Raw genomic sequence first — 72,089 nt, forward strand, 5'->3', positions numbered from 1 at the left:
TCACTCAGATCGTCCTGACTGGGCGCCGCCATTTTGTTTTAAACAAATGCAAATGATACGAGAGGTAGAATCTGATTGGTCCATTGGAGAGGCATGGAAGGGTCATAATTCGTAATATCCACTGATGGAGCTACGATCGGGCCTAGGAATTCCAGCCTTGTTCGGCAAGGGTGGAAACTGGACTTTTGTAGTCAGTTAACTCCCTTGCCCCGGGAAGGTGGGTCTCTAATGGTCACTGTTAAAGGGTAATGTTCACATTTACAATGCGTCAAATCCACACCCAATCATGCTCAAAGTGCTACATTATTACTCAGGTCAGTGGATCATTCTCGATTTTCGTTCTCAGCACCCTGGGGAGTATACAACCCAAGCAGCATGTGAGGCGCGCTGGAATGTTAACAGCTATTACCATCTCATTCTACCAGGTACCCATTAACTGCTGGGTGAACAGAGGCATATTTCGAACAAAGTCGCTTGCCTAAAGACACCACATGTTGCTATGTGTGTGGAAACTCTCAGGAGTCAAGCGGTCGGACACGGTCAGCCAACACATGTACAGATGGATAATTCTTAAATGAGAAATTTACTTGAAAACTGTAGGCTCAATAGTGACCTGGCTGATTACGGCGAGGTATCGTTCCATAAGGCGTGGATCGATGGCAATAATAATTTTTGTTAAGCTTTGTAGACCGTTAATTGTGACATTTAGTAGCATGGTCCACTTTTGAGCTAAACACACTGTGTTTTCAATGTAGAAGAAAAAATGTTTTATAAATATTAGCTTCCGCGGATATTTCAATCAGAGGTGGTTATTGTGATTTGATACCTCTGGTTAAGCAATTAAAACCGTCTGATTTAAAATATCATGGCAGAATATGCTTTGACGTTAACCCTCATTTGTTTTTCCCCATCTCTTTAAAAACGCACTATATCCACGACCAGCAACATTTGAACACATTTGAAAGCAAAATGTAGTCTATGTTATTGTTGGGCCCCATCGCTAAATACAACCCCACCCGAACCTCACCGCGACAAGAACGAAGGGCGGTAACTCTAATATTCCTCAACACTTACGCTGTTCACTGACAGTTTCAGATTCACAAGTTTAGCTGTCACAGTGTTAAGTCATGATTTATAGAAAACCTGAAACCATAAGCCATCTGCACTCAGTACCGCTAGAACAGACCAGGGGTAGGTTGGTATTTCTGTCGAGATGAGTGACGACGCATCGTCACGCTTGATGTAACGACCCCCAACACTCGCCCATTAATCAATGACTTCTCACAAATACCGGTGACCAGGACAGTGACATGGCAGTTTTTATTTCGCATGTGTCAACGGTAACGCTGCTTCCGCAATATCCGAGTTTACCAGGTTGTGAAATGTAAATCATAGACACACCGGAACCATTAGAAGAGAAACGGACACGTGAGTGTTGTAATCTGTCAAATATCGTTGTAATCTTATATCCTATGCTCAAGCCTAGTATGTGATGGAAAAAACTTCAAGTCAAGTTGGCTTCGATCAGCTAGTATTATTATAAAGGCTCAGTAGACATATATGGATTGAATACATGACTGCAACATGATATACTGTTTTGTAAATATCTCTAGAGGCAAATGACTTTATGTTGATCCTTGTAAGAAGGATGTAACAGTATTTAAGAGAAGGATGTAAAAGTATTTGAGAGGCCATTGAGAATGTAATATCTACATGAGAAACAGGATAGGCCTGCTATGACTATGTGAATTTGTAACTGCAAACTGGTAAACATATTTTTTTTGACCCAGTAATCAGGTTCTGATGCAACACCAGACTATAAATATCCGTGTTGCACTCAAATTACTGGGCATTTATCGTATGACCACTATAGACAGGACCCACGCTGTTTGTATCATTATGATTTGTCTTAGACTGTGAACATAATCATCATGTAACACCTTGTATCCCCGTATTATGGGTTTTTTGACTCAAGGAAACAGATAATACTACTAGGCTAATAGTCTCAAAACAAAGTATGATGCTGCATATGCTCTAACAATGTTTTTGTTAAAGTTTTTATTTTTCATATCAGAGACATGACATTGGGTGGACACACCGAAAGAAAATCAAGCAAGCGAATGATATTAAAAACCATATTCATAATTCAAGTATTAAACATGCCTCCTTTCACTCTGACCCACATCCCTCAAACATGTATGTACAGAGAAATGTATTTGCATAATTATAGACTACCTGGAGAGCCTGAGGTGGCATATATACCCTGCTCCACCTCTGCTCTATCAGGGCGGTCGGGTAGCCTAGTGGTTAAAGCATTCGCTTGTCACGCCGAAGACCCGGGTTCGATTCCCGACATGGGTACAATGTGTGAAGCCCATTTCTGTCCCCCGCCGTGATATTGCTGGAATATTGCTAAAAGCGGCGTAAAACCAAACTCACTCACTCACTCTGCTCTATCAGCCCTATACCGTGTGCTTTGTGATGGCCACATAGCATGTCTGTATCCAATTTTCTAGATGAAAGTATTTTCTTGTGTTCATTCCTTCAGATTGTTATCCATATCAGACAAGGGTCATAATTATGTAGCTTGTCATTATCCGTTAATACAGCCATTATTGCTTGGATCAAGGCTTGTTCAGGTGTGACTGTATTTCCAGGTGAGAAAGGCTAGAATAATATTATAATAGTTAATTTTGTTTGACTTTGTTGATTTTGCTACCACTACTCCAAAAGCACAAGATTAGGCACTATGGTGTTTTTGTCAATTATAATTTTTAATTTTTTTTCACACTGTCAGGTAGTAAATCTGAGAATCTAGACTAAGAACAAATGGAGCATCAGTACCACAGAATGAAGTATCCTGTAAGTATACAGTGCCTGTCTCCTGACAGTGTTTGACTGCCTGCACGTCTCACAGCCAGTCAGTTCAATACTCAATATGCACCAGGGATTCATCTAGGGTTCAAACTCGGTGGCTGCAAAGGGCAAATTTAGGAAAATTGTTTTTGTCCAAACCTTTTGATTTGTTTATTTGTCCTCATTGTCTGAAATTCAGAGTTGGTCAATCATTACAGCCAATGCAATCGTGTAATACTAAATTTTTAAATTTAAGCCTATTTATTTTACTTGGTCAGTTTAATACATTTGTTATCGGCTCATGATTTTCATGATTGGGGTTAACAAATTTTTAGTTCCTCTTGGGAAATTTTGCCTGACATTTTTATGACCTGATGCCTTGCCCACAAGAAAGCCTATATAAATCCCCATACATGCAGTTTGTAACAAATATTCATAACTCCTTGAACATAGGCACGACACCTGCCATGACCTTCTCCCCAAACGTCCTCAAGCATCTGCCATGTGCTTGACTAGCGCTGTAATTTCACTCCACCTGACCTTGTCATGTTTTTCCGTGACCTTTCCAAATTCCCCTGTGGATATCTCTTCTCCATGCATAATAACTGACAGCTTCAGTCTAGGGCAAATGGAAGTTAGTTCCAATTGCGTGTTTATAATTCCATAATCACGGTAATAAGCATCAAGTGGGGTGTCACAGATTTACTCTTATGAATTTTTGTTTGGCAGTTCCATGTCCTTTGTCATGGGTTTCATCAAAGTGGTAAATGTCCAAGACATACATCACTTTGGGCATTCCTCACAAATTAAGACCACGACATAACTGAAATACTGCTCCAAACAGTTTAAAACTCGGCACACCATTCTGAAATGTGTATGAGCTCCAGTTAACTTTTTGAGCAATTGAGTTTTTACTCTCAAGTCTCTATTTTAATTGGGTTATTACATTTTTCATTGGGTAACCAATATTTTTTCACTCATCTATTCATCACTCTATTGGGTTTTTCCCCAAATTAGTGACCATTTTAAGATTTTAAAAAACCCGAAATACTGTTTTAGATGTATATAGCTGTTCTAAATATATAGGCGAGATTCAGAAAGTTAATTAGCTCGTAACTGTGTTTTGGAAATTAGCTCCTTTGCACGCATGCTGTAAAAGCTTCATTGGGTATTTACGCGAGCCTTTTTTTATACATTTGAGTTTTTCATTTAATGCATGCGTTTCTGTACGTAAGTTGATTGAAAGTAATTGGGTTTTGAATATTTTAAGCAAATACGCTGCTTTTCTGTAGCTCTGAAAACAAGTTAAAAGAACACCTCATTCTTTCGAATTACTATAGTGAATCTGTCATGGCATAGGAAAGAATTGGATGTTCTTTAACTTCTTTTGAGTAGTAAATATGTTTTGTGTTTGCCCATGTAATAGACCCTCTCAATCTAGTAGTAATTCTATATTCAACGTAATAAGCACCCAGCTCTTATTAGTGCCAATGCTAATATTTGCTAATATATTGGCTTGTAAATAATTCCAATTAGCACCCCTTCCGATTGAAAATATGCACCTTTAATTATGGGCAATTAAATTCTGGAAAAATACATCTGTTGTATATAAACATTTCAGGTTGTCAGCATAAACCATAAAATATATCTTTCAACTCTGTTTTTTTCACCAAAATAATATTCTAATAAGAGCACCCTATTTCAAATTTTGAGAGCGCCCTGGGTGCTTTTTAGGTCAAATATGATAATATATAATATATACAAAATGTCCGCCCAGAGTTTAAATGAATACCTGTGCTAACCATTGTTCAGTAGTTGTAGATATCTGACTGCATGGGGCTTACATTTAAAGTGTGTCTGTGTGTGTGTGTGTGTGTGTGTGTGTGTGTCTGTGTGTGTGTGTGTGTGTCTCTGTCTGTCTGTCTGTGTGTGTCTGTGTCTGTCTGTGTGTGTGTCTCTGTGTGTCTGTGTGTGTGTCTCTGTGTGTGTGTGCGTGCATGCGTGTGTCTGTCTGTCTGTGTCTGTGTGTGTGTGTGTGTGTGTCAATATGTATGTATGTATGTATGTATGTATGTATGTATGTATGTATGTATGTATGTATGTATCTTGTCTCCTCATTTTATGTGTCTGCTTATGAAATTTCATTTTATATTTATTGTTGCTGATTAAGGAGAAGACAGTTGAATGGTTAGACTATAATTTACAGAAACAATTCTTTGGTTGAATAGCTTTTCTGAATCCAAACTAGTTTGTGATTTCTCTATGTCATCATAACACTGAAATACTGTTCAGGCCGTCTAAAGCTAAACCATATGATAACAGATGTGAAATCCCTTGCTCGTGAGTTTCACTAAAGTGATTAATGTCTAAGACCTGCATCATTTTGAGCTTTAAATATATTAAATGAGCTGAAATAAGGCATTAACCAAACTCACCATGCTCAATACAGATTCTTCTTTCACTCACTCTCACTCACTCACTCACTCACTCACTCACTCACTCACTCACTCTTGCTCACTCACTCACCGAAAATTCATAAACAAAAGCCACTAGATATGACAGAAATCGATCTTATCAATGCTTGTGGCTTTATCAATGTATTGTTGATAGTATGGTTAAGAAACAATCTCATTAAAATCAGGGGCTAAGTTCTTGCTGCCGCTAAACAAAGATCTGAGGACATCCCATTACGGGTCACATCAGAACGAACTTTCGCAAACTTTGACCGATCACTGAAATGACAAACAAGAAGTCAACATCAGCCAGTTAGAAAGCAGCTTCCTCTAGCTTTATGGCACTCGGTTGAACCTGGCGACTTCCATTTCAGACTACGCTTGAAAAATATGTTGACACAGTTCTCGATTAAAATTTTGAAAACTGAACAAACGAACATTCTGGAATGTCTAATATATGTTAACATTTTCAAGGTTGCATGATATGAAAACAGATTCCGACTCTCACTTTCATTATCTGGTAAGCGACGCTTTGATTGGTCATATGAAAGGTCGTTCTGACGTGACCCGTAACGGGATGTTCGCAGATCTTTGTTTTGCGGTAGTGAGAACTTAGATCTGATTTTAAAAAGGTTGGCAGGAATACTACATTTCATCATGTTCAGAAAGTCCTGGTAGTGGAGTGCAATTCTCAATAGAGGAGAAGGAACAAACTTTCCAAACTGATCAGCTGATGGCCCATTCCTCACTATGTTTTCTGAGTGCTCTTTAGGCACAGGGACTTGGTTGATGCATGTCATCATATCCAAATTGCATGGATCGATGCCCATGAGGTCTATCACTGGATTGTCTGGACCAGACTCGATTATGTGGAGCTTTTGTTTGTTTTTTAATGCCTCACTCACCAATATTCCAGCTACATAACATGTGTCTGTAAATAATTGAATCTGGACCAAATAATCCTGTGATTGACATCATCAGCATCTATCGAGGCAATAGGGATACAATGACATGCATCAACCAAGTCAGCTAGCCTGACCACCCAATCCCGTTAGTCGCCTCTTTTAGCATGGGTTGCTGAAGTCCAATTCAAACCCGGAATCCTAACAGGGCCCGAAATACAGCTGGCAGTAATGGAGTACAGCTATCACAATCAAAGCTTTCTCTATTGACTATCTAACACCCACTGGCCTAGCGGATAGAGTGGGTGCCCGGAGTGAACGCAACGTAAACATGGTAAAGCATCATTTCACCAACAAACAACTACCCAGATTGCCATGATTTGTTGGCCTTGTCATATACATGTGTCTGGCCATGTATAATATCTGACAAATGCCGTCTTCCCGAGGCAAGTGAGTTAACGGACTATAAAAGTCCAGTTTATGCCCTTGCCAAACTAGGCTGGTATTATGGAGTTACATTTTGGCTGGACTTACGAGTCTATGCATAGTCCAATCAAAACCGCAGAACAAAATTGAAATCCGGTTCGTAAACTGTCATGCAGATTTTGGTCGAATGCAGGATTTGCAAAGCATGTTCTGCGCTAGCTCATTGTCAACAGATATTTTCTAAATCTTTTCATGTTTTTAATCGAAGTGCTCATTTGATCTGATGCACTTTGCGATGTAAGACTCGTTTTATCACGGTAAAGATCTTGACTATCGATCAGGTCGTCCTGACCGGGCGCCACCATTTTGTTTGAAGCAAATGCAAGTGATACGAGAGGTGGAATCTGATTGGTCCATAGGAGTGGCATAGAAGGGACATAACTCGTAATAGCCACTGGTGGCGCTACGATCGAGCCCAGGAATTCCAGCCTAGTTCGGCAAGGGTGGAAACTGGACTTTAAAGTCAGTTAACTCCCTTGCCTCAGGAAGATGGACAAATGCGTGACTCCCTTCACTCGCTCTTTTAGACTGGTAATACAGGGGCAGAAAAGGTCTCCAGTACCCAATGTTTGTCACCAGACACATCCATAGGATGATAGGATGGTTGCATTGTGTGACCTGATTCAGTGTCATTGTATTCTTTGGATTGTATGTTTCCACATTTACTCATTCTTCCAGTGTCTCATTCTCTGTCTCAGGGTATGGACGACTATGGCCACCGTCATCGTATTCGCTCCCCTAGCAAGCTTATCTACATTGTGGGGGTCATTCTCTTCCTCGGGATCATCCTCACCGTCCTCAATATCTATGAGCTGCACAAGATGAAGGAGGATCATAGCATCCTCCACTCAGGGCTCATCCTCCCAGAGGGGCGCGACGGGAAGGCCGTGTACAAGCAGCCGGTGGTCTGGGTGGCAGGGAAGAGGGTGAGTGAGGGGAAGTCAGCCAGTGGTCTGGGGTCAGGGAAGAGGGTGAGTGAGGGGAAGTCAGACCGTGGTCTGGGAAGAGGGTGAGTGATGGGAAGTCAGCCGGTGGTCTGGGTGGCAGGGAAGAGGGTGAGTGATGGGAAGTCAGCCGGTGGTCTGGGTGGCAGGGAAGAGGGTGAGGGAGGGGAAGTCAGCCAGTGGTCTGGGGTCAGGGAAGAGGGTGAGTGAGGGGAAGTCAGACCGTGGTCTGGGAAGAGGGTGAGTGATGGGAAGTCAGCCGGTGGTCTGGGTGGCAGGGAAGAGGGTGAGTGATGGGAAGTCAGCCGGTGGTCTGGGTGGCAGGGAAGAGGGTGAGGGAGGGGAAGTCAGCCCGTGGTCTGGTGGGCAGGGAAGAGGGTGACTGAGGGCAAGTCAGCCAGTGGTCTGGGTGGCAGGGAAGAGGGTGAGTGATGGGAAGTCATCCGGTGGTCTGGGAAGAGGGTGAGTGATATGAAGTCAGCCCGTGGTCTGGTGGGCAGGGAAGAGGGTGACTGAGGGCAAGTCAGCCGGTGGTCTGGGTGGCAGGGAAGAGGGTGAGTGATGGGAAGTCAGACCGTGGTCTGGGAAGAGGGTGAGTGATATGAAGTCAGCCCGTGGTCTGGTGGGCAGGGAAGAGGGTGACTGAGGGCAAGTCAGCCCGCGGTCTGGGTGGCAGGGAAGAGGGTGAGGGAGGGGAAGTCAGACCGTGGTCTGGGTGGCAGGGAAGAGGGTGAGTGAATGGGAAGTCAGCCGGTGGTCTGGGTGGCAGGGAAGAGGGTGAGGGAGGGGAAGTCAGACCGTGGTCTGGGAAGAGGGTGAGTGATGGGAAGTCAGCCGGTGGTCTGGGTGGCAGGGAAGAAGGTGAGTGAATGGGAAGTCACCCCGTGGTCTGGGTGGCAGGGAAGAGGGTGACTGAGGGGAAGTCAGCCGGTGGTCTGGGTGGCAGGGAAGAGGGTGACTGAGAGGAAGTCAGCCGGTGGTCTGGGTGGCAGGGAAGAGGGTGAGTGAGAGGAAGTCAGCCGGTGGTCTGGGTGGCAGGGAAGAGGGTGAGTGAGGGGAAGTCAGACCATGGTCTGGGAAGAGGGTGAGTGATGGGAAGTCAGCCGGTGGTCTGGGTGGCAGGGAAGAGGGTGAGTGAGGGGAAGTCAGCCGGTGGTCTGGGGTCAGGGAAGAGGGTGAGTGAGAGGAAGTCAGCCGGTGGTCTGGGTGGCAGGGAAGAGGGTGAGTGAGGGGAAGTCAGCCCGCGGTCTGGGTTGCAGGGAAGAGGGTGAGGGAGGGGAAGTCAGCCCGTGGTCTGGTGGGCAGGGAAGAGGGTGAGTGAGAGGAAGTCAGCCGGTGGTCTGGGTGGCAGGGAAGAGGGTGAGTGATGGGAAGTCAGCCGGTGGTCTGGGTGGCAGGGAAGAGGGTGAGTGAGGGGAAGTCAGCCGGTGGTCTGGGTGGCAGGGAAGAGGGTGAGGGAGGGGAAGTCAGCCCGTGGTCTGGTGGGCAGGGAAGAGGGTGAGTGAGAGGAAGTCAGCCGGTGGTCTGGGTGGCAGGGAAGAGGGTGAGTGAGGGGAAGTCAGCCGGTGGTCTGGGTGGCAGGGAAGAGGGTGAGTTAGGGGAAGTCAGACCATGGTCTGCGAAGAGGGTGAGTGATGGGAAGTCAGCCGGTGGTCTGGGTGGCAGGGAAGAGGGTGAGTGAGGGGAAGTCAGCCGGTGGTCTGGGTGGCAGGGAAGAGGGTGAGTGAGGGGAAGTCAGACCGTGGTCTGGGAAGAGGGTGAGTGATGGGAAGTCAGCCGGTGGTCTGGGGTCAGGGAAGAGGGTGAGTGAGAGGAAGTCAGCCGGTGGTCTGGGTGGCAGGGAAGAGGGTGAGTGAGGGGAAGTCAGACCGTGGTCTGGGTGGCAGGGAAGAGGGTGACTGAGGGGAAGTCAGCCGGTGGTCTGGGTGGCAGGGAAGAGGGTGAGTGAGGGGAAGTCAGCCGGTGGTCTGGGGTCAGGGAAGAGGGTGAGTGAGAGGAAGTCAGCCGGTGGTCTGGGTGGCAGGGAAGAGGGTGAGTGACGGGAAGTCAGACCGTGGTCTGGGTGGCAGGGAAGAGGGTGAGTGAATGGGAAGTCAGCCCGTGGTCAGGGTTGCAGGGAAGAGGGTGAGTGAGGGGAAGTCAGCCGGTGGTCTGGGTTGCAGGGAAGAGGGTGAGTGAGGGGAAGTCAGCCAGTGGTCTGGGAAGAGGGTGAGTAATGGGAAGTCAGCCGGTGGTCTGGGTGGCAGGGAAGAGGGTGAGTGAGGGGAAGTCAGCCAGTGGTCTGGGGTCAGGGAAGAGGGTGAGTGAGGGGAAGTCAGACCGTGGTCTGGGAAGAGGGTGAGTAATGGGAAGTCAGCCGGTGGTCTGGGTGGCAGGGAAGAGGGTGAGTGAGAGGAAGTCAGCCAGTGGTCTGGGTGGCAGGGAAGAGGGTGAGTGAGGGGAAGTCAGACCGTGGTCTGGGTGGCAGGGAAGAGGGTGAGTGAATGGGAAGTCAGCCGGTGGTCTGGGAAGAGGGTGAGTGAGGGGAAGTCAGCCGGTGGTCTGGGTGGCAGGGAAGAGGGTGAGTGATGGGAAGTCATCCGGTGGTCTGGGTGGCAGGGAAGAGGGTGAGTGAGGGGAAGTCAGCCAGTGGTCTGGGGTCAGGGAAGAGGGTGAGTGAGGGGAAGTCAGACCGTGGTCTGGGAAGAGGGTGAGTAATGGGAAGTCAGCCGGTGGTCTGGGTGGCAGGGAAGAGGGTGAGTGAGGGGAAGTCAGCCGGTGGTCTGGGTGGCAGGGAAGAGGGTGAGTGAGGGGAAGTCAGCCCATGGTCTGGGTGGCATGGAAGAGGGTGAGGGAGGGGATGTCAGCCCGTGGTCTGGGGACAATAATTATGATCATGATACTTTTAACACATGCTTAAGTTTTCATGAAGTTCTTGAAGTTTAGTGCAAAATAATTACCCTCATTTGGTTATTTGGCACATTAAACTTTATAACACAGTTATGAAAATCAACTGTGAAACACTAAGGTTCCTGGCCGTTCTGCTGAAATATAGGTCAGCCATTAATCATGTTAATATTTTCCCTGGGCGGCATCACCTGTTACATCTACCATGTCCTGTGTTTCAGATCGAGACCGGCTACCTGAAGCACGTATTTAATGTGTTTGAAAGAGTTGGGTATGTGACAGGAAGTCAGGAGTCCGACTGGGACATTCTCTGGTCACATGACTACCCATTTATTGCATTCGCCAAATCTATGTCCAACCTGAAACCACATCAGAGGGTAAGAATTGCATGGGGAACACTGAAGGCCACAATAAATATATTATTAGATTTCATCCAAATCAAGGGTGTGAGGCAGGAGTTATTCTTTTTTAAAATTATTTATTTAAAACAATCTTGCCCATTTCTTTCCATTTGGACAATGAGATTAATTAATAAAGAAATACTTATCTTGGAAAATGTTTTCTTTCTCTTAAAACACACACGATAATGTTTATTTCCAACAACTACTGGTCATACTATAGGCCAATGGTTTACTTGAACACATTGTAGCTGTGATGTAGCATGGTTGTAGCTGTGATGTAGATGTGATGTGGCTGTGTTGTAGCTGTGATGTAGATGTGATGTGGCTGTGTTGTGGCTGTGATGTAGATCTGATGTGGCTGTGTTGTGGCTGTGGTCTAGCTGTGATGTGGCTGTGATGTAGATGTGATGTGGCTGTGGTCTAGCTGTGATGTGGCTGTGATGTAGATGTGATGTGGCTGTGATGTAGATGTGATGTAGATGTGATGTGGATGTGATGTAGATGTGATGTAGATGTGATGTAGCTGTGATGTAGCTGTGATGTAGATGTGATGTGGCTGTGATGTAGATGTGATGTGGCTGTGATGTAGATGTGATGTAGATGTGATGTAGATGTGATGTGGCTGTGATGTAGCTGTGAGGTAGATGTGATGTGGCTGTGATGTAGATGTGATGTGGCTGTGATGTGGCTGTGATGTAGCTGTGTTGTAGATGTGATGTGGCTGTGATGTGGCTGTGATGTAGCTGTGTTGTAGATGTGATGTGGCTGTGATGTAGCTGTGATGTAGATGTGATGTGGCTGTGATGTAGCTGTGTTGTAGATGTGACTGTGTTGTAGCTGTGATGTAGATGTGATGTAGATGTGATGTGGCTGTGATGTGACTGTGTTGTAGCTGTGATGTAGATGTGATGTGGCTGTGTTGTAGCTGTGATGTAGATGTGATGTAGCGGGGATGTAGATGTGATGTAGCTGTGTTGTGGTTGTGATGGAGCTGTGTTGTGGCTGTGATGTGGCTGTGATGTAGCTGTGATGTGGCTGTGATGTAGCTGTGTTGTGGCTGTGATGGAGCTGTGTTGTGGCTGTGATGTGGCTGTGATGTGGCTGTGTTGTAGCTGTGATGTGGCTGTGATGTAGCTGTGATATAGCTGTGATGTAGATGTGATGTGGCTGTGATGTAGCTGTGATGTGGCTGTGATGTGGCTGTGATCTAGCTGTGATGTGGCTGTGATGTAGCGGTGATGTAGATGTGATGTAGCTGTGTTGTGGTTGTGATGGAGCTGTGTTGTGGCTGTGATGTGGCTGTGATGTAGCTGTGATGTGGCTGTGATGTAGCTGTGTTGTGGCTGTGATGGAGCTGTGTTGTGGCTGTGATGTGGCTGTGTTGTAGCTGTGATGTGGCTGTGATGTAGCTGTGATATAGCTGTGATGTAGATGTGATGTGGCTGTGATGTAGCTGTGATGTGGCTGTGATGTGGCTGTGATCTAGCTGTGATGTGGCTGTGATCTAGCTGTGATGTGGCTGTGATGTAGCGGTGATGTAGATGTGATGTAGCGGTGATGTGGCTGTGATGTAGATGTGTTGTAGCTGTGATGGAGCTGTGTTGTAGCTGTGTTGGAGCTGTGTTGGAGCTGTGAACCTGCTGATGTGCATTCTTCTGTAGCTGTGTGTATCTGTCATCCTCCAGGTGAATCATTTCCCGGGGTCGGGGTACATCACCAACAAGGCCAGCCTCGCCTCAACCAAGATGAAGTTCATCCCACGGGCGTTCAAAGTGCCCTACGACAAGGACAAGTTCCGAGATTATGTAAGTCATCAAACCATCAGTTAATGTTTGTGGTGATATCAGATTCTGCTTTTGCAAGTACCTGCCAACATTTTCCCAGTTATTTCAGTGTTCCAAGGGAGGCAGGGTAGCCTTGTGGTTATAGCGCTGGTTTGTCACACAAAAAATACAGATTTGACTCCCCCCATGGATACAATACATGGACCCCATTCTCTGTGGCCCATGCCTTAATATTGATGGAAAAGTACACATGAAAGTGACATAAAAACAAATTATTACCCACTACACTGAGTGAAGAGACGGATGGTGAGATACCAAAGCAGTATGTCACATGTGTTGACCACTTTTTATTGTTTTCGTTTGTTTGTTTGTTTATTAAACCACACAAGCACAGATTCGCTTTTTACTCTACATCAGTAATACATAGATCTACGACAGACATTTACTATAGAGAAATATCCATTTGCCATGCACATGTAGACTACAGATTGATAGAGGTCTCTTGGTCTCTGAAAGTGTTTGTTTAGGAAGAAACTTACCTAGCTGTCGGATGAAATCACTCAAGCTGAACATTCCCCATACAAATCATATGAAAACATTTGGAAATGTGTCGACTTCTGATTTTGTAGCCCAAAACTTCCAAAATGTGTGGAGGGTATCCATTTCAAACTGTGGCATGGTATCTCAGTGTGGTATCACTGGGACAAGTACACACAGCCACACACACACAGGTGCATACACATAGATACACATATGTACACACATATGCACGTGCGGTACATATGTCGTTGTATAAATGTAAGTGCAATAATCTTGAGCGTACCAAAACCCCATTTTATTTCATCTTGGCTATTAATTGCCTCCAGGCCAAGGATCATCCGGGCACCAAGTGGGTACAGAAGAGCAACAACCACCGCGGCATCGAGATCAAGGACATACAAGGTAGGACCAGGTTGTGTCTGTAGTAGGAGATGATTCACTCCTTAGACCGGGTTATCATGGAGATGATTCACCCCTTAGACAGGGTTATCAGAGATGTTTCATCCCTTTGACCGGGTTATCTTGGAGATGATTCACCCCTTAGACCGGGTTATCATGGAGATGATTCACCCCTTAGACCGGGTTATCATGGAGATGATTCACCCCTTAGACCAGGTTATCATGGAGATGATTCACCCCTTAGACCGGGTTATCATAGAGATGTTTCATCCCTTAGACCTGGTTATCATAGAGATAATTCACCTCTTAGACCGGGTTATCATGGAGATGATTCACCCCTTAGACCGGGTTATCATGGAGATGATTCACCCCTTAGACCGGGTTATCATAGAGATGTTTCATCCCTTAGACCTGGTTATCTTGGAGATGATTCACCCCTTAGACTGGGTTATGGAGATGATTCATCCCTTAGACCGGGTTATCAGGGAGATGATTCACCTCTTAGACCGGGTTATCATGGAGATGATTCACCCCTTAGACTGGGTTATCATGGAGATGATTCACCTCTTAGACTGGGTTATCATAGAGATGATTCACCTCTTAGACCGGGTTATTATGGAAATGATTCACCCCTTAGACCGGGTTATCATGGAGATGATTCACCTTTTAGACAGGGTTAACATGGAGTTGATTCACCCCTTAGACTGGGTTATCATGGAGATGATTCACCCCTTAGACCGGGTTATCATGGAGATGATTCACCTCTTAGACTGGGTTATCATAGAGATGATTCACCTATTAGACTGGGTTATTATGGAGATGATTCACCTCCTAGACCGGGTTATCATGGAGATGATTCACCTCTTAGACCGGGTTATCATGGAGATGATTCACCCCTTAGACTGGGTTATCATGGAGATGATTCACCCCTTAGACTGGGTTATCATGGAGATGATTCACCTCTTACACTGGGTTATCATAGAGATGATTCACCCCTTAGACCGGGTTATTATGGAGATGATTCACCCCTTAGACCGGGTTATTATGGAGATGATTCACCCCTTAGACCTGGTTATCTGGTTTCTGTTATTGGTCTGTATGCTTAGAAAAGTTTACTTAGGTGATTATGTGTAAAGAACTGATTTTGTGTTTGATACATTTGAATTAATCTTGCCCCAAAACGTAATTGAGAAAAAACATTTTCTCTTATTTTAAAATAAAAAAGTATTTTTTTGTTATATTAACATAAATATATATAAACATATATTTTGTCTATTATCAATTAAAATTATGCATATGTGACACATAAAATTTAGGTAGAATGAAAAGCAAGGTCTTCCCTCATAATGTACAGTCCTTCGTTTTCATGCTTTCTGTCCTGGGTGCACACATTGCTTAGGCCACGACGCTTTTACTTTTTGTTATTCTGAATCTAGTCATCCTATTTTTCTTTGTTTTGAGAAATATTACCTTTAGGTTAAGTTTTTCTGATAAGATACAAGGAACAGGTTGATATATTTAGTAATTGGATCATCTTCCTTGCTAAGTAATCGTGTAATTACCATCAGTAAGAGAGAAGTTCAAAATTATTATCTGACATTATTAATAAATGCATAGGGTTAGTAACAATGTTGTTTTGCTTCAGCTTAAATTTTAATGTGCAGTCATCATGTTTCATCAGTTGATATGATCTTAACATCTGTTTTGATGACACATTCCTTGTATCATCACTTTGGCTCGGGAAACAGAAGAACAAATCATTAGTTTGTTGTGGCCTCAGCATCATGGTGTTATCTCCCCTGGTGTCTGGATTGTCCCCTCTCTGTTCTGTAGACCTGGACTTGACGCAGGAGGGTACATTTATACAGGAGTATGTGGCCAAGCCGTTCCTCATTGACAAAAGGTGAGGAACTAGTTCTCTCCATCATCATGCCAAGTAATGTTGGAACTGGCTTGGGGTTTTACCATCGATCATTTCATTTAAACAATTTCTTCTAATCTACCAATCTTTGAATATACATGTATATGTAATTGGTTGTCTGTGGTGTAAAGCTACAAATACATTTTTTAGAATCTTTCATCACAAGACAGTAGGGCTGGGATGAATCCAAATTTACTACCCGCCACCCTATTACCCGACCCTACCCGGGCACCCACTGTAGGTCTCAGGAGATGTCTCAAAATGTCCAGGGGTGGTCGGGTAGCCTTGTGGTTAAAGCGTTCACCCGTCACTACGAAGACCCGAGTTCGATTCCCGACCTGGGTACAATGTGTGAAGCCCATTTCTGGTGTCCCCCGCCGTGATATTGCTGGAATATTGCTAAAAGCGGCGTAAAAACCATACTCACTCACTCACTCAAAATGTCCGATTGGGAACTTTTTTAGCATAGCCCTGGCAAAACGTATTTAGATACATGTATTAAACAATCTGGTCATTCATACACTGAAGTTGACTTAAGTTATATCTTTATTCAATCATATGAAAAATCAGAAGGATTGGGTGCATAGTCAGAAAGAAAAGTGAACATTAATGATTTGTATTGTAGCCATAGAGTTCCAAATAATTTTCGTCATTAGACAATATATCACGTGACTTACCACAGGTCCGGGTAGTCCTGTGGGTACCCCGGACCTACTCGGTACCCACCCGCCTTGGGTACCCGATTTGCCCATCCCAGCCCTACAAGACAGAACTATGTCTGTATATGCACAAAATTTTGTCTAGCTTGTTCCAAAGGTCAGACCAATTGTATTCTTTCTTTTACATATTTCCTGGGCCATCTTTCCAAAATGAAGAAACCACACACAAAAGAGCAAAACAAAAACAATAATAAACCGAAAAATATAAAACTCTTCATGTCTGGCCTTATGAAGAAAGACACAATGTCTATTTTACTTTGAGTTCAATGTGTGTACCAAGCATCATATTGTTTACATTAAATTATGTACATTTCCCATCAAGCTAACCATTATATTTTTACCAACCTGCCAGTAAAACTTCCTCTGTCAGCATGTTTGTGTCACAGTGACGCCACACCTTCATCAATAGGAAATTGTGATTGTGTGAAAGCTTTTGTTGTGAGTTTATTTAATTTTTTTGTGATAAGTGGGAAGCTGTGCTTGATGTATTGTAAGTTTGTCACGATGTATTTATCCATCATGTTAAAGCAGGGATAAGTTTATAATATTATGACCGAGATAAAGTTTTATCCTCATCTGAATATACTTGTTCCAGATAAGGATTTGAGCCATTGAGTGTTACTCATACGGTATCATTTACTAGGTATTGTTAGTTTTCTTAGGCATTTGATATGCTTTTACTCCCTTGGGTCCAGTCTATTGTGTATACTGTATTCGATGTAATAAGCACCCAGGGCACTCTCAAAAAAAGAAATAGGGGGCTCTAATTAGAATATTATTTTGGTGAAAAAAACAGAGTTGAAAGATCATAAATTTTGTGGTTTATGCTGACAGCCTGAAATGTTTATATATGAGAGGTATATTTTTCCAGAATTTAATTGCCCATAATTAAGGGTGCATATAACACACGAGTGCATTTTATACATGAATAAATAAGTCTTGTGTACATTGATCAATCGGAAGGTGTGCTAATTGGGATTGTTCACTTGCCAATATATTTGCAAATATCGCCGTGGGTGCTTATTTGAGCGGGGCACTTATTACGTCGAATATGGCACTTACAACAATGAGTGGACATGTTTTAGATAACTTAAAATGCAGTTTCAGGTGACTCCTAATTTGTATCTGTTCATGTGCTGCCTCAAGTGTGTAACATGTCATATATAGACACAACAGTGATGTACATGTACATGTAAGATTAACATTAATCATGTATGTTAGTCATGGATGCTACTATTTTATGCATTGTTCACTGCAGTAGAGTTCAGCCCGCCTCCGTGGTCTAGTGGTAGAGCGTCTACCTGGAGAGTGGAAGGTCCGGGGTTTGATCCCCGGCCGCGTCATACCAAAAGATGTTAAAAGATGGTACTTGTTGTTACCCTGTCTGGCGCTCGGCATTCAGGGACTAAAACAAGGACTGGTTGGCTCGGAGTCAGTATACTGTGTCTGAGTGGGGTATTCATGTTAAACTGTGACATGGTATCTCAGTGGGCTAGCACTATAAATCAGCATCAGTTCGGACTAGTACAAGCAGCCATCCACACACAAAATGAAATTCTATCCTTGTGTTTCTATATTGTGCAAAAAATCAGACAGGTGGTTCTGTTTCAGGAAGTTTGATATCGGTGTCTATACCATCCTGACCTCCATTGACCCCCTGAGACTGTACATCGTGGAGGGGGATGCTCTCTTCAGGTGAGTAAGTCTCAGCCATCTCAACGACGTGTAGGAGCTTTTATGAGCACTTCCTGATAATCCTGATTCTGCCATGTTAGAGACCCTACTTATAAACCTATCACAGACACTGACCATTGTGTTCGACAGTACTTGGTTTTTTCGTAATAACTTCAGGTTACATCTTTACCAAGTAAGAGCTCAACACAGGTTTGAGGTTTTACTCTTCCCTAGTAAGATCAGATTTGAGGTTTTACTTTTCCCCAGAAAGATCAGATTTGAGGTTTTACTTTTCCCCAGAAAGATCGGATTTGAGGTTTTGCTTTTCCCTAGCAAGACAAAGACAATTGCAATTTTTTTTTATTTCCTCAAAATGTTAAGAAAGTAAGAAAAAGAGAGTGAGGGCAGGAGGAATAGGGAATGAATCATATGTAGAGTTACCTCCCTTTGTGTTAAAAACCCGGGTATAGGGGGATCTGTCACAATAGACTGACAAAATTAGTTGAGTATTGAATTTTTTAAGATAAATAATTTGTTTATATTGAAAGTGACTTATTTCTGGTTGGAGGAATGAAAAAAAACACTTCTTTTCATTTGTTTCCTTTTTTACAATTAAGTTTTTAGGTTTTATATAAAGTGTGGACTTATTGTAACAATGTCAAACATTGTGCATATGGATGAACATCTTCTTTATTACTATCAGGTCAATCTTTATTTTAGCCAAATGAGATCATTTTGAGCTACATGAATGTATTTTATGTCGTTTTTATCTTCCCAAACTAATTTGATTGAAAGATGATTGAAGACAATGACATAAAAGTGTGTCCCACCGTACATGGAAGGACTGATTGCTGTGTCTCTGTGTGTGCAGGTTCTGTGTGAAGGACTACTATCCCTTCAACTATCACATCCTGGAGAAGTATGTGGTGAAGGATGACTACACGCCCATGTGGAAGGTACAGACATCATAGCCTGCTAGCCAGGGGTCTGTGGCAAGCAACACTTTCAAGGGGCTAGTAGACAGTAGGACAAAAGCCCTCCTGTTTTATCTTTCAGAAAAAGTGTTTTGTGAGATGCACATGTAGGGGTTGCTTTTCTTTAGTTATTATCCTGATTGTATAAAGATCTTGGTGATAACTTGCACAACATAATAGCTATATTATTTATGTTCCCCATGGGAATTCCAGGTTCGAATAGATCCCACAACCTATGCAGGTCAAAAGAGGCCAACAACTGGATCGGGTGGTCAGGTTCGGTGACTGTGTGTCGTCGTACCCAAAGGCGTTGATCTTTGTTCACAATTTCAATTCCTGAATAGTCAGGCCCAGCTTGATTACATATAGGCATGGTATTCACTAACAAAAAGCAAAATCGAAACAAAAACTGACCTGACTTGTCATGTACAATTTCAGTTTGTAGAAACATGAAAAGTTTCATTATTTTTGTTCTCAGTGAAAAATTTTAATAAGTCATCCTTGCATCTTCATGCTCGTGAGAGGACTTGACAGCATCAGACATTGGCACTACTCATATAGTCCTTGCCAATCTGCCCAATAGTTAAGGTATTTTAAGGACTAGTAGAAATTTGTTATTTGTAAGGGTTTTGCTATGTGTTATCATTAAAAGGACTAGTCGACTAAAACAGTTAGTTTCTATCGCTGCTTGAAACAAAAAATGCCCAAGAAACATCAAATAAATCTTTTATGAAGCGTTATAGGGGTTTCAATGCAAGATAGGACCCTCAAATTGATGTGTTGTTGAAATGTTGAAATATGTTAAAGTGTTGAAGTACTATAGAGGGTGTGAGCAAAAGTGGAAGAAGTTGGCACTCGTCTTATAGTCCTTGCCAAACTGCCCAATAGTTAAGGCATCATCATCATTGTATTTCCTATACATATAGACCACAGGCCTTTGTGTACAAAAGACAGGTTATAAACATTCAGTTTCGCATTTCTTACTTCATTTGCATACTATAGATATTTTGTTAGATTTGTTATAGTATATGTATCTGGTGATGACAGTAGCATATTAAATGCTAGGATGACAATAGAACTTTGCTTTGAGATATAGTTACCATAATTTGTCATACGATGGACAAATAAGCAGGAAGTGGCAATCGGTTTCAACACAGTCTAGTTTACAAAGATTTCATTTTCTTAAATTTCTTGGAATTTTATAATGACATCCATTCTCAATTTCCAAAGTATGACAACTGAGTCTGAATCTCGTGAGGGTTGTGTTCATTTTTTGCGAAGTTAATAATGACAAAGAAGGTTCACATTTAACACAAGTTTTAAAATAAGCATAATATGACATTTTTGAACTTGCAAGAAGTTTGCTATGCCAGTTCTGCAGATAATTGTCTTTTAGACGTTGTTGAAACATATCAAGGAAAACCTTTCGGTTTCCATACATTTGAAACATCCATACATCTCCGAACCCAAGTTTAGGAAAACAGTCCCTAAATTTAGTAACCCAATTGATACGACCATGTTCATCATGAAGGCACAACATATTGTAGCACTTTCTTGGTAAACGGAAGCCTGGCATCTTTAGTATGTTCAGCCAATATGTCAAACCTTCTGGTCAAAGCATATATAAGGTATCACAAGGACTTGTAGAAAATTGCCTGTTTTAAGGGTTTTGCTACATGTTACCACTATAAGGTCTAGTGGTCTAAGTATGTTAGTTTGTATTGCTGAGCATCCTACATGTGTGTCTGTTCCAGCTGCCATCTCTGAAGAAGCTGTATGAGGACATGAACTATTCATTCATCAACACCTTCAATGCCTACTTACAGAAGAAAGGTCAGTCCCGACATCCACCTAATGTCGAATCAAACTGTCATGTCAGCTGTTAAACACCCAGTGTTTGATCATTCTTTTTTTATCATTTCATTATGTCTGTCTAGACTATCGCTAATGTTTGTTGTTCCAGGTCTGAACTACAGGAAAGTGTGGGATGATATTCGATCTGCCATATTGACTGTGTATAAGGACAAAGAAGCCAAGCTTGTTGAAGCAACAAATAAGTACAAGAGTACCAGGTGTGTGGGGTGACCACTTCTTGCTCTGTTTGTATTCCGCCTGACTGCAATACATAGTTACAATATGATTAATTCTTTCCCTCCCTTCTTGTCTGCTGGTAGAACTGGAGTCTATGCTTGTAGAAAGATTCATGTAATATTGATCACACCGACAGGTTCTTTGACCTGGCTGATTGTGTGTCACAAGGCCCTGAGGACATTGATTGTGTGTCACAAGGCCCTGAGGACATTGATAGTGTGTCACAAGGCCCTGAGGACATTGATAGTGTGTCACACTGCCCTGAGGACATTGATAGTGTGTCACAAGGCCCTGAGGACATTGATAGTGTGTCACAAGGCCCTGAGGACATTGATAGTGTGTCACACTGCCCTGAGGACATTGATAGTGTGTCACTGTGCCCTGAGGACATTGATAGTGTGTCACACTGCCCTGAGGACATTGATAGTGTGTCACAAGGCCCTGAGGACATTGATAGTGTGTCACACTGCCCTGAGGACATTGATAGTGTGTCACAAGGCCCTGAGGACATTGATAGTGTGTCACAAGGCCCTGAGGACATTGATAGTGTGTCACTGTGCCCTGAGGACATTGATAGTGTGTCACACTGCCCTGAGGACATTGATAGTGTGTCACAAGGCCCTGAGGACATTGATAGTGTGTCACAAGGCCCTGAGGACATTGATAGTGTGTCACTGTGCCCTGAGGACATTGATAGTGTGTCACACTGCCCTGAGGACATTGATAGTGTGTCACAAGGCCCTGAGGACATTGATAGTGTGTCACAAGGCCCTGAGGACATTGATAGTGTGTCACACTGCCCTGAGGACATTGATAGTGTGTCACAAGGCCCTGAGGACATTGCTAGTGTGTCACTGTGCCCTGAGGACATTGATAGTGTGTCACACTGCCCTGAGGACATTGATAGTGTGTCACAAGGCCCTGAGGACATTGATAGTGTGTCACAAGGCCCTGAGGACATTGATTGTGTGTCACAAGGCCCTGAGGACATTGATAGTGTGTCACAAGGCCCTGAGGACATTGATAGTGTGTCACACTGCCCTGAGGACATTGATAGTGTGTCACAAGGCCCTGAGGACATTGATAGTGTGTCACACTGCCCTGAGGACATTGATAGTGTGTCACAAGGCCCTGAGGACATTGATAGTGTGTCACAAGGCCCTGAGGACATTGATAGTGTGTCACACTGCCCTGAGGACATTGATAGTGTGTCACTGTGCCCTGAGGACATTGATAGTGTGTCACACTGCCCTGAGGACATTGATAGTGTGTCACAAGGCCCTGAGGACATTGATAGTGTGTCACAAGGCCCTGAGGACATTGATAGTGTGTCACACTGCCCTGAGGACATTGATAGTGTGTCACTGTGCCCTGAGGACATTGATAGTGTGTCACACTGCCCTGAGGACATTGATAGTGTGTCACAAGGCCCTGAGGACATTGATAGTGTGTCACACTGCCCTGAGGACATTGATAGTGTGTCACAAGGCCCTGAGGACATTGATAGTGTGTCACAAGGCCCTGAGGACATTGATAGTGTGTCACTGTGCCCTGAGGACATTGATAGTGTGTCACACTGCCCTGAGGACATTGATAGTGTGTCACAAGGCCCTGAGGACATTGATAGTGTGTCACAAGGCCCTGAGGACATTGCTAGTGTGTCACTGTGCCCTGAGGACATTGATAGTGTGTCACACTGCCCTGAGGACATTGATAGTGTGTCACAAGGCCCTGAGGACATTGATAGTGTGTCACAAGGCCCTGAGGACATTGATAGTGTGTCACACTGCCCTGAGGACATTGATAGTGTGTCACAAGGCCCTGAGGACATTGCTAGTGTGTCACTGTGCCCTGAGGACATTGATAGTGTGTCACACTGCCCTGAGGACATTGATAGTGTGTCACAAGGCCCTGAGGACATTGATAGTGTGTCACAAGGCCCTGAGGACATTGATTGTGTGTCACAAGGCCCTGAGGACATTGATAGTGTGTCACAAGGCCCTGAGGACATTGATAGTGTGTCACACTGCCCTGAGGACATTGATAGTGTGTCACAAGACCCTGAGGACATTGATAGTGTGTCACTGTGCCCTGAGGACATTGATAGTGTGTCACACTGCCCTGAGGACATTGATAGTGTGTCACTGTGCCCTGAGGACATTGATAGTGTGTCACACTGCCCTGGGGACATTGATAGTGTGTCACAAGGCCCTGAGGACATTGATAGTGTGTCACTGTGCCCTGAGGACATTGATAGTGTGTCACACTGCCCTGAGGACATTGATAGTGTGTCACAAGGCCCTGAGGACATTGATAGTGTGTCACAAGGCCCTGAGGACATTGATAGTGTGTCACTGTGCCCTGAGGACATTGATAGTGTGTCACACTGCCCTGAGGACATTGATAGTGTGTCACAAGGCCCTGAGGACATTGATAGTGTGTCACAAGGCCCTGAGGACATTGATAGTGTGTCACAAGGCCCTGAGGACATTGATAGTGTGTCACAAGGCCCTGAGGACATTGATAGTGTGTCACAATGCCCTGAGGACATTGATAGTGTGTCACTGTGCCCTCATGACATTGATAATGTGTCACACTGCCCTGAGGACATTGATAGTGTGTCACAAGGCCCTGAGGACATTGATAGTGTGTCACAAGGCCCTGAGGACATTGATAGTGTGTCACAAGGCCCTGAGGACATTGATAGTGTGTCACAAGGCCCTGAGGACATTGATAATGTGTCACAATGCCCTGAGGACATTGATAGTGTGTCACTGTGCCCTCATGACATTGATAATGTGTCACAAGGCCCTGAGGACATTGATAGTGTGTCACTCTGCCCTCATGACATTGATAATGTGTCACAAGGCCCTGAGGACATTGATAGTGTGTCACTCTGCCCTCATGACATTGATAATGTGTCACAAGGCCCTGAGGACATTGATAGTGTGTCACTGTGCCCTCATGACATTGATAATGTGTCACAAGGCCCTGAGGACATTGATAGTGTGTCACTCTGCCCTCATGACATTGATAATGTGTCACAAGGCCCTGAGGACATTGATTGTGTGTCACTGTGCCCTCATGACATTGATAATGTGTCACAAGGCCCTGAGGACATTGATTGTGTGTCACTGTGCCCCCATGACATTGTTTGTGAGTGAGTGAGTATGGTTTTACGAGGCTTTTAGCAATTTTCCAGCAATATCGTGGCGGGGACACCAGAAATGGGCTTCACACATGGTGGCCGTGTAGGGAATCAAGCCTGGGTCTTCAGTGTGATGAGTTTAACCACTAGGCTACCCCACCGCCTCATTGGTTGTGTGTCACCATGCCCCACCGCCTCATTGGTTGTGTGTCACCATGCCCCACCGCCTCATTGGTTGTGTGTCACCATGCCCCACCGCCTCATTGGTTGTGTGTCACCATGCCCCGATGACATTGGTTGTGTGTCACCATGCCCCGATGACATTGGTTGTGTGTCACCATGCCCCGATGACATTGGTTGTGTGTCACCATGCCCCGATGACATTGGTTGTGTGTGAGGAAGTATGGTTGTACACTGCTTTTAGCTATATTCCAGCAATATCGTGGGTGGCGACACCAAATTGCATTTACGTATCTAGTACACTGCTCCAATCTAATATTTACAAACAAAATTAATCACTGTCTTGAATTCTATAATTCTTTAGCATAAGGATAGGTGTGTTGCAGGCCAACCATTGAAATATGGTTGAAAAATTTCTTTTCATTATTTATTTAAGCTACATTTCCAACTGAGGTATTTTTTTTGCAGAAACTTCTTTGAGATGGTGAGATTTGACTTTGTCCTGGATGAAGACTTAAATGTGTACTTGATGGAGGTAAGCATTTTATTATAAGTGCACATCATGCATAACCTGGAGTCTTGCTGGCCCTAGGTAGTGAATGTCCACAATGTGCACCACTTTGGGATTTCCTCTGACATTTGTAGAACCAAGCTGGTTCACAACTGCTCGATCCTAAAATAAAATTTAACTTATTGTGAATAGTTCTAATAGGCACCCTTTGCCAAATTTCTAGGCGCCCAGGGCACTTATTACATCAAATATGGTATATTGTTTTAAAGTTAACTTGAATGGTCCTGTTTCCAGGCCAACATGTCCCCCAACTTGTCCTCGCTTCACTTCGCCCACAACAAGCGCCTGTACGAACATGTCATCTTCAACCTCCTGGGTCTCGTGGGCCTCATCCACCCCACCTCCAACAACTTCTACACCAGGTAACCATGGTAACAGTATCGCAATGCAAAATTTGAAAAACCTTAAATTTTTTGTGCTGACAAAACAATGTGCATGCAATATGTTAAACTGCAAAAGGGTAAAATTATCAGATTTTTTAAAAACAGAATAAATTGAATGTCACACGGTGATACAAACTGTCTGTTTCAGCTCTGATGACGAGTTGGCGATGCAGGTATCCGACAAGGATATCTCTGTCTTCCCTGACGTGTGTAGCAGTAATCTTTGTCAGAACCACTGCAAAAACCTGGTAAATATCCTACACCACATTCTTTAGAAACACATTTAAAGGTCACCATTGAATGCTGTTGACAGACTTCCAGATTTAAGGTATCATATGACAAATATGTTGTAATGTAAGTAAGTTTTTATCCCCCAAGCATATTTATGAATTTTTAAAAATTATTTTTTTCCTGTTTCCATGGCAACAGGTTTGACATTAACTCTGTTCATAGAGGAGTGTTTGTCGGGACCATATCTCTAAAACTAATATGTACTCTGTCTCTAACCTATGCACACACAAAGAACAGGTTGTCAACTGGTGCCATTTTCTGTTTAGGGATTTTTAAAATTGATATGTTTTCTGTTTCCATGGCAACAAGCTTGATTTTGACTCTGTTCATAGTGGTGTGCACCTGACATATAAATACAAAGTTCCGAATCCCAAATCCATGGTGGTGTTTGATAGCTTTTGTATACGGACAGACAGATTAGATAGAAATTCTCTTATCAAGTAAAAACTTAAAGTAACAGTTAAATGATTTGTTCTTTCAAATATGTTGGGGCCTGGGGGGATTTTGTCATCTTCTGATGACTCGTGTTGCACTTTATACCCATGTGCATTAGCTTCTGAGAGAGAGGCATGTCTGGGTTGATTTTCTTCAGTTATTATATAAAGATCTTTGTGATCACTTTCATAACTTAATCACCCGTGGGGGTCCATGTTACAATAGATCCCATCAACCTGTGCTGGTCGAAAGAGGTGACCAACTGGATCAGCTTGTCAGGCTCAGTGAATTGAAAGATGATGTGTCACATAACCTGACGTGGATCGTTGCTCACAATATCAATCACTGGATTGTCTGGTCCAGACTTGATTGTTTACTGTCCACTGTCCACAGTCACACAGCTGGAATATTGCCGAGTGTGGCATTAAACAACAAACACTCACACACCAATGACATTGTTGAACTACAAAATTAAAAAAAATGTGACCTATCACTCCTGATGTATGTGGTCTTCAGGAGTGTAAGCTGTGCAACGAGTGCCTGACGACGGAGTGGCGTCTGCAGCTGAAGCTGGCGTACCTGGAACATCTCCGGCGGGGCAGCTGTAGGAGACTCTTTCCAGAGCCACTGGTATGGTATTTTAGTTTTTTATACAGCAAAAAGGCAAAAAGAGTATAGCTGAAAAATTGTCCACTGCTTCATGGCCAAATTGATTGGGTGGTCAGACTCAGTGACTTGGTTTAGGATGTGTCAACATACCCTGTAGGTATGAATTGTTGTTCACAGTATCAATCACTGAGTTGTCTACGGTCATATGGTTGGAATATTGGTGAGGGGTTGTCAAACAACAAACTGGTTACTTGGGTACTTAAAGAATACCTACCAATACCAATTATCATTAGTCGCTATCAATCACTCTGATTGGCCATTGGGTTCAAATCCTGGTTCGCCCCGATTATGTTTCTAGGTTTGTCAGCACCATCCACGTGCTCATTGGGTTTCTGGAAGTGGTAAACATCTGAGACCTGCATCACTTCGGGCTTTCCTCCCACATTAAGCTGACACACCGCGATATAACTGGAATACTGGTAAAAGCGGCGTTAAACCCAACTCACTCACTCACTCTGATTGGCCAGCCGCCTTTTCATTAAAACCCCATACAAGCTTGTTGCCTGGCCTGTAGGGATCATGACATCATGATATCGGTTGTGATGCCCCTTGTTTGATACATCACAGTTGACTCTGTTTTGAGTTTCCGTTCTGAGAATCTGATGGTATTCACAAGATCAATGTTATTCTATAAAAACAAATCTTGTATCTTGTGACCTTTGGTTTGTGATTAAGTTCATATATCCTGACACTATAATGTACAAGACACCACTCTGGCACTCTACTAGGTATCCATTGTGACTTTTGCGAAACTGTTTCAGAGGATGTTAATAGAAGTAACATTTGTTATTCGCTCTTGCATAGTTTTCTATATAAATGCAGTGGGTATGTGTTTCAAATGTTGCAAGCTGATGCTCTGACACAAGGTTACAGGGAGGGTCACACTTCAGGAAGTAGTTCCTGGTCACAAGTCTCATCTGCAGCATTCTGAAATAACAGTGAATTGTGATTTCATGTCAGCCGACCTGAATTGCTGAAAATGGGATAACAGACACACCTAATCACTGGTTTGTCTGGTCTGAACTTGTACACGCCGATGTCATGTTGCTGCAGTGTTAATGCATTGTTAATCACTGGTTTGTCTGGTCCAGACTCACGCAGGCTGCTGTCATGTCTCTGGAATGTGAATTTACTTGAGAAAATACACCTATCATTCCCTCCTTATGGAGGTCAGGTCAGATCCTTGTGGAGGTCAGGTCTGTGTGGAGGTCATGTCCTTATGAAGGTAAGGTCAGGTCCTTATGGAGGTCAGGTCAGATGCTTGTGGAAGTCAGGTCCTTATGGAGGTAAGGTCATGTCCTTGTGAAGGTCAGGTCTGTGTGGAGGTCATTTCCTTATGAAGGTAAGGACAGATCCTTATGGAGGTCAGGTCAGATCCTTGTGGAAGTCAGATCCTTATGGAGGTAAGGTCAGGTCCTTATGGAGGTCAGGTCAGATCCTTGTGGAAGTCAGATCCTTATGAAGGTAAGGACAGATCCTTATGGAGGTCAGGTCAGATCCTTGTGGAAGTCAGGTCCTTATGGAGGTAGGTCATGTACTTGTGGAGGTCAGGTCTGTGTGGAGGTCATGTCCTTATGAAGGTAAGGACAGATCCTTATGGAGGTCAGGTCAGATCCTTGTGGAAGTCAGGTCCTTATGGAGGTAAGGTCAGGTCCTTATGGAGGTCAGGTCAGATCCTTGTGGAAGTCAGATCCTTATGAAGGTAAGGACAGATCCTTATGGAGGTCAGGTCTGTGTGGAGGTCATGTCCTTATGAAGGTAAGGTCAGGTCCTTATGGAGGTCAGGTCAGATCCTTGTGGAAGTCAGGTCCTTATGGAGGTAAGGTCATGTCCTTGTGAAGGTCAGGTCTGTGTGGAGGTCATTTCCTTATGAAGGTAAGGACAGATCCTTATGGAGGTCAGGTCAGATCCTTGTGGAAGTCAGGTCCTTATGGAGGTAAGGTCAGGTCCTTATGGAGGTCAGGTCAGATCCTTGTGGAAGTCAGATCCTTATGAAGGTAAGGACAGATCCTTATGGAGGTCAGGTCAGATCCTTGTGGAAGTCAGGTCCTTATGGAGGTAGGTCATGTACTTGTGGAGGTCAGGTCTGTGTGGAGGTCATGTCCTTATGAAGGTAAGGACAGATCCTTATGGAGGTCAGGTCAGATCCTTGTGGAAGTCAGGTCCTTATGGAGGTAAGGTCAGGTCCTTATGGAGGTCAGGTCAGATCCTTGTGGAAGTCAGATCCTTATGAAGGTAAGGACAGATCCTTATGGAGGTCAGGTCAGATCCTTGTGGAAGTCAGGTCCTTATGGAGGTAAGGTCATGTCCTTGTGGAGGTCAGGTCTGTGTGGAGGTCATTTCCTTATGAAGGTAAGGACAGATCCTTATGGAGGTCAGGTCAGATCCTTGTGGAAGTCAGGTCCTTATAGATTTAGGGTCATGTCCTTGTGGAGGTCAGGTCTGTGTGGAGGTCATGTCCTTATGAAGGTAAGGTCAGGTCCTTATGGAGGTCAGGTCAGGTCCTTATGGAGGTCAGGTCAGATCCTTGTGGAAGTCAGGTCCTTATGGAGGTCAGGTCAGGTCCTTATGGAGGTCAGGTCAGATGCTTGTGGAAGTCAGGTCCTTATGGAGGTAAGGTCATGTCCTTGTGAAGGTCAGGTCTGTGTGGAGGTCATTTCCTTATGAAGGTAAGGACAGATCCTTATGGAGGTCAGGTCAGATCCTTGTGGAAGTCAGGTCCTTATGGAGGTAAGGTCAGGTCCTTATGGAGGTCAGGTCAGATCCTTGTGGAAGTCAGGTCCTTATGGAGGTAAGGTCAGGTCCTTATGGAGGTCAGGTCAGATCCTTGTGGAAGTCAGATCCTTATGAAGGTAAGGACAGATCCTTATGGAGGTCAGGTCAGATGCTTGTGGAAGTCAGGTCCTTATGGAGGTAGGTCATGTACTTGTGGAGGTCAGGTCTGTGTGGAGGTCATGTCCTTATGAAGGTAAGGACAGATCCTTATGGAGGTCAGGTCAGATCCTTGTGGAAGTCAGGTCCTTATGGAGGTAAGGTCAGGTCCTTATGGAGGTCAGGTCAGATCCTTGTGGAAGTCAGATCCTTATGAAGGTAAGGACAGATCCTTATGGAGGTCAGGTCAGATCCTTGTGGAAGTCAGGTCCTTATGGAGGTAGGTCATGTACTTGTGGAGGTCAGGTCTGTGTGGAGGTCATGTCCTTATGAAGGTAAGGACAGATCCTAATGGAGGTCAGGTCAGATCCTTGTGGAAGTCAGGTCCTTATAGAGGTAGGGTCATGTCCTTGTGGAGGTCAGGTCTGTGTGGAGGTCATGTCCTTATGAAGGTAAGGTCAGGTCCTTATGGAGGTCAGGTCAGGTCCTTATGGAGGTCAGGTCAGATCCTTGTGGAAGTCAGGTCCTTATGGAGGTCAGGTCAGGTCCTTATGGAGGTCAGGTCAGATCCTTGTGGAAGTCAGGTCAGATCCTTGTGGAAGTCAGGTCCTTATGGAGGTAAGGTCATGTTCTTGTGGAGGTCAGGTCTGTGTGGAGGTCATGTCCTTATGAAGGTAAGGTCAGGTCCTTATGGAGGTCAGGTCAGGTCCTTATGGAGGTCAGGTCAGATCCTTGTGGAAGTCAGGTCCTTATGGAGGTAAGGTCATGTTCTTGTGGAGGTCAGGTCTGTTTGGAGGTCAGATCCTTGTGGAGGTTAGGGCCCTGTTCCACAGGGCAATCTTAGTGCTACGCTGATCGTAAACCTATGATAAAGTATGGGAGTTATGACCAACTTAGCACTAAGATCGCTTTGTGAAACGGGGTCCAGGTCCTAATGGAGGTAAGGTCATGTCCTTGTGGAGGTCAGGTCCTTATGGAATTCCGGTCAAGTCCTTGTGGAAGTCAGGTCAGATCCTTGTGGAAGTCAGGTCAGGTCCTTGTTGAGGTTGGGTTATGTCCTTCTTGAGGTCAGGTAGGATCCTTGAGGAGGTTAGGTCAGGTCGTTATGGAGGTCAGGACTGTGTGGAGGTCAGTTCCTTATGGAGGTCAGGTCATGTCCTTATGGAGGTCAGATCTTAATGGAAAGAGGAATCAAATAGAACTAAAGATTAGATATGAATGAGATTGAGCGCCAAATACTTGGTTAGTTAGTCAGAATGCAACATATAATAAACATACTCTATTTCATTTCAGAACCAGACGGAAGCCCTACAGTGGAAGCCAAAAAAAGAACCAGCTTCTTTTACAAAATTAGTAGAGAAAAACAAACTGATTTCACTGTGGTTTTTGGGTAAATGTCAACTGGATTCCGCATTTTGTAGGTAACCATAAAGTTGGTACATAACTGACTTTGTGTTGTATGATGAAGGAGAGGTTTGTCCAGGGTACAAAGATGTTGATATATCTAACACTTGTAACTATACATGATACGACAGGAGAGTGTTATGTTCGAGATATTCGCGACACAGTTGTACATCCCACATCTAGGGTCTCATTTATGGTTACATGCCTCAGTAAAATACTGTTTAGAATCAAATCAGTACATGAACCCACCGTGTACAACAACCCACCGTGTACAACAACCCACCGTGTACAACAACCCACCGTGTACAACAGTTTGATGGAAACGTTAAATGCTGTTGTATTGTGATATATATACTCAATTTTTTAAAAGGATATACACAACTTTTGAGCCACAGATCATGGCCGTATGTATGTATATTCAAGGGATTACAATATTATTTTATATCTAATCAGTGATTAACCCACCATGTAAAACAAAAACTTGAAGGGTTATACTTTCAATGTTCTCTGCTATTTAATTTTTTTAAGGCAATTAATTTTCAACTTTTGGTAGGGATATCCTGGGCAGCCATCTGGAGATTGAAAGGGACTGAATGTCTGGAGTTTTTTTCTATGGAATAGTATCAGACACTGACACATTTTCAAATTGAAATAAACATACTATAAATAGATCTCACCCTTATGTCTTTTGATGTCGATTGTGCCAACCCAATTCGATAAATGATTAAAATCTGGTCTGTCCGGGATTTTTAAAACTTTTATCGACTTGTGTTGATATTTGATGTCAAAAGACATGAGTCTGAGATTCTTCTTACAACCCATAATCATTCTTCGAACTTTTTTATTTTGTAAACAGTAACAAGCAGTGTCTTGTGTGTAAAAGGTAGAGCTAAGCAGCTTCAGAGGCAGAGAGATTAGTGATGCCATTTGATTGTGACGTCATGGTATCCATGTCATGACGACCTGCAAAGCACTGTGATGCATTTACATTGCAGTGAGATATGGAAGCCAATTTTGGGTGATAAAATTCAATATGTTGTCCTCTGATATTGATGACAGTATGAAATATGTCAGTAACCCTGTCAAGTGTTGAATCGTATACTGAGCACACAATTTTAAACTTTGTACATGATGTGTACCCTTTTCTATTGAGAAGTGTTTTATCTGGAACACTGCAGTAATGTAATAAGTCTCACCTGTGATGTTAAGTTTCATTTTAACCATTTGGTCTGTGATTAATGTGAAAATATGTATTGGAACTCTTTCATGAAATGTGTTACCATGGTTACAAGGTTTTAAAATATCTATGCAATGACTGTTGTAGATTTTGTAAGTTTTTTAAACAATTCAACTGTAAGTTCAGTCATGCTAAGTACCATTGTTGATGAGGTTTGATGTGGTACGTTCCTTGTTTGGGCCAGCCAGAACTCATGGTTCCTGTCAGTAAATTCCATCACACGTTTGTCATCAGCTGTCCATTGGTCAGTTGTAAACTGTTACATTGTAATCACAATGTCTAATTAAGAAGCTGTTGATGTCTAACCTACTTCATATTAAAACACATATTGATGTGTTGATAACAATGGGTAAATAAACCAGAACTACATTTTAGGATGGCTGGCATTATTGCTGCCATATTTGAAATTAACTCTGAATACTGTGCCCAGTTTATTGTTGATTTTGGACATGGCTGTCGTGGAAGCCATCTTGAAAATGTTTTTTAATAAAAAATTCTGAGCTATTTCAGAACACTGTGTACAGTTTAAAGATGGCTGCCATTGGAACCATGTTTAAGATTAAATCAGAATATGGTTCGCATTTTAACATTTACCTGTGACAGTCTTCTTATTCTATTGTTAATATGGCCCCTGTGGCAGCCATCTTGAAATGGGTTTTTTAACCATTATTTACAAACTTCTTCTTTCCAACTTTCTCATAAGTTATGATTATTTGTAATCATGTTTTTCTTGAATGTGTCGATATCTAAGATATCAAGTATCAGTTTCAATATTATTTGCATGATGTATCAGTAGATAGTTAAATGTCTTTGCTGTTGGACATTATCTTCTCATAAAAATGACTTTACTCATATTTTATTTGACATAAAATTTATACGTTATGTTAGAATATCATTTCATGAATTTCATGAAATATGATGTATATTTCATTAAGTGAAGCCTGAAGTTTATATTTCACACCCAAAAAATATGTATCTTCTGATTTTCATATGTGTTTTATTTATGTATTTTATTACAAGATACGATCTGTACTTAAATGATACTCATTAAATGTGTATTGTTTGTTGTTGAAGAGGCAGTTTAGTCTTATTGTGTATTCTCTGAGAAAGTGTGTTCTGTGAGGTTTAGGGGCTATGTTGATTTCCATGTCCTATTGAAGTTGTGATAAACTGTAAATCATAGAATGCAGGAAATTGTGAAGCACTGATATCTGGACATGTTGGACTTCTTCTCTCATGACATTCACTGCAAATACTGAAACAATGGTATTTACCAGTATCATGTCACAAAGCTCCCAGTAAACAATGTAATTTGGTTCTTTTCTATTTGAGTCTCACTTGGTGCCTGTCAGTCCTGATGAGAATTTGTTGACTCAGTGGATCAACAGATGTAGTGGCCAAATGCTCATGACAGCATCTTTGTACCTGGCACATCTTCCCTAGGCAAGGGACTGTGAAAGTCGTTTCCATCTTTGCTGAACTGGGCCGGAATTTCTGGGTTCGATTGTAGTACCACCAGTGGCTCTTACGAGTTCTGTCCCTTCTATGTCCCTCCTATGTCCCTCCTATTGACCAATCAGATTCCACCCCTCATATCACTTGCATTTGTTTCAAACAAAATGGCAGCACCCAGTGAAGACGATCAGATCAATATCAAGATCTAAATTGTAATAAAACAGGTTTTACTTTGCGAGCATCAAATCACGTGAGCACCTTGATTAAAAACATGGAGAAAAAAAAGCAGTTTACGAACCAGATGTTGATTTTGTAGGGCGATTTTTATTTGACTATGCATATACTCATTACTCCAGCCAAAATGTAACTCAATAATTCCAGCCTAGTTCGGCAAGGATGGAAACTGGACTTTTATAGCCAGTTAACTCTCTTGCCTCGGGGAGATGTATTGATGGCAATATTATCAAATAATTTTATAACTGAAAGCAAAACACTGCTCATCCACGTTTGTGGACATTTTGGGAACGATAACAGCCACCTTAACTAAATACATCACACTGCTTTTTTACATTTAAAAGATCAACTCGTGCAATAACTCATGGAACCATTTGAATCTCCCTCACTGACCTGATCCATCTCACGTCTTCTCTGGAATTTCCTGCCTGTGATTTAAGGAATGTCAGGTGACAGGTCAAACAGGAGAAGTGAAGTTTGTACTCAAAATAGTAAACACTAATATTCAACAATAAAAGGTCTTATGTTGCTTATTGATAATAAGTGAAGCTTTGTTAATCCAGACGGTAAACATCTCCAAATTAATTTCTGGAACAAATCATCAGAACATGGTAATATCCTTTTAATTCAATATTATCATTTACAAAAGTATTCAGTCAGAGGGTCTGGATTAAGGAGGTTTCACAGTTGTGATAAATTATTTTTGTTTTCCACTTCTGTATTGCCACATGAAGAATACTCCAATTTGTGTTCCTTAACAGAAAAGCATTACTGTGCATAAATATTCTTCATTCCCTCATTTGTGTTCAACTGTGTCTGTTTTATTATGGACTTTTTTCGGGTATGAATTATGTTGTTTGCAATGTGCTTATTCAGCACTTTATCACCCCAAACTGGAGGTATTAGAACGAAATATGTCTCTCTGCATGCTAACAATGAAATCAGGAGCTACTCGTTTACTTGCTTCCTGTATCACCACACTGACCATACACGTTGAATAATGTTGTGTAGCAATGTCAGTTGAGATGTATGTTGATGTTTTATGATGTATTTTATCATCAGATTTAATTTGCATAGTGTACTAAGTTACTTTTACCTATATTAATACATTGTATATGTTTACGATGGATTTGTTATCTAAGATTCTTATATTCATAACCAGAATATTTTGATAAAAATAAATGTTTTACTCACATCTCTTTTTTAAAAGTGGATCTTATTTATTAATTTTCAGTTAAAGTTCATCATCCAGTGATCAGTTTAATGATTGTTTGATCATGGCAATTATTATAAAAATATTATGAAAACATGTCTCTTTGAATATTTTCATGGAGAGTTTTGTTATTAAAATAGAATCTTCATCTTCTTTTGACTGATGAGAGAACCCTAGCTTGAACATGAGATGAGAACATGTTAAAAGAAAACTGATGTTGTTACCATGTATGATCAAAAGTGAGCTTTCTGTATTACTTACCCTGTCCACCATTGTTTACTGGTGCAAAATGTGTGGGGTATATTTTCAGAGTCTTTTTATGTCAGAGTGACAGTTATTATAACTACTTGTATGTCATTTTTTGTACATAAAAAACATTTACAGTTTTGATTTTTTTTCTCATGTTTGACAGTGATGAATATTGTACCTATCATCAAAAGAAAGATTTCATTTGTCATCCTGTGTTTTGTTTTCTTTTGTTTGATTATGATGTGACATATATTTTATCCATGCAAAAAGAACAAGAAAAGGAGAGTGGAAGTTTAGTGGTCGTCTATCCCTTGGCCGCTTCATACCAAAAGATGTTAAAAGATACATGTACTTGCTGTTACCCTTCATGGCACTCCGCATTAAGGAAATAAAACAAGGATTGGTCAGCTCAGTCAGTATGCTGTAAGTTTGGACTAATACAAGCAGCCACACACACATGCCTGCAGTTTCTATAGACATGAAATGAACTTGAATGTGACCCTTAACATCTCCACTCACCATACAACAAACTTATGGTTACATTGAACACAGCTGTACCTTAGTGATAAGCTGACTTTCTTACCCAGTGTATCATGTCTCCATTCTGTTGTGATAAATATTAGGGCTGGGAGGGGTAACTCGGGTACCCGGGTCTGGTGGGTACTGAGTAGGACCCATGGTTAGTCATGTGATATATTGTTAAATGACAAAACTTATCTAGAACTCTATGGTTACACTACAAGTCACTAATGTTCGCATTTCTTTCTGACTATGCACCCATTCCTTCTGACAGTTCATATGGTTGAATAAGGATATAACTTAAGTCAACTTCAGTGTATGCATGACCAGATCGTTTAATACATGTATCTAAATGTGTTTTGCAAGTGCTGTGGTTAAAAAAAATTCCTTGAGACCTACAGTGGGTAGGGTCGGGTAATAGGTGGGTGGGTACCCAGGTAGTAAATTTGGACTCGTCCCAGCCCTAATAAATATGGTCCAATTTGCCACCAAAGCCTCGTTTTGAGTCCGGTTTGAATGACAGTGCCAGAACTAGCTGTCCAGTCAATTTGCACTTTGTCACATGATTGAAACAAAATCCCACACACGCACATGCGTGAATGCACCCGCGTGAACAGAGGCATATTTTTAACAAATTCACTCGTCTAAGGAGACACCACATGTGCTGCATCTGCTTCAGTGTAGGCCACAACGAAAGTCCCAGAAACTCGGGAAACATTTTACTTCACCTGATTTGTGACCTGCACCTCATTGTGCACAGGACCAGGTTCACCTACCAGGCAATTATACTCCTGTTCTTTCCTTCGATTTCTGTAACATACACAAGAAAATACTGACTCTGGAAAATCTCACTCTTACACAGGGGTGGTCATAAAGATTCCTCACAGCTTGGTGGAGAGAACGGTGAGAGGAACTTACTGGAGCATGGCTCTATTACGACAAATGCAGTTTATTGTACAGGTTGTAGATGTTTGCAGGAGCACAGCAGTGGTGCCAGCAAACCACAGATCACAACTTGGCTGAATATGGGATTCAAGCCCACGACCCATGGATCCGGCAACAGCTAAGGGAAGCAACTCTATACATAGTTGATCTGAACTCGAAGTGGCTCGTCAAGAATCAATCTTGTCACTCCAGAGAACAATAACAGTCCATGTTTTTAATATAATCTCATAAAAGACACAACAATTAAATTCAGTGAAAATAATTTATTTATAATGATCTTGTGCCAATAAATGAGACTGTGAAACTGGTGATAACTCACATGGCCATTAAACATTTAACATTGCCAGGGTTACCTGTGTAGTGGAATAACAGAAAGTTTGTTACCCCTGTGTAAGTACATAACCAACCATGCCAAACTGGTATCACAAGTATGACTCTTGCTCACAAGTTGTTACAACATTCAAGGCCTTAGTCTGGCTTTCAACAGATTTTATGGTAGACACTGGATGATATTTCCAAATTAGACACACTGGTGTCAAAGATATGTCCGATAAAATAACCGATTTTAACTTGTACCATATGTTCATGTGTTTTTTTAAGTGAATAGTTGGCCTGCCTTTGCATGTGTTTGTGATGGGTGCCACCGGTGGGACAGGATACGCTCACCTTTTTGTGAACACCTGGCGTCATCACTATTTGATAATGATTCATTAACACATGCTTGTGATATAGTTGGAATCGTACAAAGGGGTCTGTTTTGCAGAGATTTCCTATGATTAGGGAAAGGGTTTAGTCCTGATATTTGCATGATGGCTCACCCCTATAGCTAAAAAATAATAACCATTAGGAAGATTATAGCTGTCAGGTGTCATTACAAACGTCAATTCTAATCGAATAAATTTTCTATTTCAATTTCACTGTTGTTCCAGTACACAAAGCAAACAAATGTTCAAGTAGGACAAGATACCGGTAACTGTTTCCGCCCATTGACAAATTTCTAAGGATTGAAAGGATTTAAGAAATGTGGGAGATTTTCACATGACTGAGAACTTGATCTGAGACTTAGTAATGCCTCGATTTTTGTTTAAAATCTCTTTCACTCCCATTTAGCCATATTTCTGTACTTTGAACATTTCATAATCCCAAAACGCGCAAGTAACAAAAAAAGAAATGGTTGTTTCATTATTTTGAAAAAAACTAAGTTTTCTGTGTCCTTGAATTTGTCATTTCAAGTGAGCCAAACAGGGTCTTTTATAACCACATCTCATGCTCTGGCAGTTCTAGAAGAATATCATACATCACCTCAGTGCAAGTGGGAAGTAAAGCAAAACGCCTTCAAGTTGTATTCAAATCTGTGATCAGTGTATCCAGTTACAGCTAAGGGAGGCAACTCTGTGAATGGAAATGTGGTGCTAAGACCACTGAGACACACATGCCCCCTTTTGGAAGACTTCATTGCAGCCTAATTTCTCTCAAGCACCGTTTGTGTTACGGTTTTTGAGTAATAAAGACAATTATTTATTACCAAAATTAAAAAAACACTTGCAATATAACCTATAATGCATCTAGCATCAGTTGTAGGTAGTCATACATAAAAAATATTTGTGAAATAGATAGTCATTTCAGGACAAGCCATCGTGAAAATAACCGAGATCTGTTGATCTACCTTCAGAAAATCAAGCATGACAGAGGCAGTAAAAAGAAAGGCAGACAGACATAACAATTAATTCATCTTGTTGTAATGTGCCCCTGTACCATGAAGCCGAAGGGCAAGATTGTGTATAACATACATATACATACAGGAATGTGACAAAACTCCTAGAATGTGAGAAAATATAAGAATGTGTATCAGATCATATGACATGTAAAAGGAATAAGTGTATGATATAATCAATTCCAAAAGGAATGTTCAAATATGAAAACTATGTCTAACATACATGACTATTCCATTCTATAGGAAGCAGAAAAAACACTTCCTTTTCTACTCGTACAATAACAGAACACAGTTCATCACAAGCAGAACACCACACAAAGAGTAACAGAACACAGTACGTACAGTACAGAACACAGTACGTACAGTACAGAACACAGTTCATGCAGTAACAGAAACCAGCTCGTACAGTAACAGAACAGCCTGTACAGTTGAAAAACACAGCTCGTACAGTAACAGAACAGTTTTTATGGTAACAGAACCCAGTTCCTGCAAAAACAGAACACTGTTCACACAGTAACAGAAACCAGCTCGTACAGTAACAGAAGACAGTTTGTGCAGTAACAACAGCTTCTACAGTAACAGAACACAGCTTGAACAGTAACGAAACACAGTTCGTACAATAACGGAACACAGTTCGAACAGTAACGGAACACAATTTGTACAGTAACAGAAGACAGTTCATGCAGTAACAACAGCTTCTACAGTAGCAGAGCAGAGCTTGAACAGTAACAAACAGTCTGTACAGTAACAGAGCACAGTGCATACAGTAACAGAACACAGCATCTGCAAATACAGAACCCCCTCCTGGCTTTGTTGGGGAGGAAATCATGCAGCATCATGTATCACATTGAACTGAAAGAATTACCTGGGATAATACTGAGCATATGTAAAAGTCACAAAATCTGACAGACACAAAGCAAAATGGCTTGCAACATTCACTATCCTCCATAATTCATCCTGGATGTGCCATAGCCATTTGAAAGTAACAGTGGTTTACAGCTTAAACTAAGCAGCCAATCAAATGTGAAGAGAGAGGCAGAGGAAGTGATATCCCAACAAATCAAATTACACTGTTCATGGATGGCGATTCATAGCCCAAAAAAAGATGTCAGCCTTCATACAGAGTATAGACATTTTTCAGTTGAATAGTATCACTAGCACCAACTTTAGGTGCATGCTTCCATTACAAATAACCTGCAGTCTAACATGTCATTGGCTTTTCACATTCACGCCTTACATGTAGCCATTTGTACTGCCTCTGAAATATGTCATGTTCATGTCTGAAATGTAAATAGGCCTCTGACCTAATTACAGAGAGAAACAACAACAAACAACTAACAAGCTGTTTCTGACAAGTAGATGGATGGACATTTTACACAATATGTTCTATCATCTGCTTACTGGAATTAGGCTTAAATGTGTTTGTTTCCACAAACTCCAATCATCATTCCAATGTTATCTTATGCCAATCTCATTAAAATCAGATCTAAGTTCTCGCTGCCGCTAAACGAAGATCTGAGGACATCCTATTACGGGTCACATCAGAACGACCTTTTGCGAAATTTGACTGACCACTGAAGGGACTAACAAGAAGTTGACATCAGCCAATTAGAAAGCCGCTTTCTCAAGCTTTACAGCACTCGTTTCAACCTGGCGACTTCCATTTCAGACAATGCTTGAAAAATATGTTGACACAGTTCTCGATTAAAATTTTGAAAACTGAACAAACAAATATTCCATAATGTCTAATATATGGTTGATATTGTATGGCAGTGCTTCAAGAATACTGTGCAACGCCTTCATCTTTCACATGTTCATTCCATGGAAGCGAGAGATAGACGATAATTTTGACGGATTCAGTCGTACGGGCTATAACTGCCGTTACCCCGTTGTCGGAATACCCCGTGTTAACGTTTTTGAGGTTGCATTCCGACTGTCACATTCACGATCTGGTAAGCGACGCTTTGATTGGTCGGATGATCTTTGTTTAGGGATAGTAAGGACTAAGACCTGATTTTAATGAGATTGATCTTATGCTAGAATATAAACTTCCAATCCTCTCATTTCACTGGCTGGTAATCTGACTGTCATGTACACAAATGCCCCAGGAACATACAGAATGTATGGCGATCCATGTGGTTTATACATTACCGGAATGATTGAGGATAGCAATAATCACTGGCTCTTTCCAAACTTACATAATTATAACTACTGACAAGCAAATTTCAATGTGCAAATGGTCACGACTTTGTAAGATCAAAAGATGTAATACCAAAAGATGGTATGACAAGAGAAATTTAACAGAAACGTTATACAATACTCTCTTTAAACGGAATCATCTAAAGGCTAGTGCCAACATTATAACACAACACATTGAAAACATGGCGTAAGAAACTGTCATCAGGATTGAAATGAAAACCGACAGGGTTCATGGATCCAGTTGAACAATTGCCCCTAAATCTAACAACTTACAACACAGTGAAAACATGACGTAAGACAGGATTGAAATGGAAACCGACAGGGTTCACGGATCCAGTCAAACAATTGCCCCTAAATCTAACTAATTACAACATAATTAACATTATTAAAGTATTTAATTTTTATAAGTTTGTCAATAAGGCACAAAAAATGAAATCTGATAAAAAAAAGTAATGACTTTTGAATATTCTGATTGCACATCTCGCTGTGATTATCCTTATAATGTCTATTTTGCTACCTGTAAGAATTATATAAGATAGCTCGCCATATATTGCAAAGAACAATGAAGAAGTGTTGTTTATTTCACGATAAAACATAGTTCTATCATGATGTCATTGTCTTAAACAGGAAATATTGTCAAGCCAAGATGCCTTCTTAACATTTGATAATTGAGTGAGTGAATCTGGTTTAACATTGCTTTTAAGAATATCCCTGTTACATATAAGTAGAGTCACTAGCTGTTTGCTGTGGTAGGGATGCCTAAAGTGAGGCTTGGATGTTTACCACTCTGGTCACATGAGTATGATGGTGACAAACCTATAAACACAATGAGGGTGGACCGAGATTCCAGCCCAGTCACAGGTTTCTGGCAGTCTATGGGACGCAACTTTGCACAATGTATTGCAGTGCCTTGGACGACTTGGCCACTCATTCATATGTTCTAGCTACGCGATATATTGCAAAGAACTATGAAGAACTAAATGTTGTTTATTTCAGGGTAAAACATTGTTCTATCATGACGTCATTTCTAAAGATTCAAACATACATTCACAACTTGATGACATGGTATATATGATACACTATTGTTGAGAGGGGAGTGTCTAGTGAGTGGATGTAGATGTAGCTGGGCAACGCAGATAAACGCGATGGCCGAACGATCGCATCCCAAAGCGGGAGAGATATGACAATCCGTATTGGGAGAAAGGATACAGGTGACTGAAGTGAGGTTTGTGTAGAATATGTGTGAAATACTCTCCTGTGCATAAAATGGACTTGTTGGACATTGCCGAGGTCAGATTCTATTGAGGGAGTCATCATTAGTTAAATACGGGGAAATATTTTTAAAGCTTGTAAACTTTATTATCATCCTTAATTTGGCTGAACATAATGTTGACATCTCATATTAGAAATAAACGACAAGTGGTCGTTATTTACATACGATAAAACACTGCAGGGAGAATAAACAACTCCGGGCTGCTCCCCTCATGGTTTATTCTCCCTGGAGTGTTTAACTGTACGATAAACAACTCCCACTCGTCGTTTATTTCTTAAATAGTGTGAATTAAATCAATATCCTGCAAAGATAAAACTTGTTTGGTTTTCATTCACCAATAGCCAAAATATGATTAAACCTATTAAAATAGGTCAAAAGAATAGATACTTTCACCAGTGTTGTTGTCTTTTGATATCAAATACCATGACTATATCAGCAAGTAATTTTAAGTCTCAGTGTTTTTCTTTTATTATCCTGTTTAGACCACACATTTTTTATTTATCGTTTCACCCCTACTGAAAAGCAGCTTGAAAAGAAATAAATTAAACATAAAAATATTTAATTTTTATTATGTCTCCTGCTACTTATATAGACCCTCTTATACAATATACAATTATATTCAGTATATATATTCCATGTCTACATCACTATCAGCGATTTAAGAAGCCAGCCTGCAGTTTTAACTCCACAGCAGAATGACTTTCATGTCAATAAATAAATGACTGACATAGCTATTTATTTTTATGATTATTTCAACCAACATGTGGAAAAGCTGGTATATATCTGTGAAACATATAATTTAGAAAGTGTGGCCTTATGAACGTTTGTTGATCTATACCTCATGCAAATGTCTAGAAATGTAAGTAAATAAGCATAAACTATGGAAACTAATGAAAATATAGAAGAAAAATAAACAAATCTGGTGATATGCAAATATTCAACTGTGTCAACTTCTGTGGACACAAGAACTGGATAATGTATTCGTTGTAATAAGCGCCCTGTCTAATAAGCGCCCACGGCGATATTTGCTGATATATTGGCTAGTGAACAATCCAAATTAGCACCCCTTCCAATTGTTCAATGTACACAAGACTTATAATACGCATTCGTGTGTAATAGCACCCTTAATTATGGGCAATTAAATTCTGAAAACATATATCTGTCGTATATAAACATTTTGGGCTGTCAGCATAAACCAGAAAATTTATCTTTCAACTCTGTTTTTTTTCACCAAAATAATATTTTAATAAAGGCCCACTATTTCTAATATTGAGAGCACCCTAGGCACTTATTACATCGAATACAGTAATTAATATAGTATCTACAGTAGATGCACCATCACCCAGACAGGGATAACATGTAGAAATGTCTGGAGTGAATAGAACAGAATTAAAACCTACAATTGGAATGACTTAACAAAGGACAAAAGTTAATATCAGAAATCGTATTACTAATTATTTCTAAATATATAATCAATATTTCAAAATTAATGCTGGGCTCTAACCTATGGTTAGTAAAATATGCAAAGATCTGTTGAAATTTAGAATCAACAATTCAAGTCAGATCTGCCACAGTACAGGATAGTTTTGTTTACCAATCATACAACAGAAAAATGTGGGAGGTAGGTTGTAATAAAAAAATACATGATGCTTTCAAAACCATTTTTTTGGGCTTTGAGATTTAATTGCATTGAACAGATGAAATAAACAAAAACTGTGGTCTTTGTGGTATATTAAAAAATAACTTGGACACCAGAGTTTTAGACTCCTGTGGAAGAACAATCTGATTAAATAAATATATGGACTTAATTTCACATTTGATTAAACTGCTTTGGACTAGACATATACACTGGTGTATATACATAACACCTCACTAACGCTGTTACATGGAATGAAAGACAGTTTAACCCACTCCTCCAACAGGGAGATACATATACCGGTAAACACTACACATCATGTGAGGCCATAATATATTAATTACTACATGTTCGTCTATAAGGAATATTGTTTTTCAGTCATTAGTTACAAGTTTCTTCAGTCTGGCTGTTCTACTCCTGATCAAGATACCTTGTAGATTAAAGTTCAACACTGTTATTAACAAAATTTCAGTTAAAACATCACAGTTTTTAAGTAACATCATGGCTTGTCAACTGAAGAAGCAGGAAAACCTGATTTGACACAGGTTGTGGATGTTTAGCTCAATGGTGAAACCAGTCCTAGACATTCAGGGTTTTTTACAGCTCTCAAATGCTATGAGTCAATGATGACTACCATTACTGGATTTTACTTGTCCTGCTGATTAACGTGAATTTCAACGGCTGTGAAGCCAACAAACACTGATGTGTGATGATCACAAGCTAAGGTTCATCATAGGAACAATTGGATCTTAAATCCCACAACCAGCTGATCTTGACATGGATAAGGGAAACAACCCTGCACAGTAAATTGCAGCACGCAAGTCCACTTGACAACCAGAGCCACTACCGATGAGTGAGTGAGTTAGTATGGTTTTACGCCGCTTTTAGCAATATTCCAGCAATATCACGGCGGGGGACACCACAAATTGGCTTCACATGTTGCACCCATGTCAGGAATCGAACCCGGGTCTTCAGCGTGACGAGCAAACGCTTTAACCACTTGGCTACCCGACCGCCCCTCAAATACTGATGGATGGCTGACATTGCTGATATAAGTAAGTGTGGTAGAGAATTTGAAACGAGAGAGATCAAAATCGTCTTTCAAATGTTACTTCTTGTAAAGATTCCCTAGGTCAAGTGGAAAAGAACTTTGACTTTGTTGAATTAGAACATTAGATTTCAGCTCAATTATCATTTTGAAGCAAGTCAGATAAGTGAAAGGTTATTTGTTTTATTTTCCAAACCAACATTTTGATCATGTTGAAACAAAACTACTTGACAACAATGATGGTTGAAATAAACATAAACTGATAAACATCCTCTGGTCATTTGCAAACATACAGAACAGGTGCAGCCATTAAACAATAAAAATAGTGCTGCCTAATTAATATATTATGGCCTTGATGTCACACGTGGAAGACAACACAACCTGCAGGCTGTATACCTGATCACTGAACTCAGGCATATTCTGTGAACCTAAGGAGGCGCCAGGTCTAGAGTTCCCACAGGAAATCCTTGCTTCACCTCAGTAGAATTAAACATGGTGCAACTGCTGATTCGTCTGAACCTCCCTCCAAATCAGGAAAGAGAAGCCTTGGACTATTCAAACTTGACAGCATCACAAGCATTTTCTCTTTCATATATTAAAACAAACACTAATTCTAACACTGGTAGTCCTTATCACGCTTACCGGTATCCATATGTAGATATCATGATGATATGATGGTTATAAAAGAAAATCTTTCACTGGTCAAATGTTAATGAGTCGACCTTATTAGACAATTAGCACAATAAAACAAAAAACAAGCATCTTGAGTGTGAATACTGTTTTCGACATAATAAGCGCCCAGGGCGCTCTCAAAATTAGAAATAGGAGGCTCTTAATAGAATATAATTTTGGTGAAAGAGTTGAAAGATCGTTAATTTCGTGGTTTCTGCTGACAGCCTGAAATGATACAAAAGAAAAGTCTGTGCGTATTATAGACGACAGATACATCTTTCCAGTATTTAATTGCATGTAATTTAGGCTGCATACAACACATGAGTGCGTATTATACACGAATAAATAAGTCTTGTGCACACTGATCAGTTGGAAGGGTGCTAAATGGGATAGCCACTAGCAAATATATTAGCAAATATCGCCGTGGGCGCTTATTACGTCGAATACAGTATTTTGTTTCATACTAATTAAACCTCAGTTGACAAAATTATCTGCACTTGAGAGTTCATATCTCTGAAATTGTCCATGCCCTTAGACATGTAGATCCACAACCCACAAAATATATAATTTGTTGATATCTTAAATCATAAATCAATGAAAGAATCAAAAGTTTATCATCTACTACCATGACTACCAACAGGACAGTTATGATGATGATAGTAGAAAAAAAAGAACAAGTATGGCACTCTTTCTATCCTTCCTGTAAACACTTCCTGGTAATGACAATGAACATGAGTGAGATGCTATTTCCTGCACAACAAATAACTGGCACTTGCAAAAGCTAATGACAGTCAAGCACTTTTCTGCAACTCTGATACGAATAATGAGACAAAATTATGAAAATATTGCAGAAAAAATATGAAAACCCTCAAAGCTGCAAGAACAATCAGGACCAAGCAGCATTCGTGTGAGACACATTGACTGGGGACCAGTATTGCAACACTATCACATGCAAAGTACTTCAACATATTAGAGGGAGTGTCTGTGGTGACTTGATAAAATATACATCTGACCCTGTCTAAAAGGAACTCTCTGATAGAGTTAATATAGCCTTGTTACTACAAAATACATCCGTTCGTGAGTTTGAAAGCTATATGTGCCTTTGCCACAGCTAAAATGATTCAACACAGAAACAGATGTATTTAATACTAATTCCAGAGTGGTCAAATTATTTATCATTATTATTAAGTACATTACAGCAATACTATATTGGGGCTTATTCAACAAAACACTCTTAGCCCTACGACCCTCGGAAGTGGTGGTTAATGCCTGAAGCTGTGCCTGTCGAAGAGCTGAGATTGCCCCACTGAATGCCTACATGCTGTAGGTACCTAGGTATTGTATATAGACTGTAGTTATCTGGGACAACCAACGGCATGGTGAAAATATACACCTATCTTCTTTGAGATACATGACAATCTCCTAGAAACAGGTGCTTAGTGTGGTTTTAACAAGGTGATTGCTCAGGGTTTTAATGGACACAAACCATTGCTCCCAATATGCATTCAAATGGTGAATGGACAAAAATAACATACATTGCGAGTCCTTAGCATGCTTAGGGATGTAAAAAAGTTTGAGTCAGACAAAATTGTAGATTGCACTTCCATTTTGCTAAGAAATCCACTTATCGTTCAGTGTGTCAGTGCCATGTAGATTTTCTTAAATATAACAATGAAATCCCATGTAGATTTTCTTGAATATAACATTGAAATACCCATCAATAGAAAGGTACAGGCTTCGCTTCATGTGTACGGAAAGACATGATGAAACATCTACTGTGATGTTCATGCCCTGGACAACCAAAATTATAACGGAGAGTCACATGGATTTGAAATAACACAGCCAAGTTAATGCCTGATTTCAAAACACATTGCAGTTGTACATACAAATTAACATCAAAAAGAAAAAAGGTGGGCAAGGAATCCACATATCAACTTTGTTTTCTCAATACTGCATTCAACCACAATTCTGCAATGTCCACAACTGCAGTGAGATATTTGTCGGTGGTACATGCTGACATGCAATAAAGTTGACAGTCCATCAGTGACGCAAAGACAACACCAGTCACTATATCAATATTTCCAGAGGTTGACATATAATAAGCAATGATGGCACACTAGCAACTAAATATTAAACAATATTGAAAATATTTAACTATGTGATATGATTGACAAAGATATTGAAAAAATGCTTACAGTTTCAAATATATGGGGTGCTGTGTATTCTATGGCACTGTAGATTAGATGTACTTATGAATCACATTGAAATGTTAATGTATAATTTCTTGGTAGTGAATAATCAATCATCATAGCTGAAGGTATGTGTGGTGCAAATCAATTTACATTTAACGAAAAGTAAAAGCTAACCTGTCATCATGTTTATTTGCCTCGATGTGAATTTGAGCATGTTGAGTCTATATTTCTCAGCAGTGTCACATTCAACAGGTGATGACTAACTGAAACTATGCTGACAGAATTCTGTTACATAACCTGTTGTGTTTCCCCTGAACACAAAAACATACCAGCAGGCTTCATGGACATCCATTACAACATCAAGACAACGATGCTACAGGTTTCAGGCCAGTCACCAGTCAACACAGTAAACATGGACTGTCCATCTTCACATGTACAGATTACCATCTCCTCAAAGGTGATACGGAAGTGGGTCACAAATGTGATGTGCATCATGCAACGATGCAAACTTTGAATCAATGCTTGCTCCCCTTCCGTCTGAATCCAATCGTCTGTCCTTGCATGTAGTGGTAGTAACAACGAATAACGACCCGCTGAATCAATGAACCTAACGCAACCCAGTTGTGTAGGTAACAAACATGGATACTTCATTCTTCCATAAGTAACAATATCTCCACACTGAAATGTTAGGAGTTTACTGTCTCAGACACAAGGTACACATCCTATCGAAAACTTCAACAGTTATTCCATATCCTTCATGGACATCACAACAGAATGCAAACAAACCATTAACATACACCAGTTATTCCACAGGCTTTAGAGCAATCTGCAGTATAAGATGGTCGTCAACAAGCAGGGGCGAGTCGGGCTGACATAGATCAGCAACTGTCACCTTCTTGTCCATCTCGGTGTCTGTGGTGTAGCGAGCCTTGGAAAAGTTCTTCTTCCCGGACACAGTATGGAGGATCTGATCCCGATCCACTATGGACAAGTAGTACTCGATCGGACGAGGTTGGTCTAGAATCAGATTGGAGTACAGCACAACTCGGAAGTCCTCGCACTGGGCTGAGTAGCCTTTTGGGTGGACCTTCAGCTCCCATTCCCATGTCTGAGCTGGGAAGGAAGAAGCTCGGGTTGAAAATCGGAAACCCACTTCCGTGCCTTTGGGACAGGCGGAGTAATGGGAGACCTGAAGACGTTTGTCCCATCGGAGATCGGTGTAGTTCCGTAGCAGGAAACTGGAGCTCATGAATTCCTTGACGTTGGCTCGCTTTGTGAGAGGCAGGGCATGGAACTTGTATGCCAGCATGAAGGCTTTCTGGAACAGCTCTGGGTGTTGCTGGTACAGACTACTGGACTCTACTTCACATAGCTGTTCTGAAGTCATCATTGGGAAGCGGATGTACTCCATCACTTCAGTGAGATTACTAACCTGGGCCATGCGTTGTGGGTGGGCTTGGGACTGGATCCATTTCACGGTTGCCTCCCACAGCTCGAACTCATCCTTGGCGCTGAGATCAGAGCTTCGGAGGAACTCTATGAGCTGGTCCTTCTCAAGGTTGAGCCACTCGGCTTCCCACTCCTCCGAGCCAATAATCTCGTCCATCTTCTCGGCCAGTGCCTGGACGCATGCAGTGACGAGGCGCTGGTGGTAGCACTTAGTGGAGTATTGGAACCACACATGGAACACATCCTTTAGCTGCAGCTTGGGGATGATATAGGATACTGCGAATGTGATACACACATCTCTGAGGTCTTCCACGTTGTATTTGTCGGCAAGGATGAGCACAGGGAGAGTGTTGTCGATGTTGAGCTTAATATGGCAGCCATAGAGAAACTTAAGAAACCTAGCGAACACAGTGTTACATATACTGTCCTCAACTAACTCCACATCCTGAAATATTATTGAAACAATCATTAAATAAAGCAATCAGGCATATAACATTTGACTCAAGTTATTTATTGCAAATTTTAATATTAAAATTTGATCATTATTGTTGCATATCTACAAATGTTCAGGTGAGCTGTTGAGTCATATGTCTCTTATCGTTATATCAAGCTGTGCATATGGAATGACAAAGAGAAATGCTTTAAAGACATGCTTAAAGGTCAGCCAGGTTATCTGTTTTGAGTTATCGTTACTTTTAGGAATATTCAAACTATATCACAGCAAGGAATACCAGAAATAGGCTTCACACATTGTACCAATGGGAATAGAACCCAGCCCTCGGCATGACTAGCAAACGCTTTCACCACTAGCCCAACCCACTGTCCCAAAGCTGCTTTGAATAGTATTTCAGTTAATTGGTGAGCATCTCATCTTAATGTGGGAGGAAAGTCTAAGTAATCATGGTAACATTGGAGTCATATGTTTATGTTTTTGATGAAAAACAGTTATGGACCTGACAAACCAAGTATTCCAAGGGAATCTAGGATTTGAACTCAGGAACATAGAGTTCAGGTATGACAGACGGTTACAACAATGATGATTAGGAATTCTTAGACAGCTGAGCAACTTGTGGATTCAATATTGTCAAACATGTAAATGACTACAGCAGTGTTCATGGTGTTTGAAATTTAAAAAAAGGGACTAAACTCTTGAGGCCCTCATTTAAAAAAATGCAGCTTATTGGACAAATACATAGACAAATAAATAAATTTACCGCAGGTCATAAGGACCCATCCAATTTTGAAACTAAGAGCCAGACATGAGACTTACCTGTCACGGACCTAGGTGCAGGTGCTTATTTCGAGCACTGCTCTACAGTCTGGTGAATCAATGACCATGCCACCCAGCATTAACCCAAATTGAATCAGGTGAGCTAAGAATCTAATTGTCAAATAAAGAGTACCAGTACCAACCTTCTTTCCGGAACTGGACCACTCGGAACTAAACATCCTCTCGAAGACATCGCTGGCTCTGACGAGGACTATCTTGTGAGCATAGTATCTCTGTCCCCCAACTACCAAATTCACATCACTTAACAAGGAGTTGTTGAAGAACTTGCTCTGTTCTGCAAGAGCCTGTCTCTCATTGCCATAGCAATCAATGCCCTCTGGACTTTTCAGCGCCAGCGAAATGGAGGTAGGAGACAGCGCCATGGATTGTGTGTTGGGGGTGAAGGTCACCCGGGCGGAAGATGAGCGTGTGTTGTCGGTGGCGGCATCTGTTGGAGCATCAAACGGAAGATTCTGTAGGTTCGGGGGAGAAGCCATGGATGTTCTCCTGCTGAATAAAAGATGCAAATCTTTAGACATCCCAAAAGCAAGAAATCACATATTGGATGTGTTTACAGTAAAAACCTTTCAAAACTCAAGGGGACCTTAACCTGAAGTCTGGTCAGTCTACAAATGAAAGTAACTCTGCACTGTTGTATTGGGATGTCCTCAGATCTTTGTTTTGCGGTAGCTTCTGTATCTATTTGTAATAAGGAATTCCCATGTGTTTCCCCAGGAAAGTGGAAGTAGTCCTTCATTATTTACATCATTCCAAGAATACAGACCCCTGAAAGACACGGATCCCAGAATGTGTCATCTATACGCTTATGATTGTCAGTTTCACAGTCATCACGGTGACTGGTCCCTTGTCCAATGGAAAACCTATATATCACGTAAACTTCATATGAAAAAATCATATTGTATATCCCAATGTTAATATTTTGATATTAATATCAAGCTGGCCTACATTTCATATCATTATAAAGTGTAAATAATTATTACAATAACTTCTTTGATAGGCATTTAGAAGTTGGAGTACTAAGGATAAGATTTTATGGATTAACAACTTCTTTATTACAATTAAAGAGTGCCGTTACCGTATAGGTTCACTGGCTTGATAACTGTGTTAGAACCTTCCCCAAAACGGCGCTCTTAATTGTAATAAAGAAGTTGTTCATCCATAAAATCTTATCCATAATTATTACAATGACTTTTTTCTACCACTAAAGTGACACATTGGAATAAAAAATAAATATCATATTTCAAGCAATGAAATAGATCAACACACAGTCTGCTCTCTTTTCCGACTTCTAAATGGTAATACCTCAAATGTTAATATTGTCAGTATTTCAAACATGAACATAATCGATGCAAAAAAGAATTAACTGGCAAAAGCATCAACAATCAAATACCAAAATTTAGATTTACACTATACAATAACAAATCTCACCCATAGCCAAGTTGGCAGGAACTAGCAGCTAGCCATGTCCCTGACTAAATGTAACCCTACAGCACAGAATATCTGTCGTGTTTGTTAGGCTGATGGCCATTGGTGTACAGGTGGAAATCTAGTCGATTTCATTACATAAACACAGTAGAGACCACACCTGAAGCAAGGTATGGGCTGAATGTCAAGTAAATACACATCGAATGGGAAGTGACATTATAGAGAGCGTCCACCAGTTGAGAGTACAATGCTAGACTGGACACGCCCACCCAGGACGACTTTGTCAACAGGGGCAAACAGTGTCTGTCTGTAAAGGGGGGACACCAAGGTGATAGTCAAACAGGATCTGTTTCTTCATATCACGCACACATTAAAAATATGTCAATAAAATAATCAAGTCCCTGGACTTGGTTGATAGCTATTTAAATTCTATCACTGTTCATTGCAGATGAAATATCAACTGGATATGTCTAAGTATCGTTTTGTCTGTTTTATAATCAGAAAGGAAACTGCACAACAAAAATTTCACCATGAAAATATTTCACTGTCAGCATTGTCTAGACAATTGTAACCCTAAATCTAAATTCGGTTTTACTTTTGATAACTACACTTAAATCTTATCAACCCCTGTAAATTACAGACTTTTATTTTAACTACTTGCAGTTAAACATTACTGAAGGCTCACATATCGATCTGTCTGCACCTCAGGGTAATGAAATTGCACTTGCAGCAAACGACACTGTATCTGGCTAGATCTAAAATTAGATTCCCCAATCACTGAACAACAATAAGCATTTCTAGATGCTTGGTTGTGTCGTCCATTCTAAAATTGGCTCAGCTTTATTACATGAAACTTAGCTGTCGTCGTTATACCTACCAGTGTGAGTCCTACTTGCAGACAAGACGATTCGTGTGACAATATAGCAGGAGCATTTTCGTTCACACCAGATACCAACGAGTCTCAATCTTTGTTTACATCGCTTCCGGATATATTGACTACGCATGCGCGGATATCAGCTGGTTTTGACGTAAACGTTTCATTGATAAATTTGTCACGCGCGTCGAAGGGGGTGAAAATGAAAGACACCCAGTCGGGAATTTAAATTTGCGTCTATCTAACGACGCTTAGGCAATAAAGAAACTTTAAAGAGGCCAAGCCATAATTTTGGCTATTCAAATAGCTGCTTCACATCAGTGAAATCGGAGCGAATGGAAATTTTTGAATTCAGAGTTATTTAGACATTGTTTTTGAGCTACAACAGCCGCTACAGTGACGAGTATGCTAATCTGTGTCTAACCATGACATCGATGATGACCGCATCATCCCGAAAGAAAATATTTATTTGTAAGTACTTCTTTCGCAAATCATAGGTTGGTAGGCAATTTCAAATAATGATCTTCGAAATACCGTACACTTCTTATTGAGCCTAGAATAGATTTGGGCGGTTGGTTTGTTGTTTAACGCCGCATTCAGCAATATCCCAGCTATAGGACTGCGCGGTCTGTAAATAATCGAGACTGGGCCAGACGATCCAGTGATTAATATCACGAGCGTCGGTCCACACAATTGGGATCGATGACATGTATCAACCAAGTCAGCTAGCCTGACCACCCGATCCCGTTACTCGCCACTTACGACAAGCATAGTCGCCGTTTACGGATCTTCACGGGTCCCTAGAATAGCTAGTTGTTGAGATAATAAACCTAGAATAGATATTTGCTGAGATAATATTTATTGCAGAAAACGTTTCATTACGGAACAGATGCAATATTTAAATGTCAAAACATTTTGGTTCTACATTCTCCCCTGGTTCTGAACCTCCGATCTCACTGAGCCGGAACGGCTGCTTATAGTTGTTTTGTTGTTTCTATCAAAATAATATCTGTTGAGATACTATAAGCATGTGTTTATGAAAGTTGTATCGGTGCTTGTTTCCAACTGGCAAAAGTCTGGCGGCCGACTGCCTAAATAATACTATATTACTTTATATGTATCTTTCATTGCGCTTATGTAGAGTATGAAAATATGAAACATTTTACAGACAGCTTCTTAATTGTTAGTAACCACGTATCATGGCTGCATTTCTACCACGCCCATAGACTCATCCATTAAAAAGGGTCTTATTTTCTTTTTTTACCAACACAAAATTGCATATGAAAGACTTTTAAACTGCGGTGAGGTTAAGAATTCTATACGTGAAAAATATATCCTGGACCGCATTTGTACTTATATGATTTTACGTATTAATTGCCTTACATAGAAATATTAACGTTTGAAGTTATGTTAAATAAACCTATACACGTCCACCTACCATCCTCTGTTTCGCCATGCTGTTTCCATGATGATTTGTTATCGATTCTGATCGAACCACTCCAACTTGTCTCCTCTCACAACAATGTCCTCACATACATTTGACTGAACATGATGACCTAGTTTTATCAGATCCCAAGAGACACCCCCTCCTCTCCTGAAATACATGTGCATGTGCTAATTACTTTATTCTTCCATGTGTTTCTCATCCCCAACCCCAACCCTCCTCCCTGCCTCCCCCTCCCTACGTATATCGAGTTACGAGCGTTCGCTGTCATTTTAACACATTTGCGAATCCACATCGCCTAGGTTTATCGGTAACGGTCCGTGATGTTAATTGTCAACACCTACATATGTTTGTTTTATGGCCTATTTCCGTACATAGTTATGCAATATTAAGAATAATCCGCAATGGACACGTGCAGACTATTAATATTGGAGAGGTTTGATTGAAGTGTAGACTGCGAGGAAAGCACGTGGGTGGCGACATGCACGGGAGGGGGTGGGGTACACAGGACATGTGTCTCCACATCTGGCAGGGTTAACTCTTTGTGGAGACAGGGCCATGATGCATACGTTACTCCAAGTCTGTCTCATAGTCCCCGAACATTATATTTTCCTTTCCGCCCAGACCTTACCGTAATGTCTAGAGCCCTAAACGAAGCAAGTTCAGATCTCCCACAGGTTCTGAATCTCCCATCTGACGGGGGCTCCTTTTCAGTTCAAATGTACTTGCTTGATTTTATCCAAATTTTCCTTTTTTTTAGAGACTAAGCATTAATGTAACGTTACACTTTTTATATTTGCTTTTTGCAGGAATATACTCTGTGAAGACAAATTTTATAAAGGACAACATTATGTTAAACAAATAAACTTGAATAAAAGTATAAAAGAATCATATTAATTAATAAAGTCAAAACGAGATAAACACAGCAGTGGGTTCGGACTTGAAACGTTAGTCCCGAGTCCACACAGCCTATAAACATTGAAACGACATACCACATACAAACAATACGAGACATATAATGAACTAATATAATATACAGCATAAAAACATTGATACCACACATAGCATATATATTAACAAATAACATATATACAGCATGTAATCATTGATACCATATATGGCATTTATCATCCAAAACTGGCTCCCACAGGAGATATCGCTTGGATGAGATCAAGCGATATCTACAGTGTAGATATCGCTGCAATGAAATTACATCACAATGCTTTGCAGACCATTGTGACATCACTGGTTACCATGACGTCACAATCAAATGACATCACTAATGGCTCTGCTACTGAAGCTGTTTTCAGTCCTTTTTACACTGAAGACACTGCTAATTACTGTCTACAAATTGAAAAAGTTGAAAGAATGATATTGGATGATAAATAAAATCTCACCGTCGTGTCTTTTGATATCAAATATATCAACACTCGTTCATAAAAGTAGCAAAAATACTCGGCAAGCCTCGGATTTTTTCCACTTTTATCAACTGTGTTGATATATTTGATATCAAAAGACACGAGGGTGAGATTCTCTATATAATCAACTAAATACCAAATAAAGCCTATAAACAACTCATGTCATAATTATACCAACAACTAATACCATATATAGTTAGTTTGTTGTTTAACGCCGCACTCAGCAATATTCTAGCTATATGACGGCGGTCTGTAAATAATCGATCTGGACCAGACAATCCAGTGATTGACATAACCAAGTCAGCGAGTCTGACCACCCGATCCCGCTTGTCGCCTCTTACGACAAGCATAGTCGCCTTTTAATACCACATATAACCTATAAACAACTTATATATATGATAATCGTTGTGTATAGCATATATATAGTATCAATTGTTAACATGATATCAGTTGCTTATAGGCTATATGTGGTATTGGCTTTGTATATGCTATTTGTGATATCAGTTCTTCGTAACGTATGTATGTTGTGGTATCACTTGTTTGTAGGCTATAACTGGTACCAGTACAAACTGTTGTGTATAGGATGCATGTGGTATCACGTTTTGTAGGCTATATATGACGGTATCTTGCACTTTCAGTACAGCACTCACGACACGCATGCGCAACAATAGAAAACCACTTAAGCATGCGTCGTCATCCGTCGGGTCATGTGAAAATGCTCACATAATATTGATTTCAATTACAGAATACATCTATTTAGACCAAGGATATTTAATTTAGCATTTGAACATTGACACAACATAAAGCATATAAACAGCTAACAGCACATGTAGACTGTAAATAACTTATACCACAAATTAACAAGAAATGTGATACATATCATCACTAATTTAAGGACCCGTGAAGATCCAGGGCAGAATAGGTCTTCAGCAACCCATGCTTGCCGTAAAAGGCGACTATGCTTGTCGTAAGAGGCGACTAACGGGATCGGGTGGTCAGACTCGCTGACTTGGTTGATGCATGTCATCGTATCCCAATTGCGTGAATCGATGCTCATGATGTCAATCACTGGATTGATTGGTCCAGACTCGATAATTACAGACCGCCGTCATATAGCTGGCATCTTGCTGAGTGCGGCGTTAAACAACAAACAAACAAACAACACTGATTTAAGAAATAAACGATTCGTGAGATATCAACATCATGTACAACTTCCTTTAGGATAAAATGTACAAACTTTAAAAATATTACCTTTATTTAAACAATGATGATCCCTGTATACAATCCGATCTCGGTAATATCGACAAGTCCATTTTATGAACAAGGGGGTTAGTTTGGTATTTTTCGGATATTCTCATAATATTCACGTCGATAATCTGTACCCTTTCTCCTAATACTTATTGTCATATTTCTCCCACTTTTGGATGAGATCGTTCGGCCATTGCGTTTATCTGTGTTGCCCAATTACATCTTTGGGGAAAAACTCGCTAAACACTTCCCTCACAAAAATAACGTCGTCCAATTTACGACGTCATCAAGTTGCGAGTGCATGTTCGAATCTCCAGAAATGACGTCATGATAGAACAATGTTTTATCGTGAAATAAACCACACTTCGTTCTTCATTATTTTTTGCGATTTATCGCGTAGCTATCTTTTATCTACAAATATTAACGTCATAGAACGTTCTATAGGATGAGGGAACAAAGAAGAAACGTGACGCCAATGACGCCACTTAGCAATAGAATAAATATAGCAGCCCGTCGTCAGGGAAAAGCGGACTGCTATCAGGTTACAGTGGCCCGCAGATTTGTGATAACATGCGGGCATTGTAATGATAATGCTATCCATTTCGCTACACTATTTGTTTAAACGTTCCCAGTTAGTGCATTATATATTCCATTGTAAACGTTGTACACCCTGTTTACATTAAAGCGTTGTATCGGAAACGTAGAATCAAGAATCATGATTTTTTATTGTACAGAACACCCTACGTAGGGTAGGGTACAAACTATCTATATATGGACATAAATATAACTATAGACATGAGAGGTAGATAGAGATAACGTACATTACATAGAGAGGTATTACATATAATTTTCATTTACAGTATATAAACATTTATGTACATCATGAGGTGGCTGGCAGCGTGCACTTAATGTTGATACTGTATTGATAGACTAGATTTCCTCTTCTTTTTTGTTTCTTTTTTTATCGTACAAAAAAAACCCACTTGGGACCTGGTACAAAAATAGAGCATTTATATGGTACAGAGATGAGAACATGGTTATATATACACAGCATACGTGCATGAATGTATCTTATCTAATTAGGGCCCTTATGTTGGTCTCTGCTTAAACATACGAAATACAGTCCTGGCAACAAGACTTGAACAGTCTTTTGGAGTGTTCTTAAATTGTTTTAGGGTGTTGGTTTTATCAGTCTGGGAAGGGTCGCCTATTTCTATCAGTGAGATGAGATTTCTCCTAAGGTCTGTATACAGTGGGCATGAGAGCAGGAGGTGTTCCTCATTCCCCGCGGAATGGCAGTCACAGTGCGGACAGAACCTATTTTCAACTGGAGTGTTGGAGTATCTTCCCCTCTCAATTTCCAGGCTGTGGAGACTCCGTCTGGGCTTGGTAAGGGCCCTTCTGTGGCTTGTATTCTTCACAGTTGTGAGATAATCTTTTAATCCATATTTGTCATTTATCCGCCCCAGATGTCGCAGCTTACGGTTTACACCGGTTGGCACCTGGTCAGTTTCAACGAGATACAGATCTTCAAACTTTGATATAAGGCTTTTGGAAAATTGCTGAGTGGTGATGTATATGTATTGGTCCTGTCGTTTATACCGGTTGTAAGTGTCAAGTTTTCATTTTGACATGACATGTGGGACAAATATACCAGATAGTGTAAACTTTTCGATATAATATATTCGTTAGGGTGTCTTTAGTTGCCGTATATGGTGTCATATTAGCCTAATATTACACAATATACGGCAACAAACGACACCAAAACTAATAATATGATATAGAGCATATAAACATTAGGACATCATATATAGCAGATAAACAACTGATACTACATATTAACTATAAACAAATAATACCACATATATCCTACAAACAACTAAAACCATATATAGCATATAAACATGTAAAAATATATAACATTATATACTCAAGATACAACTAATACCACATATAGGCTATTAACAACAAATATCATATATAGCATATAAACCTTGAGAACTCATGTAACATATCAATCAACATAGGTACCACATAGAGCATATAAACAGTTGATACATATTCATATATATCAGTTGTTTATATGCTATATATTATATTAATTGTGTATGTGCTATGTGCGGTATCAATGTTTACCGGTTTTATGTAGCATCAGTCTGTATGCTACATGTGGTATTTATGTTTATTTGCTATATATTATTTTGATTAATCATATGCTAGATGTGGTATCAATGTTTATATGCTACATTTCATATTAGCTAATTATATGCTACACGTGGTATCAATGTTTATAGAAGTATATTATATTAGTTAATATTATACAGATATGTAGTGTTAGTTGTATATAATGAACTCATGACAATTATTAAGGAGATATGTATATAAAAAAGGACAAATTTTATAAATGACTACCTTTTGTTTGACGCAAATAATCATGGATAAAAGTAAAATAAAATCTAATGAATAAAACAAATCAAAAAGGAAGACTCACAGGGTAGGGTTCGAACCTGGAACGTTAGACCCGATCTCTGCGAGTCCCCTACACACTGCGATGCTAATGCTGATTTAGAACGGGACATGTTACCTATTTATACACTTGTACAATCGAAGTTTACGGATCAGATATACATTTTCGTATTTGGACTTCCTTTGTGGAACAAATCAGAGAAATTAAATATCCTTTGTCTAAATCGGTGTATTCTGTACGTAAAATGAATAATATGTCAGCATTATTGCGTAATCCAAATCAATAAGTTATATTATCACGTGACCCGACAGGATACCGAATGCCTAACTGGTTTTGTGTTGTTGCGCTCACAGAATCCTGCGTGCTCTACTTTCACAAACATAAGTCCATATGCTGAATGTACTTTAATAACGCGCAACACGTTTTGTATTCAATTTGAAACTAAAAATACAGCTTTTAAACTAAAAGTGAGAGATACCATCACATACAACTTCTAAACAACTGATACCATATATAGCCCATACACAACTGATACCACATATAGCCCATACACAACTGATACCACATATAGCCTACACACAACTAATACCATATATAGCCTACACACAACTAATACCACATATATAGCCTACACACAACTAATACCACATATAGCCTACACACAACTAATACCATATAATTATAGATAGCCTACACACAACTAATACCACATATAGCCTACACACAACTAATACCACATATAGCCTACACACAACTAATACCACATATAGCCTACACACAACTTATACCATATATAGCCTACACACAACTAATACCACATATAGCCTACTCACAACTAATACCATATATAGCCTACACACAACTAATACCACATATAGCCTACACACAACTAATACCACATATAGCATATAAACAACTGATACTACATATTAACTATAAACAACTAATACCACATATACCCTACAAACAACTAAAACCATATATAGCATATAAACATTGTAAACATATATAGCATATAACATATAGTCAATAGCATATCACATGTTGCCTATAAACAACATTGATGCATCTTTCTGGACAGACGCCGGTAAACAAATCGAATAATACTGATATGTTGAATAAAAAGTGTGAGGGCCGAGGGGTCATTTTGAAAAGTCACATGCCATTACAAACAGTCAATATGCGTGTGTCCATCCTGCTCTAACATATAGTCAATAGCATATCAATCAACATAGGTACCACATGGAGCATATAAACAGTTGATACATATTCATATATATCAGTTGTTTATATGCTATATATTATATTAATTGTGTATGTGCTATGTGCGGTATCAATGTTTACCGGTTTTATGTAGCATCAGTCTGTATGCTACATGTGGTATTTATGTTTATTTGCTATATATTATTTTGGTCAATCACATGCTAGATGTGGTATCAATGTTTATATGCTATATTTCATATTAGCTAATTATATGCTACACGTGGTATCAATGTTTATAGGTTGTATATTATATTAGTTTAATATTATACAGATATGTGGTGTTAGTTGTATAAAATGAACTCATGACAATTATTAAGGAGATATGTATACAAAAAAGGACAAATTTTATAAATGACGACCTAATGTTTGACGCAAATAATCATGGATAAAAGTAAAATAAAATCTAATGAATAAAACAAATCAAAAAGGAAGACTCACAGGGTAGGGTTCGAACCTGGAACGTTAGACCCGATCTCTGCGAGTCCCCTACACACTGCGATGCTAATGCTAATTTTGAACGGGACATGTTACCTATTTATACACTTGTACAATCGAAGTTTACGGATCAGATATACATTTTCGTATTTGGACTTCCTTTGTGGAACAAATCAGAGAAATTAAATATCCTTTGTCTAAATCGGTGTATTCTGTACGTAAAATGAATAATATGTCAGCATTATTGCGTAATCCGAATCAATAAGTTATATTATCACGTGACCCGACAGGATACCGAATGCCTAACTGGTTTTGTGTTGTTGCGCTCACAGAATCCTGCGTGCTCTACTTTCACAAACATAAGTCCATATGCTGAATGTACTTTAATAACGCGCAACACGTTTTGTATTCAATTTGAAACTAAAAATACAGCTTTTAAACTAAAAGTGAGCGATACCATCACATACAACTTCTAAACAACTGATACCATATATAGCCCATACACAACTGATACCACATATAGCCTACACACAACTAATACCACATATAGCCTACACACAACTAATACCACATATAGCCTACACACAACTAATACCACATATAGCTTAATAAACAACTAATACCCCATATAGCCTAATAAACAGCTAATATCACAGATAGCCCACAAACAACTGATGTCATATAAACCATATAAACAACTATTCTACCATGAATTTGGAATTTATTCGATTCTGATTGGTCAATCAGAGACTATTAAATCACAATAAACCCCCTCTGATTGAAACAGCTGGTTTGACGACCGCATCACTGCGGAAGCTAATATTCATAGAATAGTACTTTTTTCAGTCATTGTCGGTAGGCATATTTAAATAATTACATCTACAATTACAGGTTACAAAATGCACAAATGCGGTTACTACAATATTCAAAGGATGTGTGGCAATACATTTCGTGCATAAAACATGATAGCAATCTACAAAGGGAATGTATTTACGTTTTGGAGACAACAGAGAGCTTGGAATTTTGGCGCTTTTCTATGTACGACTATGACGTCACATAATTTGCGTCACAATGAGCGATATGACGTCATAATGGTGACGCGCGATGTAGAGCGAAAGCCTTGCAAAGCTTGCTTTGTTTTCTTTAGAGATTCCCACCTCACGATAGCTTACCAAGTTGCCGTGCATATATGCTTTCAATGCCTGTCATATGTTTGAGTGAAGTTTTATGGTGTAAACAAACTGCTTGAGTATATAAAGCGCAATATTTTGTTCGGTGATTCCGTAATTCAGATCGACAACCCACTCAAAACACTGGACTCAACCCATGCCGCTTCACTCAGTATATTTACTAACTCCAAAGAGTTCGCGCTTTATTTAGTCATGGTAGAATGGAGATAAACATACTGTGTTTTCAATGTAGAGCAAGGTTACCTGTAGATTTAACCGCGCTAAATTTAACATTTGAAACCTCACGCTGCGAGTTCGGTTCCAAATTCAATTTAGCGGGGTTAAATCTACAGGTAACCTAGCTCTACATTGAAAACACAGTATGTTTATCTCCTAAATATCATATATAGCATATAAACAGCTTATGTCACATATGGGTTATAAACAATTTATGTCATTTATAGCATATACACACTGATACCACATATAGCCTATAAACAACTAATATCATAGGCATCATATAACAACTCCTACTCTTCCTCCTGCACCTCCTCCTCCTCCGCCTCCTAACATTGGTACCACACGAAGGGGACAAACAACTGCTTGTACGTGTTGCCTAAATAACATTAACATCATACATAGCATATAAACAACTAATACCCCTCATAGTCTATAAACCACTTGCCCCATATAGCCTCATATCGTATATAACATAGGAACATTGCAATCGCATTTAAATCAGATCTTAGTTCTCCCCACAGTAGCGAGAACTAAGATGTGAATTTAATTAGATTGACGTCATGTATTGCATGTAAACAACTTATACCACATGTAGCCTATAATCAACTGCTTCTACATATAATACCATAATATCCTTTATATCATATAAACAATTAATACCACATGTTGCCTATAAACAACATTGATGCATCTTTCTGGACAGACGCCGGTAAACAAATCGAATAATACTGATATGTTGAATAAAAAGTGTGAGGGCCGAGGGGTCATTTTGAAAAGTCACATGCCATTACATCAGTTGTTTATATGCGTGTGTCCATCCTGCTCTAACATATAGTCAATAGCATATCAATCAACATAGGTACCACATGGAGCATATAAACAGTTGATACATATTCATATATATCAGTTGTTTATATGCTATATATTATATTAATTGTGTATGTGCTATGTGCGGTATCAATGTTTACCGGTTTTATGTAGCATCAGTCTGTATGCTACATGTGGTATTTATGTTTATTTGCTATATCATTGACCTGATAAGTGTCGGGGGCACGGGTTGCCCAGTCGTCTAAGGCGCCGCGATTCGCTGTGCAGAGTTGCGTCCCTTGGGCACGCCAGAAACCTATGATTGTGGGTTCGTATCCCGGTTCGCCCCGATTATGTTTCTAGGTTTGTCAGCACCATACTCGTGGGTTCCAACGAAGTGATAAACGTCGGAGACATGCATCACTTCGAGCTTTCGTCCCACACTAAGCTGACACGCCGCGATATAACTGGAATACTGTAAAAAGCGGTGTTAAACCCAACTCACTCCCTCACTCACTGACAAGTTTCCGTAATGTTGCCTGGGGCATTGCCTGCCATTCTATGGTCCCGTGTTCTGGGATGACGAGGGTGTTATGGCCCCGTGTTCTGGGATGACGAGGGTGTTATGGTCCCGTGTTCTGAGATGACGAGGGCGTTATGGCCCCGTGTTCTGGGATGACGAGGGTGTTATGGCCCCGTGTTCTGGGATGACGAGGGTGTTATGGTCCCGTGTTCTGAGATGACGAGGGTGTTATGGCCCCGTGTTCTGGGATGACGAGGGTGTTATGGCCCCGTGTTCTGGGATGACGAGGGTGTTATGGCCCCGTGTTCTTGGATGACGAGGGTGTTATGGCCCCGTGTTCTGGGATGACGAGGGTGTTATGGTCCCGTGTTCTGAGATGACGAGGGTGTTATGGCCCCGTGTTCTGGGATGACGAGGGTGTTATGGCCCCGTGTTCTGGGATGACGAGGGTGTTATGGCCCCGTGTTCTGGGATGACGAGGGTGTTATGGCCCCGTGTTCTGGGATGACGAGGGTGTTATGGTCCCGTGTTCTGAGATGACGAGGGTGTTATGGCCCCGTGTTCTGGGATGACGAGGGTGTTATGGCCCCGTGTTCTGGGATGACGAGGGTGTTATGGCCCCGTGTTCTTGGATGACGAGGGTGTTATGGCCCCGTGTTCTTGGATGACGAGGGTGTTATGGCCCCGTGTTCTGGGATGACGAGGGTGTTATGGCCCCGTGTTCTGGGATGACGAGGGTGTTATGGCCCCGTGTTCTGGGATGACGAGGGTGTTATGGCCCCGTGTTCTTGGATGACGAGGGTGTTATGGCCCCGTGTTCTGGGATGACGAGGGTGTTATGGCCCCGTGTTCTGGGATGACGAGGGTGATATGGCCCCGTGTTCTGGGATGACGACGGTGTTATGGTCCCATGTTCTGGGATGACGAGGGTGTCATGGCCTCCGTGTTCTGGGATGACGACGGTGTTATGGCGTCATCATGCTGCACTGTTGAGGCAACTGCGGGATGAAAGTAAGACTAAGAGACGTCGAAAGCTGAGAAAAGGTGTGCTCTTCCATTAGGACAATGGGCCCAGAGCACACATCAGTCTTTGCCATGGCTACAACCTTTATATCTTTAGGTCAATTCTTTCTATGTGAGGCTCAGAACATATCAATCATCCTTCATATGTAAGTTTTGGATGTGTTACTGTGGTCTACTCAGTTTATTACTTGCTTTATAAATATATATATACTTGGATCTGTACCGACACGTCGCTTTGAAAGAATAACAGCTGAAATCCATGTCAACTCTGTCTCCATCGTTAAATGTGCAATTTAAATATTAATGCCTGCGTGTTATCATAATGTAACAGTAAAACAGGTCCAGCTTAAGTCCAGTCTGCTTGTAAATGGACAGGGTGTGCAGCTTCAAGAAAACAAGGTTGAGCTGAAATTCCGCTTACCTCATGATGTTTGAGCCGAAAAAAACCTCTCCTCACCTCACGATGTCCGAGCTGAAACTCCGATCACCGTGTGTATGTCTGAGCTGAAACTCCCCTCATCTCACGATGTCCGAGCTGAAACTCCGATCACCGTGTGTATGTCTGAGCTGAAACTCTCCTCATCTCACGATGTCCGAACTGAAACTCCGATCACCGTGTGTATGTCTGAGCTGAAACTCTCCTCATCTCACGATGTCCGAGCTGAAACTCCGATCACCGTGTGTATGTCTGAGCTGAAACTCCCCTCATCTCACGATGTCCGAGCTGAAACTCCGATCACTCCATGTATGTCTGAGCTGAAACTCCGTTTAACTCGTGTATGTCTGAGCTGAAACTCAGCTCACCTCATGATGTCTGAGCTGAAACTCAGCTCACCTCATGTTGTCTGAGCTGCAACTCCGCTCACCTCACGATGTCTGAGCTGGAATGGTATAATGTTCTTCAAAGCAGTACAAGATATCATACCTATGATCCATTAAATCTTTACTAGAACCCGAATTGGTTTGAGAAAAATAGTAAGAACAGGAAACTTGGCAACTCCTTTACAAGATTTCGGTTTTGGGGCTTTGAAATCTTAATTTGAATATTGGCAGGTTTTCCGGTGATTAATGCTTGAGAACCTGCCCATGTCGTCACTGGGTAGAATGCGGCTTTCGGTGTCTTTCAGTGTTGTTATGTGCAGAATAGATAGTTGTAATCTAGTTGTATCGAAAGTGTTTTGAGGCAGTATAGATGGTGGTTTATGTATTTCTAGTAATTGTCGGTGGCAGGAAATGATTGAAAAGCTAGCAAAATGTCGAGTGTTCTCAGTTGCAGCCAAAGAAATTTAGAGTAATCCGCCCCTGGTTGTTTACAAACATGCCTCCAACTTTAGTCCGGATTCAAGATCGGACACACAGTATTGCCGCATGCTCATGATATAGTCGGGATCGTACAATTGCGATCTCTTATTAATATGGAAGGGGGGTTGTCTCTTTTATTTGTTATTGAAAACCTAAAACTGTGTGATTGAATGTATTTTGTTGATTATTCATTGACTGACTTCACACTATAGTTCTGTACGATCCGTTTTCTGGGTTTTTGCGTTTCAATTTGGAAATCACCCCGAAACAATAATGTAATGATTAAGTAGCAGTGACACTTTCATGGTATTTAATGGCTTAATTTGGTTTCTTTGTACATCTCTATTTTACAATTATTGGATGTAACATGGTGTTTTATAACATGGTGATTTAAAGGTAAAATAAGAATAAAAAATAAAATAATTTGTAAGACATAAAAAGGTTGTTCAAAATATTGAAGGTTGGTTGCAGTATTCTAACGTATGTGGTTTAAAGTGAATGTCAATTATATTGACATGTTATGTTTATCTATTATTCCATATGAATTTCCTTCATCTGAAAGGTAATGAAGTCAGAACTATGTTAAAGTATAATGCTGGATCAAGAGTATTGTCTCATTCTGGAACCAGGATGAGTGAGTGAGTGAGTGAATGAGTGAGTCTGGTTTTACGCCGCTTTTAGCAATATTCCAGCAATATCAGGACAGGGGACACCAGGAATGGGCTTGACACATTGTACCCATGTCGGAAATCGAACCCGGGTCTTCGGCGTGACGAGCGAACGCTTTAACCACTAGGCTACCCGACCGCCCCGGAACCAGGATGAAACTTGTTTATCACCTGACCCTAATTCTTGGCTTCTCATTGGCAATTTCAAAACTAAGATCGCCCCCTTTGCACCAATCTAACTACCCCACAATCACAGCACAGCACACGAGGCAACAAGGTTCTTATTAGTTTATATAATTATTAAACGTCAGCTTTTTTCAGTTGGCTGTGTACATTTATATATGAAATGGTTTTGTTTGAATTGTGTGAGTGGAGACCATGAGTGATGGTGAATGCATTGTCACAATGTTGTATGATGGTGTTTGTGAATTTCAGGCAATCCATGGTCATCCTGCGTGAGTTACCACGTTTTATTGCATGGCTCGATTCCACAAATAGGTAAGGCTTATTATCATGTTAAAATACTTTATCTTTATGTACACTTTTTGTGTAACCTTTGAGGGTAACCACATACTTTTCTAAATGTACGTCATGTTACTTGTGGAATGATGTCTATGTTGGCTATATGTGTAAACATTGTTTTAATTGTGAGTATGTGGGAAATTACCTTCCATGGCGTGATAGCATTATGTCATCATGACTGACTTATTGATACATTTGTATGACAATTTACAAGTGTTGTCATGAGATGCCATAGTATCAACACACATTTTTTATGTAAGCTACTTGTGATATTTATGTATAATTGATATAAATTATTGCCGTTACTATACTGTTGTAATTGTTTCAGGGCCATTTCTGAATTTCTATATTTCTACATTTCTGAATAAAAACCGATCACAAACCCACAACGAGTCATGTTCACCCTTGGCGACCATAGCAGCTGTAACAAACATAGACTGCTGAGGCATAGGTTGATCCTGGAACATTACTTTCTCAATGGGTAACAGTAAAATATGTAATGTGACTATTCACCTTTCTTGTTGTACAAACTCAACACAACCTATTCTTGTACATACATCATTGTATGTTGTTCAGGAATATGGAAGTTTAAAATATGTGATGTCCAGTAATGTTAAATGACCATTACCATTGTATACTGGCCGGAGGTCTACCGCAAAACGGGGGCACGGGTGGCCCAGTCGTCTAAGGCGCCGCGATTCGCTGTATAGAGTTGCGTCCCTTGGGCACGCCAGAAACCTATGATTGTGGGTTCGAATCCCGGTTCGCCCCAATTATGTTTCTAGGTTTGTCAGCACCATACCCGTGCTCGTGGGTTTAACCGAAGTGGTAAACGTCAGAGACCTGCATCACTTCGGGCTTTCCTCCCACATTAAGCTAAAATAACTGGAATACTGTTAAAAGCGGCGTTAAACCCAACTCACTCACTCACTCTACCGCACAACAATTCTTTTAACTTTGACACACAAATTTTGCAAAGAGAAAGATAAGATTTTATTCTGTTTAATGTTGATCATTATACATGTAAGCAAATGCAATCTTTATCTAAACATTCCGTTTCCGCACAAACTAAGTTCGCATTTCGGTTGTTATTGCCTGGCGCAGTTTTGCCCATCATGCTGCACACTGCCGAACTTTGGTTACATTCCGCCTCAAATATATAGTGTAGCTATGGTCTGTTTCAACTTAATGTAGGGCTGCCTAACCATAACACACTATTACACTATTGTTCATCATTGCATAAAGTCGATACTTTCAGAAATGGTTTGTTGTATCAGTATAGTTACTTCAGGGAGATAACGGTAACATCATTGAAACATATATCAGTCTTATTGCATTGTGAGTATCACAGAGTACTATGTCTGAATTTATTTGTCAATTGTTTGATGCTAAGGCATTATCACATTGTTTTTGTGTTTTCGGGTTTTCTTGTCCGAGGCAGACTTAGTGTACTGCCGCCCTTATCCAACCCTGTAATTCACCTTCCATTCTTGTCTATATTCCACGAATAAACAGACATTAAATGGAAGTGATTTGTGTGTCCTAACTATAAGCTGGACCTGGCTACTTGAAATAATTCATACCAGCAATTCGTATGGATGGCAAATTCTTTATTTACACTTTTGGGACGTTTCGGTTCAGTTGCTAGCGCGTTTATCAAACGTGATAGTATTTCAGTTTTATCAAAGGACATTTTATGCCTACAGGGAACCGTGAAGATCCGGGGTAAAATAGGTCTTCAGCAACCCATGCTTGCCGTAAAAGGCGACTATGCTTGTCGTAAAAGGGATCGACTAACGGGATCGGGTGGTCAGGCCCGCTGACTTGGTTGATGCATGTCATCGATCCCAATTGCGTGGATCGATGCTCATGATATTAATCACTGGATTGTCTGGTCCAGACTCGATTATTTACAGACTGCCGTCATATAGCTGGAATAGTGCTGAGTGCGGCGTAAAACAACAAACCAACCAACCATTATGCCTACAGGCTTGATAAATGCGCTAGCAGCAGCGCAAATAAACTAGTGGTCACCCATATAAATATCTTGTTACCTTACCCAATCTCTGGTTTAATGTCGCTTTGAACTATATTCCGATAATTTAATGGCTTGTCACTTCATGTGGGAGGAAAGGAGGACGCGATTCAGAGATAAGACGTTTACCACTGTGGTGAAAGCCGCAAGCATGAGTAAGGGGATGTCAAACCTAGAAAAATTATCATAGCAAACTGGGATTCGAACTCACGATCGGGGGTTTCTGGCAGCCTCAACATCGCAGCTGAATGTAACGCCTCCGATAACTGGGCCACCGTACCCCAGCCAACCAACGAAATAATACAACATTGATGGACATCTCTTGAGTAATCAACTTGAAATGAACATCGAAGTCATCCAAGTGCTGTTTTATCCCAAATGTATTTAAAGTGTCCATTACATCAGGTCTTCCAGTCTTTGGTTATCGCTCGATGTCTTCCTTTAAAACAACATATGTAAACTACTTAGGCATCACCTCAGCCTAAAGATTCTTCGGATATTTTTGGCAACATTTTCTATATTGTTGTTGTAATTACCCCCAACATCAAGAGTAAGTGATTGAGTTGGGTTTAATGCCACTGTCAACAATATTTCAGCTATTTCAGGGGGTCAGCTTGATGTTGGAGGAAAGCCCGAGGTGAAGCTTACCACTTCGAACACACAAACCACTCTGGGAAAGGTGCTTACGAAAGGATCCTAATTAGTGAGAATATAAGATTTGAACCCCTGACAGGCAGATCCATGCGGGAACATTCTCGTAGAGGCCATGTTCTTCAACTGTTGCTATGCCGGCCAAACCAAGCCAGACACAGGTCAGACAGATACCCCAGAATGTCACATCAGTAAATCTTTAAATACTCTCTGCATGTTCTGTTTTGCTGCTGGCTGAGAGACCACTTCTGTCAGTGGTCAGATGGTCCTCGATGAATGTGTCCTCAAGAGGCTGATTGACCGTCTCCTTCAACAGGAACGGCAGTCCGGCGTTGGCGACAACTAGGATCCCAATGACAATGTAAGGCCCCACAAGGTTTTGTTCGGTCTGTTGAAAAAAATAAGGAATAGTGTAATAATATTATGAACACCTTAACTGCCACACTGGCTCCACTGGCTCCACTGGCTACAACAGCTTCATTGCTGTCTTCTGACACTAATTCAATCTCATTAAAATAAGATCTTTTACTCCGATATGATATCTCTCCGCGTAAAATTCAGAGCACAGCTCCAAAAGAGGTGGCTAATCAGCCAAAAAGCGTCGATGCTTCTAAATTCCGAACGGCAAGTTCCGAAAGTAGTGCGTCGCGGCGCCATTATCTTGTATATCCTATCATTTCCGAGGGCTGTGACATTTATCCTTAAAAGGGAGTACCATCGATGGAATAATTGTGTTCTGTGTAGTTTTTTGGCCTCAGACCAAATTATTTTCCTTCTTTGCTATCTACAGTGACATGATAGGCCACCATAATTAATAGCTGCCGTAGGCTGTTCCCCTGTTTGCATGCTGACCAACCTGCCACTTGTCACTTAAACCGCAAAGTATCGGCCTGGATCCACGGGTAAGATTTCGCAGTAACCACTAATAACAATTCTCACCGTATGTTTCGAGCCAAACATACATACAGCGGCCTTCAACTTGGGGTCAAGTCACGGAAAGCTGGAATTGTGATTAAAAAAATGCAACAAAGAACAATGTCTAATCTTTCATTTAAGCTATCACAAGTCACTCCAAATACATTGGCACAGACTGAACAGCCCATGTTAACAGGGCACTATATTCTCCTATTTTCCTTCCGGTTCAGTGGGGTAACTGTGGTCTGAGGCCAAATAGAAATTATCAAATGAAGCCGAATCATTTTACAAAGATGACATCTGATTGGCTCAAGAACTTATGCAGCCCTCTTTTTTGATTGGGCGGTCAAATTTCGATTTGGGTTCACCCGAATCAACCTCCTACAATGGAGGTATCCTCAGATCTTCATGCAAAGAGGTATCGTATCGGATTAAAAGATATGATTTCCATGCGATTGCTTGCTCTATCGCTTAACACCATGTAACTTTATGCTCCAAGCCATTATCAGTACTGCTTGTCTCGACATAGGGTAACTCGACACAATGTCCATGATGCCCAAGACTTCGAGTTAACGATTCAACTTAACTGAGTTACGTTACAGCCAGAACTATTCCAGCTGTATCACAGGGCACCGGTAAATAATTGAATCAAACAAGTGGTTCATACCATCCACACCGACAGGGTACGGCGAGGCAGACATTGTAACCACCCGATCGCCATTTGTCTCGGCTCTAGCAGCAGGGGAACTGGGAGACCAGGGACCTAGCGCATGTTCCACACAGTCATCGTACGGCTACGACTGTTGCATGTCTGCGATAACGTTCGGGGGTTACGATCGTCTTAGCGCTAACATCGCTTTGTGGAACGGGATGTTGCCCTACAACCCCAAGGAAGCTAAGTCTCACCATTAAGACCATATAAGGTGCAATGATGCTTCCAATGCCGGCTGCAATGTTGCACGCTCCTAATCCAAGAGTTCTGAAAAAAGACAGTAAGTGTAGTTTGTTACTTTTATTTTTATCGACAAATTGTTTCAAACTGACACTGAGATAAACGGTAGGCTAGTACATCGAATGAGATATGAATCTTTATCTAAATATTGGCAAAAAGGAAAACAGGTTATCATGAGTATCATGTAAAAAAGCCTGAAATTAGGAAAATAAGTGCCATCTTTGATACTTTGATCTACTTAGAAGATATTTTCATCTCCGTATGTGATATTATGATAGTACGTATCGTGACTCAGACAGTGATAATTAAGGATTGACAGTGTATTTCTTTCGGTTCATTGAGGTATGAATCGAAAAATCGATGTGCAAACTAAAGTTTAAGAGATTGATAAACATTCCAG

General features: G+C 40.8%; 3 protein-coding genes across 5 annotated transcripts in view; 1 reads left to right on the plus strand and 2 right to left on the minus strand.

Annotated features, from left to right (window-relative positions):
- Positions 1-1,063: 1,063 nt before the first annotated feature.
- Positions 1,064-35,629, plus strand: LOC139442325 (probable tubulin polyglutamylase ttll-15). Of its 3 annotated transcripts, none has more exons than XM_071223120.1 (16): positions 1,064-1,428; positions 2,798-2,862; positions 7,396-7,623; positions 10,749-10,904; positions 12,614-12,733; positions 13,579-13,654; positions 15,485-15,554; positions 17,903-17,986; positions 18,837-18,921; positions 20,694-20,772; positions 20,903-21,011; positions 24,827-24,893; positions 25,164-25,291; positions 25,461-25,560; positions 26,555-26,668; positions 30,872-35,629. In XM_071223120.1, the coding sequence occupies exons 2-16, from the start codon at positions 2,830-2,832 to the stop codon at positions 31,001-31,003; spliced, it is 1,581 nt and encodes a 526-aa protein (XP_071079221.1). In that variant the 5' UTR covers positions 1,064-1,428; positions 2,798-2,829; the 3' UTR covers positions 31,004-35,629. The 3 variants fall into 3 exon arrangements, with proteins under 3 accessions (XP_071079221.1, XP_071079222.1, XP_071079223.1); XM_071223121.1 differs by having other exon boundaries at positions 1,064-1,191; XM_071223122.1 differs by lacking the exon at positions 2,798-2,862.
- Positions 35,630-46,630: 11,001 nt separating this feature from the next.
- Positions 46,631-52,698, minus strand: LOC139444043 (BTB/POZ domain-containing protein 17-like). The gene is made up of 3 exons (XM_071224949.1): positions 52,611-52,698; positions 50,431-50,797; positions 46,631-49,462 (listed from the first exon to the last, which is right to left on the minus strand). Exons 2-3 carry the CDS (start codon positions 50,782-50,784, stop codon positions 48,371-48,373), a joined length of 1,446 nt encoding a protein of 481 aa, XP_071081050.1. The 5' UTR covers positions 50,785-50,797; positions 52,611-52,698; the 3' UTR covers positions 46,631-48,370.
- A 17,323-nt stretch (positions 52,699-70,021) lies between these two features.
- Positions 70,022-72,089, minus strand: part of LOC139442026 (solute carrier family 22 member 15-like) — a 16,393-nt gene continuing 14,325 nt past the window's right edge. The window contains exons 7-8 of the mRNA XM_071222779.1: positions 71,644-71,716; positions 70,022-70,210 (exon numbers count right to left, since the gene is read on the minus strand). Coding sequence (XP_071078880.1) covers positions 70,022-70,210; positions 71,644-71,716 — 262 coding nt within the window. The remainder of the gene's footprint in view (positions 70,211-71,643; positions 71,717-72,089) is intronic.

This window comes from Haliotis cracherodii, unplaced genomic scaffold (assembly GCF_022045235.1).
Source record: "Haliotis cracherodii isolate W230 unplaced genomic scaffold, xgHalCrac1.p SCAF_5, whole genome shotgun sequence".
Lineage (NCBI taxonomy): Eukaryota > Metazoa > Mollusca > Gastropoda > Lepetellida > Haliotidae > Haliotis > Haliotis cracherodii.

What these genes read in the sequence shown, in the direction of transcription:
- LOC139444043 (XM_071224949.1), bottom strand. Translation starts at nt 50,784, where the DNA reads ATGGCTTCTCCCCCGAACCTACAGAATCTTCCGTTTGATGCTCCAACA. An exon ending in GGTCCAGTTCCGGAAAGAAG is followed by an intron (nt 49,463 to 50,430) that starts GTTGGTACTGGT and finishes ATAATATTTCAG; the next exon opens with GATGTGGAGTTAGTTGAGGA.
- LOC139442325 (XM_071223120.1), top strand. Translation starts at nt 2,830, where the DNA reads ATGGAGCATCAGTACCACAGAATGAAGTATCCT. An exon ending in TCTGGGTGGCAGGGAAGAGG is followed by an intron (nt 7,624 to 10,748) that starts GTGAGTGAGGGG and finishes CCTGTGTTTCAG; the next exon opens with ATCGAGACCGGCTACCTGAA. An exon ending in GACTCTTTCCAGAGCCACTG is followed by an intron (nt 26,669 to 30,871) that starts GTATGGTATTTT and finishes ATTTCATTTCAG; the next exon opens with AACCAGACGGAAGCCCTACA.